Source organism: Tinamus guttatus, unplaced genomic scaffold (assembly GCF_059628265.1).
Source record: "Tinamus guttatus ecotype Peru unplaced genomic scaffold, ASM5962826v1 Tinamus_guttatus_pri_ptg000716l, whole genome shotgun sequence".
NCBI classification, from domain to species: Eukaryota; Metazoa; Chordata; class Aves; order Tinamiformes; family Tinamidae; genus Tinamus; species Tinamus guttatus.
In genome coordinates this window covers 3304618-3376706 of record NW_028289250.1, presented here as the reverse complement: position 1 = coordinate 3376706, position 72089 = coordinate 3304618, and the positions used below count along the sequence as shown (strand labels likewise).

Genomic DNA, 72089 nt, shown 5'->3' with positions numbered 1-72089 from the left:
TCTGGACCAAGAGAAGTAAATGAACAGGTTCAGATAATTCAGAAGTGTTCAGAGTTGAAAATGAACTTGAAGGATTCATCCGGGAGCATAAGTTAACACAGCAGTCAAACAGAAACTCCTGGAATTGCAAATTGCCTTTGAGGCAGTTGACACTGCTGCGGTGCCAGGGCTGCCGCTGCGGTGGGCTGGCAGTGATGAGGGATCCCGACGTCCTTCTCCGACTTTGCTGTGGGCAGAGGAATGGCAAGAGGCACCGTCCGCTCGCGTGGCAAACGCTGAGAGCTGGAATGCTCCAGCAATCAGGAAACAACCTGTCTGCCAAGGAGACCTATTAAAATCCAAGCAGCAGGCTTTATTTCTCCCTTCTCTTACATTTTATTCCTAGCCTATTACACTTCTTAATCCTCTTTTTCCTGGCCTTTCAATTGGACATTTTCCCCAATTGGAACCAACAAAGTGAGACACTAGTGATCCCTGACCAGGGCAAGTGTCCAGTAAGAAACTTTGCTGCATCTGGAGGGAGAAGTTGTGGCAGGCTAACAATTTACCTTTTGAAAAACATCACTGAAATCATAATAAAAAGAAGAGATGAACTTCTCCAAAGGAAGTTCGTTTTGAAATTTGTCTGTTGAGCACACACCAGGATTTAGAAAGGACACTGACCGCAGAGGAGGGAAGAGCTGATCAGGGCTGCTGCAACAGAAAGCCAAACCAGCCATGTCTGCACCAATCTCAGCAGGAGTCTGTGCGCATTTTTGAATTTGATCTTGCATGGAGACATGAGGACTGGAATTTATTTTGTCTTTTTTCTCTTCTTTTCTTTCCTTATTTTTTGTTGTAAAGAGCATCATCTGATCTTTTCTTACTTCTTTCTGGGCTAAGTCACCTTCTCCCTGTGTGTTTCCATCCCCTCCAGCCTTACATACTTACCTATGATAAATTGTAATATACTATTACACTATGTGGCCTCAGTTCAATAAAATATTTAAGTTTTTAATTCCTTTCCTATGCAGTAAAAGCCTCAAGGGTATGCTAATAGCCATGCACTTATGCTGGGACTTCTTTCAGTGAAGAGTGTTTAAGCCAAACCAACCAATCCAGAAAAGTAATTTCTGCACATTTAACTGTGTCATTCAAATATGGCTAAAAAATAATAAAGATTCATAATCTAATTACATTTGCAATAGTATTTTACTACACTGCTACAATTTGTTAAAAACAGTTTGTATCATGAAATACATATTCGTGTAACAAGGAAGAGGCTGTATGCTGCAGTTTATTTTAGAAATAACATATTCTCTCAGCCAGAGATTGCACGAGAAGATTGTGCAAGTAGAAAATATTTTTACTGTAAGTTCTCTTCCTGTAAATAAATATCTGTGCCAAATACAGCACAGACAAGTAGTCCAGATTTCAACTGGTCTACTCACATAAACTGAAACTGCTTTCTTGTATAGCACCTAAACCTTTGAATCTTCAGGTATCAGGCAAGGAGAACTACAGAGGAAACTTGCATCACCCATATCCATGGTGTACCCATGTACAAATACACATAGATAACAGGAAAATTCATAAGCCAGTTTCATACATGGATGGATATCTTGCCTACTGGAGACGAAATTATCAAAATACATGGAACCTATACCCTGTAGTGGGCTTCAAAGCATCACACTTCAAAGCAGCACATCTTAATGGCTGTCCCTGAACTCTGTTTTCCAAGAAGTCTTTTGACAGGACTGTGCTGGTATTCCTGTCACACCAGGTATTGCAGGAATTGCAGGAAACCTTTGAAAAGCACCTACCAGGCACCACTGGGACATCTTCTAATTCCGTATATTTAGCCAAGAAGAGTGTGTTTAATTCTGTTTAAAGATGAGGTGAAGATGATGACGATGATGATGATCACTTTCCTGATAGTCAAAAACTTCATAGGAAAGCCATCAGAATCATCAGATAATTGTGTAGTTGAGTAGCTAAAGTAATTTCAGGCATACATATCATCTACTCAATTGCATTTAAAAAGTCTAATCTACTTTGGCCTCTTCTACCAGTCAGTGTTTTAGAAACTGATTACTTTTCTTCTGAAAAATACATCTCATCTCCATCATAACATTTTTTAATATTCCGCTCAAGTTACTGTAAAATACCCAGAGGTGGCCAAGATCAGCAAGTGTTTTTTGAATGCTACCATGCAACTTATTTTCTTGTTATAAAATTTCAGGTTCTAAACTTTCAGAAACTTTCAGGTTCTAAACTTCAATTAAAACTCTATCTTTTTTCCTGCATTCAAGTGCACAGAGGAAATGCATCCCTGAGCTATTTTGCTTGGTGCAGAGATATAAGCTTTGTATTTCTTTAATGTTCTCATCAATTACCTGGAGCCAGTTAAAGATGGTGATCAGACAAATACTGCTCTCCATTTTATGCGGGAGAGATTCGGTATATGGAAATGAGAATTTGGCAGACACTCAGAATAAAAAGAAGAAAGCCAGACACAGACCCATATTTAAAACCCTATGATTTACGTGTAAATAAAAATTCCCATGGGTAAATTGTTTCACAAATTCAAGGTTTTATTCTATGACACTGAGCAGATTCTCTAGTTGCTCTGTGTCTCCAATACTTTTTTCTCCTTTAAGCTGTCTAAGCTGTCCCTTCTGTAAGGGTGAGAGTATCTCTTGATGCATGCGTGGACCAACAAGATCCCCAATATTGTTTGGCAACTTCTTTCACCACAAAAACAAACAAAAAAAGCTTATAATGAATTGTAAGCCAAGTTTTGGGGTAAGTCTCTTCTGATTGAAGCAACCATTGAAGACAGATTTTTGAATTTTCTTTAACACAGGATTTTCTCTGAAGGGAGCAGAAGTGTTTGTCTTCATTTCTGTGCAGAGTGGCTGAATCCAGTCGCAATCCCTTCACTCGCAGCAAAAAGACCAGTTCTTTGCATTGTTCTGCATCTTGTTTCAGAGGCTTATTTGCTTCTGCCAATTTGCAATCGCACAGAAAGGCAGGTGGCTGCGCGTGTGAAAGGAGGTTTTCCGTCAATATGTCTAATAGCGGTTCTGCTCCAGCAGGGATTATTCCATTATTCCTGATGTCTGCTGCAAGAAGACTTGCAGCACCTCAGTGTTATTTCTTATGTCTTTCACAGAATCATTTGTTTCCTGTTCCAGAAAAACATCAACATCCTAATGTAATTTATTCCTCTGATTAATGCGAAGTAAATTCACTCATTTTTCTATCTTGCACTCCTCTTATTCAATAAGCTACAGTGGTAGGTATCCAAGACTATGTGAATTGCTAGTACCCCTTGAAATGCTAATTGCCCTGTGGAGAAAAGGAAGCTTTTTAGCTACTTATTCTCACTTTTTCCTACCATCTGCAAAAGGAATCTGAGGTAGTGAGGTAAAGAAATTAAGGACACAGCCACAGTGGGTTTCAGTGGGGAGATGTATAGCTATACTCTATACATGTTTGATTCAAACAATCAATGCTGCTGAAAAGTAGGAAGTTGCATCTTAGCTTTGTTCCTGACATGCTAAATATTTGAATTACAGTCTGCAGCTGCAAGCAGCCCTCACCCCCCTCGCTTGGTTTTAGCAGACAGTTTTGCACTTAAAAGGAAGTTAATTTCTCTGAGCCTTGAAGATAAAGCTTTCCGCTGGAATTTTAGCAAGAAGAACTTAACTGTCTCTCACTGAATAAGTAATGACTCAATACATCTTAATCAGAGCATATGTCCTTTAGAGACTGAAGGTCTCGAGAAATTTCACCTGCAGCTGGTTTGTACCGTCTGTTTGACAAAGTTCAGCATTTGCTTGGTACAGTCAAAAACACAGACACGTTTTGTCATCTTCTCCATTATGTTCTCACTAAAGGACACAAAGTTACCAGCCCAAATCTCTTTACTGGTTGAGATGCATGCCTAATTGTTTATGGCAATTTTACTCATTATTTACCACCTCCTTTCTTGTATGGTCTAATATATTGTCCAGCCACCAATGACCAATGGGAAGCTTTTTATACTGTCTTCCTATAGAATTTGCCTTAAGTTTAATTCCTTTGGCCCCAGATTTCCATGAAAATTGAAATATCTGTTCAAGTGCAAAGTTTAGGGAAAAGTGTCTCAGAAGACAGTTATTGGAAGATAACTCAATTTTCAGCATTTGCCATGTTTAGCTTGTTCCATTTGAATTTGATTTTTCTTCTCTAAAGAGTTAATCTGTTAATTAGCTCACCTGTGCACTCTTTTTAAATGAGAAATAACTAATCCTACAGAAGCATTTTTTTATTTTATTTTATTTTTTCCCATAACATTCAGGGATTTTGTCAGGTCCTCTCCTTTATTATGGAGTGTTTCAGTGTGAATCTGGTGACTGGAAAAAAGCATCAACAGGCCATGGATATGGTCACCAAAGACTCCCAAATCCAAAGCTCTGCAACAAAATCTGAGCACTTGGTAGTTTCAAACCTTCTGTGAAAAATAGTCATTTCTGTCCAGCAAGTCCAAATCTACAGGACCCTAACAGATCTGCCTCTGGATAAACACCATCCTGCTGTAAAATCTTCTTCAGGACTGATTCCAAGTGAACGAAGAAGAGATTCACAAATGTAAGTTTTCCTATGCAAGGAAATAATCTATCACTCGCCTTCCCTCTGTTTTAATGCTGCTTGTGGGCCTTGTATGGATTTTGCTGGCATGAGATGACTGGTTGAGTACTATTTTTTTTTTAAAGGCTGTATAAATTCATGCGATCATTAATGACCTCTTGCTGCTTGACATGCTGAAAAAATAAGGGTAATTGAATATCACGCTTCTGGGTGTAGGTAATTGCCAGCAGGGCTGCGGAGGGCTGAGCCTTCCCTGTGCACCAGGAAGCGTAATTGGGCAGGCCGCGGGCGTAATGGGAGCCCTCCGCCCTCCTCAGGAACAGTGCTGCAGAGGCAAAGGGTCAGGTTAGAGGAACAAATGATTTAATCCAGCTTGGGAAGCCCTCTGTGCCTATTACGCCATGGTAGGCCATGAGTTGGGTTGCAGGATATGCACCTGCCAGTGCGTAATGAGGTCCTGGGTAACCCGGCTCATTATTTTTAAACCTGAAACACCAGCAAAAGCCTCAAACATCTCAAAATGCTGATCTCTATGGCAACCTCCATACCAAGTGTTGTTTGGTTGTGAGTTAGTATGTATTTACGCTTAAATGAGAAACAGGAGTGACTATTCCTGGTTTTACAAGCACACCTTCCTCTGAATCCTTTTAATCTTTTCTGTCTGCTGCTGAATATCAGGTGATGGAGAGGCACAGTACGAGTTCAATTAGTTTAATATCTTATCAGTTTAATTGGGCAGGATGAGCTATATTAGCCTGCCAAATATGACTCAACACTTTGAAGTTATTTACTCAATTTTATATTCTTCAAAATTAAATTAATTGCATAACCATTAGCAACTAATATCAATTAATTAATGGGGTTCCAGCATAATTGCTTGTGATAGACATCACCAAATGAGTCCATCAAAATGACTTGAAGGTAGGAAAGAAGATTGCTACCATGAATACCAAATCTTGTCAGCAGATTGAGTCACTTGCAAAGCACATGTTTGGGAATGATTAGAAAAACAAAACAAAACAAAAAAAAACACACACACAAAAAAAGAAAGGCAAGGACTAAAGATGACCCAAAACTACACCATCCCACCAGCAACATGCCCTCAGCATGGAAATGCTGTGTGTTACTGAGTAAAAGCAACCTTGGTGAAACAGAACTTTCTAATGCCCATCTATATGAATGACTCCACTGCTTTTCTTCTGTGTTAAACAAGCAGCATTTCTCTGACTGCAACAAATTTCAGTTCTTCAGACTTTTCTCTACTAGCTAAAGATCATTCCCTGTCATTTAAGCTAACTGGAGCTGAAACCTTTCAGTTTGGAAAGTCATTGCTTGGAGGTTATTTGCAAAAGATCCATACTTGCCAGCATTCCTCTGCTCCATTTCCTCCCATTCCCCTTAGAATTGCCCTTGATTTAGAAAATCAGGAGACAGGTGAAGTTGCCATATCAAAGGCACATGCAGGGCACCTGCACTTGCTGACCTGCTTTTTCTTGCAGAGAACAAGGCAGAAAGGAGTTGCACAAAATGTTGTTATTGATGCTGCAATTCCTGAGTCAAAGTCCCAGAGTGCTGCTGTACCGTTAGAAATGACACAGTTTATAGTGGATGCTGAATGTCTAGGGCTATTTCAGGTCCTGAACCACCTTATTAACTAGAAAAGGCTAAAATGATTGTGACCAGTTTGTGAAAATGTGTTTTCCATGCATTATCAAGGTACTGTTATTGCAATGACAAGTTTCAGGCACAAGCATTCATTTCGCATACATTCCCAAATTAGGCTATCAGCAGGTCTGGGTTTCAGCAGGATGAATAAGTGAGTTGGGCACCAACAGGGTCCAATGCTTTTATCCAAGGAAGTAAGTACCTCTAGGATTTAGCACAATTCCTAACTAGGCAAGCTCAGAAGTATGTAAAAATTATTGGGTATTGGTCAAAATACTAGTAAATGGGGTGTGATGGATTGATCAGACATTCTCTATCTGATATCTGAAATGTAAATAAATTAAATCCCGATAAGAGATGAGGTGAATTGAGATTTATTATTTTCAAAAAGTGACATTAAAAGAATATTCACTTTTACCTACATTCTTTGTCTAAATGTCCCTCGCCACTTTTACTGGATTTTGCTTTGCTCCTGTCCTTCACTGTGAGACAGCTTTGTTATACACAATTAAACACATTTCCAATTTGTGCTCCTGAGACTGTGGCAGGTGTACATCAACAGAGGAGAAAGACAGACCAGATGGATAGAAGGTGAGGTGCTGTCAGTCCTTTGGGATGGAAGATGCCGCAGAAATGTACATGGATCTTATCGTTTATAAAGCAAAAAAATGGCCTGACATGCTGATGAAAGACTAATTCAGAAACCCTTGGTCCTTCCAAAATTAAAATCTAGGATGATTAATACAGGTGCACAGTCTAGCACTTCATCTTTTTAATCCTTCTTTAGCTTTTTTTTCTTTTTTTTTTCTTCTTTTCTTTTTGTAAGAAACCTTACCAGTGTAATCTGAATAAGGAAAGTCTCCTTCCTTGTTGCTTATTGTCATTTTGCTCAAGAAATAGAAAAAAAGAAATCCCATTTTTAAAAACATGAAAAGAGGAACAGTCTCTTTGAGAAGTAAAATATCTTCAACAGCCTCACAAAAAATTAGTCTTTAAAACTGTCACATATCTGCTTAAAAATGAAGCCCTGCAAATCAGACTGCACAAAACCATATGCAGGTGCTGCGTAGTTTTGAGTCAAAGACCAGCAGAACCTGCAATGACTCCAAAATCCAACAAATGCCTAGCAAGGGAGTACTTGAGAAGAGAAGGAGAGAGGGGAAGACAGAGATGAAGTCAAGCTAATTTGGAAGATGTGTTAAGAGAAGCATATTGAAAGATTATGATACTGTTTATGATCATACTTTTGGGACTCCCAGTTCTGCATATTAGTAATAGAAGGAGGTAGTGATGTGTAGATCAACATTTATGTCTTTAACATTTTCAGCAAAGTGCTGCTACTGTCTTTAACTTCTTGTTTTTTATGCTGTAGCTCTTTCACATATGTGCATTCTATTTTCTTATAGGCCAAATGCTGAAAAAGCCACAGCAGTGCTAAGCCCTTAGAGATCAGTGCAGCTTCCAACCTGAATTACAGAGCAAGAAATGCCTCTTTATCAATGTGTTCAGCTTCACGATCATATTCTCCTGAGCAAAGCAACCACCTCTCTGAATGCCCCAGTCTCAGGGCTGAGCAGCTACTCACCTCCTCAGTGCTAGCCAGGTGAAAGCAAAGGAGGTGTGTGGAGAGCTGCTCACCTGCCAGCGTTACAGTCCTGCCCTTTGGATATGTGTTACTTAAAGATTTCCAGTCAGCCAGCTTGATGTTCTTTACCAACCGACTATGAACAGAAGCAGATAAAGGGCAATATATCCAGGAACGACTGCTTGATGCATAACAAATATTGACAGAAAGATTGTGTTTTGGAATATTTGGAGTTTGCTTGGAGTTTTCCATGATCACTGAGACACACTGAGTGTTTGCCTTGCTGAGATGCCCGTTTTCTTTACAGACATGACATCCAACTGCCACAGCACAAGATGCTGCTCACACGGGCAGCTCTATGGACAAACGGAAAAAAAAGGCCCCTGCCCTAAACCATTCTGGACTGCCACAGGTACACATTTTAAATTCAGTTTCGAGATACAAAGGGAGCAAAAGAAATAAATCTTGCATTGCTGAGGTCATTGTCCTGAAGTCTCTGAGGACAGAGAATGAGAAAGGACAGAGAAAAAAAAAAAAAAAAAAAAAAAAACCAACGTTCTCAAACCACTCCATGCCCTGGGGGCCACGTGGCCCTGGCACAGCTCGGCTCAGCCAGGCAAACCTACGTAAAAGGCCTTTTTACTTGGTCTCTCAGGAACTTGCCCTTTCCACAGCAAAGTGTTTTTCCTGCAAAATGTTATCTGAGCTCCCCTGGGCGCTCTTGTCAAGATCGACCCTTACGAGAGTTAATCACAGAAGCTATGTGAGAGCTGCAGGCAAGGCTCATCCTTCCTCTCTTTTGTATTAGCTTACAGATGTTGTTATGTGAAATTTTGTAATAGGAGAGTGCATTATTTCTCCAGGAATATCTCAGGTAGAAAAATAGAAGACCATATTGCTGAATTTAAGAAAAGTTGACAATTGCAAAATGGCCACTTGGAGGCTAAATGGCTCCCCTCTGCCAAATGCAAGACCGTACTACAAAAGAACAAACTCATGGAAAGGGCAAATTGTAATTATCACAAAAAGTAATACCAAAAATAGACTGTTATTCTGTACATTTCTATATTCTCCCTCTGTTGTGCATATTTTCCAGTAAGCAAGACCAAATAGAAAAATAAGAAACAACACTTTGTGTTTGCTGTGTTTGCGTATGTAGGCAGCAGACTTAGACATGTATGTGGGCCACAGACTTTTTAATTAAGATGCCACAAACACAAGGATCAGTACAGCTAGAGTCTGTTTTCTTCACCCTCTTCTTGTGATGCTGGGAACCTTTTGGCAGATTGGCCAACCCGTCAACTCCACTCCACTACACACACACACAAGTATTTGTGTATTTTCTTCTCCTTGTGCACTCTGCCTCACTTTCCATGCCTCTCATTTCCTTTCCAAGCTTTTTCTCCAGCCATCTCACTCTTAGAAAGTCAAATAGCAAGTTTTCTTTGGGGTTTCTCTTGGCCTATCCATCCAGATACCTAACAGGTTGTCTTGGTGGATAGGAAAAAGGTTGAGGTTTTGCATCACCCTCCAAAACACACGGGGCGGAGGTTGGCCAGGACTTCTTTGCCGTATCCCAAACACATTTTGCTACAGCTCTAAGACTTACTCATGTAAAGAGACTCGTGCATTTTTTAAGCCTTAATCTGTCTCCCTTTCTGTGCCAGGCTGTAGCAGCTGACATTTCTATAAACTCTCCTTAATGCTAATCCCTGCAGACTGATCCAGCAGCATGTCACAAAGAATAATGGATTCTGTACACTGACTTTGCTCGATTTTTCTCCCCTTCGCTCTCTCCATGGGGCAGACACACCGCGCGAGGAATCTTGGCTGCCAGTGCCTAAAATGCCAGCGCTGCAGGCACTCGCCAGCTTGGGCCCCGGATATTTAAAGATCATTTATAGCTCTGGGGTGAGGCGTTGGTCTCTGCTGGGAGGCTGCTGTCAAATCTGTTCCTCTGGCACAAAGTGTTTTCCACCATAAGGGCATGTCTTGCTTGTGCAAGACCGAGGTTTCCCAGAAGCCAGATTGCAAATGTGGAACAAACTCCCACCACCACCAAAAAATCATCCCTCACCTTGACATCCATTTTTAGGTCATGATTTCGTATGTCCTGTTTCTCATGAATACATCTCCTGAGGGTCTGTAGCCTTGTTCAGTATTTTCCCAACTGTGGCACAGGCTGTTTGAGGGAAGTAGATGAACAGCACCTGAATGGCTGTTAGGCAGGTGTCTTTCTCTTTTTGCTTTCTTTCCCACCTTGCTATAATTTTCAGAATTTTCAGAATTTTCAGAATCTCACCACTATCCTAGAGTTTTCTGTGACTGCTCTATGGCTAACAGTACTTTCTTCTTTTTAAATGACACAGTCATTTGTGGGAAATAAAGAAAAAAAAAGCAATAGAAGAATCAAACTTTTTTCATTACAAACATATAATCTTTCTCCATTATGAACTACATCTTTTGCTAACAGTTTTTGAACGTCTTAAATGAAAGACTGAGAGCAGAAGAAAAGCAACTAATTCCTACTTGTTGAAAGAGTATCCAGGCTCTCCCTTTCCTCCTTGGAGGAAGGAAATATCTCCCTTTCTCCCTTCTTTAAGATATACCTTTTCTTCGGTCCACCGTTCTTTTCTTAGCAAATGTTTCCAAGACTGCCCATGCACATTTCTTTTGTGAGAGGGGCATGTACATTTCTTTTTTTTCTCAGAGGGGCTAGGTTGAGATCCTATGCACGTAGGTTCTCAGGAGCCAGCACAGAATCACAGAATCACAGGATAGTTGAGGTTGGAAGGGTCCTCTAGAGGTCATCTAGTCCAACCCCCCCTGCTCCAGCAGGGACACCCAGAGCACGTGGCACAGGGTGGCATCCAGGCAGGTTTGGAAGATCTCCAGACAAGGAGACTCCACAACCTCTCTGGGCAGCCTGTTCCAGGGCTCTGTTGTCCTCACAGTATAGGAGCACTTCCATACCTTCAGTGACCAGGAATAGGATTTACAGCACTGCCTCACAGACTCTTTATAAAGCACAAATGACACTTACTTTTGTAGCACAAATGTCACTTACTAACTGGAAGAATCTTAGAGGATAATACAGTTACATTACCACCACTTCTCTCGCTTCAGATGAAGTAGTAGGGATGATAGCAGTATCTTTTGCATAATAGGCCTACTCATAAGAACCTTTGCTTTGGAAATGAACTTCAAATCTGCAAGTCCCTTTACCAGTAAGCTATAGAATACCCTGCAGTATGGTGAGACAAATTTCTTTTCGCCCTAAACTTCATGCCAGAACTGTATGCATTCATGCAAAAATGATTCCAAGTTTCATTCAGCCAAAGAGAGAGAAAGCCTGATGGAGATGCTGACAGGGTAATCTGGAGACCAGGACATTTGTGGTAGAGAAGTAGATGGATATTGTGTCTCCTGCTTTCTAGGATGCTTCTGAACTGTGAGGGTTCTTCAAAATGAGGTGTCTTCATGCACTCTGCAGCTCAGTGGGCAGGGCCACAACCTGGGAGATCTGGTCTTGAGCCATTTTGGCACAAGCAGTCAACTGAGCCTAGGTTCCCCTTTTCTAGGCAAATGGTTTAACTCCTGGACAATCATAGTGGAAACGAACACTTCAGCCATCAGCACCTTCCTGCCATCCACATGGCAAGTGTGAGCTAGCCACTTTGCCACAAAGTCAAGGGGTCTCCCTGGGGACAACGCTACAGGCCATATCCCAGGCAGGGAGAGGTGCTCATCTGAAGCACTCCAAGCTACAGCGGGAAATTGAATTTGCCCTCAACCTTGTGTTTTTCTATTAAGTATCTCTAGGTGACTCCTTGTTCAGCATGCATATAGGAGCTGGGGTACCTAGCAGAAGCTTCTATAGCCTTGTCTGGTTCTTAAAACTTGCATGGATTGAGTGAGTTTTTCTGTGGTAATGAAAAGAACCTTATAAGAACCTTATTGCTATATGCTTTGTAGTTCTGGTATTAGAAGTGCTACAGGTCACATACCCAGAAATAAAGCTGGGGAGAAGAAGGGTCTGGGGCAAGGAATTTGGGAGGCTTTAATCAGAAACACACTAGGACATATACAGGAGGACATACACTCCATTACCTAAAAAGCATTTTAAATATACATTTACTTATCAGCATTGATATATAGAGAGATAGATAGATAACAGCCCACCAAAATTACATCATAAGAGCTGCACAACACTAATGCCGTGACTGCTTTCACTTGTCTCTTTAATCACTCACAAGCACCATTCACTATCAGCAGGAGTTTTTCAACTTCAAACCTCTGTGAACTGTCAGCTGAGCAGAGATGTTAACTTCCATCTCTGTGCTGGTGGCCTTTGACCAGGTGCTCTGAATGAGTGGAAATCAGAGCTAAGCAAGACTTAGAAGAATGAATTGTTTGTGGGAACCGTATACACATTATATTGATACTGTAATATGCCAGAGGGTGTTTTGAGGGAGACATAAATAAACAAGGATGAAGGGGGAAAGTTTCTCTTAAAGAAAGCGGAGTTTTAGAAGTAATCTTTTAAATATCTGGACCCAAATAAAGGCTCATAACAATGATTTCCACTTTAAAACAGAAAAAAAAAAAAAAGGAAATGTGGCACTGCTGCTAGAAACCTCATATTCAGCAAAGCACTTGTAGAGGAGTTTATATTTAGACATGCGCTAATGTTTTTTTTATTCCCATTGGCTTTATCAAGCACTTAACATTATGCAAGCACATACCTAAGCATATGCTTCTCTGATGGAGAAGGTCCAGAAGGGAGTAGCTGCGTTCTGTCTCTCTGGTACACAAACCTAGGAGGGATTAAACAAAACACAAAACAAACAAAAACATGTGGTTCTTCATCTGGTGTGTAGCAGTTTTGCGGAGTGTCTTGCCAGAGGCCACCATGGCTGCGTGAAGCTTGCACCCAGAGGAGACAGGGCACTTGAAGAGAGGCGCATCACAGGTTACTAAACAGAGAAACCACAACACGCTCTGGAAATCCTCTGAACTGATCAATGGTCAGAAGCTGGAAGAAGAGTAACATAGATCAACACTTGCCCTCTTCCAACCCTTGCCTTAGCATCTCCTTGCAGCCACTCTTGGAGAGAGGAGTTTGGGCTGGATGAACCCTTTCTATGACCTGGTGCTGCTGCTCTTGAACTGAACTGTTCTGTGCAGGTGGGAACTAGGGGGAAAACAACATTATTCACCTCACATTAGAAACACAAGAGAAAAGCAAAGGAGTTGTTAGTGGTCAGTTCTCATTTACTTTTCTCACTCAGCGCTTGGCCATCCAAGCCTCACTTCCCTGCCAGAGCTAGAGCACTGAGAACAGGTTCTTTTGCTCCTTTCCCTTCCCCTCCAATGCTGGAAATCAGAGCGCAGAGGAAAAACCTAGTGCAATCTTTTACTTTGCAGCGTTTAGAAATACCTCTCAGCAGTGACAACACATTTCTAATAAAAAGATTGTCTCAGGAAGCATGTGTGTTGGTTAACTGTTAATAATCTGCATTTTATGAAATCAAACATTAGGGCAGCTGGGAGCTCTATTCTCTCAGGGTCAGATATGTATTTACACCTTCCACCCACTTGTAAGCATTAGAATGAAATTGTTCTTGACGCACAGATCAGGCACTGTGCTGGCCTAGTCTTTGGCAACTGTCACGAACACTGGATGAAGGAGTTGTATTATAGACCCTTATCAGAATGAAAAAATAACCAAAGTTAACCGGTGGACAGCTTCAATATATCTGTGTCCCAAAATAGGCAATGCAGGAGCTACATATCAAATAAAAGTCAAAACGACCACAGATCCATTCATAGGAAATTCTGCAGCTTTGATATCTCGTATGTAGGTGCAAGGGGCTGTGTGGCACACCTCAAAATTTGGTACTGCTTCTTGTGTGCTGAAGAGACCAAAAGACCATTCGCAGCTGTTGCAAGTAGCTGAGTCTTCTCCTGGCCTTGTTCTCTTCACTGAAGGAGGAGGAAACCCATTAGGAAACTGCCTGACCAGTAATGAGAAGGGAGGAAACATCATTAGTTCAAATTATGTCCAGGAAGACTGATAGAAAAATCATGCCAAAACAACTTTCAGACTCTTTGAGACATAGACAACCCAAACTGTCTATGAAGCTTTCTGCACATTTGCCAGACGTGATCCAGAGCCATGCAGAATCATTGCAGTTTTGTGCTTCTCCCCGTGGCATTTTGGGACTCAAAAGAAGAGTCAAAAAACATGAGCTGTGGTAGTGAAGTAGCTCTGGTATTTTGTAAGTCTGGAACAGGCTGTTACTGAGATAGGGTAAGGAAGCTCATAGGGATAAAAAGGTCACAACGCAGAGAATTTTGCTCAGACTTTCTGTAGTATTTGAGTTTGTTTCAAACAGCAGGAGAAATAGGGGCAGAAAGCAAGGAGAAAAGTAAAACAGAGGAAATCTGTACAGGTTACAGAAAATCACATTCATGTATAACATAACAGAGATTGCTAAAATCTGCAGGCTCTCTGCAAGACGCTGCATTCCTGCCACTATGTATTAGATACATCCAGATTCATTCTTCCAATCTGCTGTCCTGAAAATGCTGGGGCTTTTTAGGCTTTTTTCTTTTTTCTTTCTTCCTTTTTTTTTTTTTTTCTTTTTCAGACAGGTGTAGGAACTTAGACAACTCCGCTGGTATTCACAAAATAGCTCTCAGCTACCATACTGTAAAGGAAGCAGGAGAACCAAGTTCCAATACCTGTCATCACCCATTCCCTCAACAAATTAAGTGACCCTAGTGTTTTACACAGCTTGTTTAAATCACAGACACGTGTAACAAACAAGCGTCCTTACCCTTTTCTTAGGCTTACAACTCATGGCGTGGGGCATGGTGGCTGCAGGAATGCACCAATTTAGAACTTACCTCATCAAACGTCAACTTGGAGAATGCAGCCAAGTGCTTAGACATTAAGTGTAAAATCTTGAACTTGAAACCCCTGTGACTATTCTTGTAGCTAAATTTCCACAAGTGCTCAGGGCTTTGTTTAGATCAGCTTCTATCTAAAGTGTGTCCCTCAAGAGGAGCCTTTCTGAATGCGGAAGAAGCAGCAGCAGATCATCTGCCTGGAACCACTGCTAAAAACGGGAATAAAGTTTGTCCATGTGTCTTCTGTTTGTATTTATTAACTTCCTTCAAAGCATTTTTTTTCCTCCTGCTTTATCATATGAAAAGCAGATTAATAGCACATAAACATTCTCATAACTACTGCATCTCTTACTCATGTTCATGTAAAAGAATTTTTAACACAAAATAACTTAGCACCATGAACTATGTGTGGTAGCACAAAGACATGGCAATTACAGAAACAACTTCAAATCTAGCTATTTTCCTTACTTTTCAAGCATACCTTTTCATCTAGAATAAAAGACAGTATTTAAGTAATGAGAAGATAACTATTCTAAAAGTTCAATAATACCCCGATAAACATGTATGATGGTCATTAAAAGCACAGAAATTACCACAGACATAGTTGTGTCATTGATGACAATTTCTGATATGCATCTTTGTGCCCTGTACCATTGAAAGTCATAACATTATTGCTATTCAGTAAAACAAAATAAGAATCATGTTCACAGCTAAAATAACTGTATTGATTTCAGTTCCATTGGCAGAAATACATGAAAAGCACAGCTCAGCATTTTCCAAAGTGTACTCAAGTCATGTTCCCAGCAATCAAGAGAGACCTAATCATTCTTTTTGCCCTCTCAAAAATAATGATCTTGGCTAATTTTGTTAAGCAGCTTGCCAAGCTTGCTGTTCCTGTGGATTTTGTTGTGCTTTTGATGATCTTTTTTTTTTTTAATGGGATTTTTTTGTGCCTCACTGCAGCATTTCCTTATCTTTCAAGTCCCCATATTGTGTCTACCAACTGCTGAATGTGGCTTTTTTTCAAAGTGAGCAAAAATAACAGCAACAACCTGGCTGCAGAGGTCACATTGCGCTGACCTAGGCAGCAGGCCCAGTTCATGCATCACCTCCAAGCCTTTTCCCAGCTTCATGGCTATTTCACAGCCCTTCTTGGACCACACAGCTCTGCCGGGGCCACCTCACCTCCCTGTACTCAGGCTACTTTTCAAAGACTTGCTTTCTGCTCTCTTTCTTGCCATACGACCAACACCACTGGAAGGCCAGCTGACTGCTTGCTCTGCGCTACCTCACTGCATTGCTCCTTTCTTCAAGTCATGTTTTCTCCCACTCCTGCTTCTAAATCTTTCTATAGTGTTCTAGCAGTTATCTCGTTCTCACATTTCAGGATGTTTTGTAGTCCTTTCCACATGGAACACTACAGAAAAACACATTTATTATGCTGTACACAAAATATAGCACCTATTAAAAGTTTTAATAGTTTTGTTTTGATTAAAGTCTTCATTAGATAAGGTCTTTTTTTTCTAACATTTAGGAAAGGTGACAACATTTAGGAAGATGGCAACAACTCAGAGCAATATTCTCCATTTTTGCTGCTCATAGCTGAACATCTAATTAAATAAATAAACCAAAGTAAAAGCACATCAATTTTATGTTCATTGACACTGAGGATACCCAATTATGATTGCTTTCTTTAATCTTTGAACAACCCACTGAGATCCTTGAGGACAAATCGCCATACACAGCAACAAAAAAAAAAAAAAAAAAAGAAAAAAAGAAAGGAAGAAAGCAAAAGTCAAGGAAAACTCTGCCTGAAGATGATGGCATCTGGTCACAAACCCTTATCCTTATATCCAAGTGAATAAGATATTCCAGTTTGGAAGAATGCCATATCAGAGTCACAGTTCTTAGAACTAGACTATATATTGTCTGTGCCTGGCATCATATTGCAAAACACACCAAGAAAGTGAGGAGCATGGACAAGTAACTCCTTGTGAAATTTCAGCTAATCATTTTGACCATATTAACCCAGAGTTGCAAAGTCCTTGAGATAGTAACTGCACAGTCATCATGGTGAGGAGACACCAAAAATAACAGTTGTCCCATCCAGTCAACAGCTGACTGTCAACTGATTTAAGTATCACAAGAATCATTTGAAGAGACAGAATAACTCAGGTAGAGAGAGAGAAAATGGTTTAATCAATTTCACCTGCAGAGTCAGTGACAGAACTGGGTGCAGGTCCTGCCTAGCATCTTTCAGGTCGGATCCCACTCCTCTTCCTGGCTGGATCCCTCTGGGCCCTCTAAAGCTTTTGCAAGATGGAGTTTAACTCTCTTACTGGAGCCCCATGGACAGCATCACTCCTCTGAATCAGGCCAGCTCTGCCAAACTTGGCGCTGTTCTGAGCGACGGCATTTGCCAATTAACTAACTGGTGTCAGAGTCACACTTACTCACAACTAACATTTGTCTGTTCTGGGGCTCTGCCTCTAGGCACAGGTGTTGCTTAGAAAAACGAAAAAGTGCCAAGAAGCTATTGCAGCTTTTGCAGCAATATGTATCTTACATTTCTGCCTGATGGCAAAGACTCCACTGAGACATATGTTTGTCTAGACTTCCATTTGGGACTAACACTTAAGCACATTTTAAGAGCTGTCCATTCCATTGCTTCTTCTAAAGCAAAGCCTCATTGATCCTATTTCAAAGCACATCCTACATGCAAGGGACTTATGTGACTACTAAACCACAGTGTATCAATGGCCATTTTTGTGCTTATAAAGCACCTCCTGCTAAGTTTTACACCAATAGTTCATTGCTCAAAAGAGGCTATAAAACTGCTCCATCTTTCTAAGAACTTACCCAGCTATATTTCTTTTTTTATACCATTAAACTGCATTTTAAACCTAAAGAGTTTGGTGGCACCCCTTTAACCAGTTAGTGAACTTTAAATAGCAGCCATATTTTAATCTAACATATTGATTATCTTTTCAAGTGAGTTGTGGTGTTTGTTATCTCATTCCAGAATACCCTTCCCTTTGGCATTAGCTGTGATTATATTGCTTATTTATGTATTTCTTCCTTTTTTTTTTCAAATACAATCCTTATACTCATCCCTTAATCTCTATGTTTTTATATTTTATTGAATTTTCAGACTGGATTCATTCTCGGCCTTTGATTTGTTGCAGTGACTTTGGGCTGGCTGCCCAATTCAAATATGGCTGCTTCTCTTGGAGGGCAGCCTGACTGTTAATTATTTCCCTGCTGAACCTGCATTACCAGAAAAGAAATTTTGTTACAATGGCATTAAGTAAAGACTACAGAAACCTGCCCGGCATTGGAAAAATTTCCTTGGCAGCTTTTTTAATGCTTTTTCCTCACATCTTCTAAATCATGTAATATTTTACCAGCTTATGAATAAATAGGCTTGCCATTTTCCTTGATGTAAATCTAACAACATCAGCACTGAAGTAATTATCAAATCACAGGCATTACTCTACAGTCTCTGTAAATTCAAATCTCTTAGTTAAGAAAATATATCTAAGCACAAAAAGGTTGAGTAATACAGTACTCTGGTTTATAATGTCACCCCTCTCATTTTACTGGATATCACATCTCTCATATCTTTATCCTGTGACAAGTTTTGATATGTAAAAAGGGTTAATAAAATACTTACTAGATTATCTTTCCAAATATGACAGCTTTTACCAACGAACACTTCCGAAACTAAATCAAGACTGGAATGAAGCATCCTGGGGTTAAAGGTCTGAGAAAGAGGGAAAAAATCTAATTAAGAACGAACAATTAGCAACAATTATGCAACTAGCATAACTAAAGGTCCAACATGTATTTTAGGTGCTTATGTCAGAACTAAGCAATTATGCTAGTATGTAGAAATATCATTGCCCTTGGAAAATAAAGGCTTCTCTTTGCTAATTTAGGAACCTATGAAGTAGTATGATCTGATCTTCTACTGGTGATGTCAATGTTGTGTCACTAGCCTTGAGAAAAAGGATTAATTCCTTTATACCTCTACTGTTCGAAAGAGAATGGCCCTTTCTGCTTTAAGTTTTATACGTGTAGGAAAAAAACACTATTTTTTATATTGGGATATTTTTAAAGAAAGAACTACAGAGACATTCATTTAACTCTGAATATGTAAACATTTATTGTTACAGTCATCTAAATCCTTCCATCTATTACATTAATCCAATTCCATATTAGCTAATGGCAGCCTCATGTCCATTACCCTGTAAGAGGTTTGGACTTGCTTGCCAAATAGAGGCTTTCTTGGTACTTATTACGCTACTAAAGATTACTTCATAATTTCCCATTGCACAGTCCCAGTGTATTTTTTAAATGAATCACATTAAGTTTGCTATCTTTTTTTTTAAGTATACCATTGATGTGAAACCTCTTACTGCAATTTAATAAGGAACAATAAAGAAAAGAGGCAAGATCATGAATTTATGGCATATTTCTTTGACTACTGCAAATCAACATTTCCTTATCATTTGCAACCCAGTAAAGTCAGCATGCAGTGTATAAAATACAACTGAAAAAGTCCATTGCAGTACATAATGGGATAAGCCTGACTTTTTGCCAGAAAGACTCTTGTTTTAAACAGGAGTTTCATTACCTGTTCCTGCATAACCTATAGCTTAGCTTTCGCTTTGTCTTTGCTTATGGTCCTCAAAATTATTCACCAATCCTGGCAGCCAACCTAGTCTCCTTTCTACTAAACTGTACATCCTACCTAAATACCTCACTCAGGTGATTCTTATTAGCTGCTTCCTGATATCAAAAGGAAAAATATGCGTGAAAACACACTGCTCAAATCCCAACTCATCCCATACAGGGCTGTTTGCTACAAAACATGGATACAAAACATTATGGATAAGAGCTAAGAGCGCTTCGCTCCTTCTCATGTGTAGCCCTGGGGAAGAATGTAGCTTATTGTTTGGCCTAATAATCATTTTGAGATAGTCTAAGTGTCTGGAATTATAGATTGTCTCATTCTACTTAGCAAATTCTACTGTCTTCTTCAGTTTAACAAAGATAAAAACCTGCTGTAATAGTTAGGGACTACCACTATGCTCTTACTAAAACAACTTCCCTCAGTGGATACTTTTCAATGATAAGTTATCAAAATATTTGCATTTCATTCCCCTTAGTGAGTGTATTAATTTGGCTTCTTGGGTACACTTTAAAATAACTGCTACTGTTCATCTGTTTCTAATTCTTTCTATAGGCCTTATTGTGCTCTAAATATCCTAGCATTTTTATGACTAGACTAGCAAGCAAATATACAAGGATATAAAACCACAGAAATGTCCTCATCCTTTCCCCAAAATTGTGTAAACAGTGTGTGGATATAGTTAATGACCCAAGCAGCCTAAGATAATATTACAAATTAGAATTCTAATAGATAAGCTTTAGATGCAGACTTATCATGTAATTATGTAATCATGTAATTATTATATAGTTGGAAAAATGGAACATTTTTATATGGCTGTGCTTTCTATTGCCTAGACTCTTGCAGTAATTTCTTTATCATTTAAATTCCTGGTGCTTTCTAGTTGTACTCAACAGAGAGGGCTCTGAATGAATGTTACCGACAAGGTGGCTCCAATGAGGAAGGGAGAAAGACAGCAACAAGAAAAACACACCTACAACAAATACGTATAAAGAGATCATGAGCCATGGGAAGTCTTTGCATTCTTTGCTAATGTGTTGCTGGCAAGCTTTTTTTTTCATGCATTTCACCAGCTAATAAAGCTCCCAGCAGCCTAACAGACAGGAAACTGCAATAAACAGCAGGGTAACAAACCCTATGTGCCCGTTTCACCACCAGTGAAATCGGAATTAGGGAACAGCTGTTAGGGCACAGCTGTGCTTACTTAGTCGCACACTTCCTTAGCCATGCCATGTTACATGCTTCGTCCCCAAAGCCCTGGAAAGGAAATACAGTTAGTGGGGGAACAACTACAATAAAAGAAGCAACAACCTGTCCCAGTATTATTGCTATTGCATTACTAGTTGCATTAGTGCTGCACTACCAGCAACTGACAGAAAGCACAATCAGGGATGCTTTCACAAATATTTTAAACTCAGGGCTTCAAACAAATATCAACAGAACTGTATGTGAGTTCTCCTTTCTTCTTAGGCTATCCTCCTCGTCTCAGTGTTGGGTTCTGTTGAGGCACACTGCAGCACAAGTTCATCATTTTTCCTTTAAATTCAAACAAAATGAACTCGTGGGCTTTCCTGGGAGATCAGCTCCCAAGAGCCCAGCAGGCAGAGAGCAGCGCTGAGGCCTTCCCTCTGGTTTGCATGTACACCTAGCAGAAACAACCCCTTCTTCTGGTCTTCGGAGAGATCAGAGGTGCCCGGTCCACATATCTCGGCTGTGCCCTGTTTTCCACAACTGCCTCTCAGGCAACAACCTGTCAAAACTGACACAGCACAGAAGACAAGAAATAAGACAGCTACTGCAGTAAGTGCCTTGTCCTGCCTTGATTGATACAAGTATCAATCACGGCACTTCTTACTATCTGTGAAATTGGGAATAAGACAATGTGGACTACTGTAACTGTCATAACATTTTTATTTAATTGTGATCTTTCTTCATCCACTTTTTAAACAGGCAGCATTATTTCAAAGCAGAAAACAGAAACAAACCTGTGATCAAACCCACGCATTTAAAATAAATTAAATTAATACTTTTCCTTTGGAAGATAATTGAAATGCAAGATAAATAAAACATTATATTTTATACTGCTGGATATTCTCCATAAGCAGTTCATATCAAACAGTTTCTCCATTAAGTGTTTAGATAATCAATATATATCAGCTGAACTACTCTGGCACTGACTGAATCTTTAGAGGGACAAGTTGTCTGACCAAAAAAAATTCACTTAAGAATAAACCTATAGAAACCATTTGCTTAATGTTTATGCATTCTTAATCCCCAGTCCCCTTTGGGGGGGATTTTGGGGGAACACTTTCTCTCCCCCCTCTCTCAGCCCTGAGCTACAGTAAATTGGTTTTATCCGAGCAGGGCTGGAAGTCATTGGTGCCATTGCTTAGTTTAGCTAACAGTACTGAACAGCACTGTAAAATGCTAGAGATCATCTACAAAACCAACATCAGCCAACTGAGGCTAAGCTCCTGCGAATGCCCTCTGTAGAGATGCACTTTTGCTCCTACAGAGCATGTTTATTCAGCTCACCATGGAGCTTCACTAAGGTAAATCTAACGTCTATGAATGTCAACACGCTGTTTGCACAAGAATGAGAGACTCTTGCTGTAGTGAAGAAATTCATCTAGATCAACAAAACAGAGGTTTTGGTTCAGAATTTCAGCTTGGTTCTTGGTATTGTAACAAGAGGTGTATCTAAAAGGTCATCAACCGATTCTTCTTCTATATTCAGTTTGTTTGTAAGCTAGGGGTTACCATATAGATTGACATAGCACCTAGAGATCCCATTGTACAACACTGCATGGATCAGAAGAGCAAAATGTAGCTTCAACTTAGAGACCTCACAATCTTGGATAATGCAATAAACAGGTCTGCCTTGCAATAAGTCTGCATAAACAGAACTGTTTCCTCTCTTCATACCATATTCCAGCATAACTTCAAGTTGTTAAAGAACATAGTTATAATATTTAACATGACCTCTACAGTAAACAAGAGAGAAAATGCTGCATAGGCATTAGTTTTATGTTTAAAAAATAGAGTTCAAAAATCCATTTCCTTCTGATCTTTCCCATTAATACAATTTATTTATAAAATCAGTACCAAACACTTGAAGAATGCACACTCTACCTGCAATACATGAGCAGCTTTGACTATCATCTCTCTCCTAACCTTAACGTTGAACCGGTCAACCTTTGCAACTGTGTATTGGAGAACGTCTTCACTTTCTTGTCACTGCAATATTGCCAACTTCCATTATTTTATATCAAATCTTTTCTTATTTAGTGTCTACCATAAAACTTTAGTGTCTACAGGTGAACAATTAAATGAGAATGTTTCCCCTTTATACAGTCTTCACCTCTCATACTTGCAGCAAAAAGCTTGAAAGCATGAATTATACTAGCTTAAAAAGGGCAAATAAAAAAACACTCAGAGGCATTTTTTAGTTAAATTCTCAGGACATTTAAGACAAGCCTGTAATCTGAGGAGAAGAGACAGGAGTCAGAATCGTGAATTCTAAATCCTTGAGGCTGACATATAAGAATCCCTCTTCACTTTCGTTCTCCTCATCCACTTTTCTAGGTTTGAAGTTTGCACGAGGAATGAAGAGGTCCAAATTTCTGGTAGAAATCATCTTCAGCACGAACCAGAGCTTCCTCATCTATGTAGACAGCTGCCCTCCTGGACGCCACAAAGTACTGCACTTTGCGCAGGCTCCATCCCATCACGTACTTCAGCCAGCCACAGACAGCAGCTGTGGACCTGCCAACGCCAGCGTTGCAATGCACGTAGACAGTGTGACCGTTCTCAAGAAGCCCATGCAAGAGACACACAGCTTGGGGCAACATCTGTATTCTTCCTAAGATTAAAATAAGACACATTCACTTACATTTATGTTCATGGTTGAGATTATGTCTGTAGAGCCTTATGCACTGCTATTCACAAAGGCAGGCCAGAAAAAAAAATCATTAAAGCCAGTTTCCTTTCTAACACCCTAAATAGGGAAACAGGAGCTATGTAGTTCGAGGTAGGCTATCTGGCAAATAGCTTCCTAAATAAGTTACAAACAAAGTTTTCAAAGGAGACTGTGGTTCTGAACGTGTGTATTACCATACTTTTAAAGGGTTCGGTTTTAAAACAGCTTAAGCATTGAATAGCCAGAATCTCTAATATCTTTTAAAAGCCTGCTGGATTTTACCTTTTCTTTTTTAATGACCTTCCACCCTAATATTTGTTTCTTCTTGCATCATAAGTCCAAATGACACAACATCCATATAAATGGTCAAATCTTCTCTGAAAATACATTATGATTAACAATAATTGTGTGAGGTAATAATAATTTTCATAGGACAGAGATAAGCTGGCAGATTATATCAAACAGCACATCTTATACAGTACTGAAGTTAGAAAGTCTAAACACAAATGCTTGAAGCACTAGAGGACTGTGAAGCTACCTTGGTACTGCCACTTCCAAAACCTTATAATGGAGGTCAACACTTCAGTAATAATGAGGGAGGCAGAGTGAGTCCTTTGGAAATGAACACTGTTGCTACTCAATTATCTATCGAGAATATGGTTAAACAACACAGAATGGGCTTTCACTTCTAAAGTGATAAATATACCATGTTCCCAGATCTCTTTCTCCCTATAGTCCTGGGAATTCAAAATGCAAACCTCAAAGCCTGACTTTTCCCCATGTGCAGATGAACCCTTTCAAGTCCCTGTTTTAAGGCTTCCTGTCTTCCCTGACGTCCTATCACTGCTATTTGTGGTAGCAGCATTTCACTCTATTGAAAGTATTCTAGCCTGTTGATAGACTAGTCACACAAAAATATGCTTCTTGTCTGACCTCTGTGTTGAAAACAAGATTTTGTAAGGTTTTTAGCTGAGCCAATGGAGAAATTAAAAAACTGTAATTTATGTTATAAAATAATGTGCCATGTGTATCCTAAATTAACTGCAAGCCATTACATAAATGACCATATAGCGATTCAACCATCTGGGAAATCACAGAGAAGGAAAAATGTTTTTAGAGGGAAGGGAATGACAGAGAAAGCTATACGGTCCTGTCTCTCCATTTTAAGACAGCAAGGACACCAAGCTGTTGTGTTGTGCAAGCTTGCAGTCTTCCACCTACACAGCATATTTTCATTATACAGGCTGAATTCAAGTTGAAATCAAAAACAGTCAAGCAGCTATCAATGTCAGATGGCTTTAAACTCAAATACACATCTACTGCCAGCTAGGGAATACTAGGATGACCTCTCCACCTACAACAAGGAATACATAATTTGTTACAGACAGCACTCAAAAATCACACCTTGTGCTCTTGCTACATTTTTACACAAGATTCACACACAAAAAAAGCAGCCAAGAAAAAGAGAAATTAGTAACTCAAAGGTTTTGCTACTGTTAATTTAGCTGCAAGACTGGTCTCAGCATTACCTTCAGTGCTCATGTCTGGGGTTGGCATCCAGACATAGGCAAGACCTTCCTCTTTATATAGTTTCATGAGGATTTCAGGGCTCATGGGTTCTGGGTAGCGGTTGCAACCCCAGGAATTCTGCACAATATCCCATTCGGTCTGGAAGTTCATTATAGCTGTAATACCCAGCTCGTGTTTTAGCTTGACAGTCACATGCTCCACCTGCCGAGGGCAACTTCCCAGCCAGATGTTTGGCAGAATTCTAGCATTGAGAAAACATTGTAGTTTTGATTAAAATATTTTTAACAGAGAAACTGATGAATTAAGTGGCATTCCAGGTTATCATCACTCCTGCTTATCATCATCACATGAACAGCGTTAAGCACACTCTTCTCACGTCATACAATAAACAGCTTCTTATTTCATTACAGTTTGTTTGGTGATGTTTGATGCTGAGAACCAAATTCCTAACCTACCATAAAGCGCCAGATAGTCTGAGAAAAAGTTCAGAGCATAATTAGTAGCACACATCTCCAAGGCACCCATCATTAATTTTGCACTGGAAACTTACTGACATCACAGATTAGAATAAGAAATCTTTGAAGATTTATGCAATTTGCACAAAAACAGACCTAACTGATACATGTAATCCAAAACTAAATTACTTCAGTAATAAGTCAAACGCACTGAGTTCTTCTAAACTTGTAGTTCACATTATAATGGGAAAAGCAGGCAGAAGGAAAAAAAAAAAAACAGCTTAAGCTTAAGACAATCTTCTCTGAGAAAGTACAAAAATGGCGGAGTCTAGTGGAAACCAAACATAGAAATACAATATATGTCTACTTCCTCAAGGCTTGAAGAATGAGAATTTTTTCATAACTGTAAAATGGAATGGCATTCATACTTCTTGTACCTATCCAAATCAAACCTCCACGACTTCAGTGTTTTGCCCGCAATTAAGAAACAATCAAATATCTCAGCAGACTTTGGCATCAAAATTAACTGAAATATTAAGAGCATTTTTTCAAATGGGTATACTTAATCTGCACATGAAACTAAGCTGCTGTTATCTAAAATGGTTAATTTCTATGCACAAATTATTAGTGGACTACCTAATTTGTATTTTGTATGCATAAACTTCTATTTTGAACATGCAGTCTACAAACTAAACAAAACATGCACACACAAGTCTACACACAACCACAACATTATTCATTGCAAAAAAAGTGAGCCCAAACTACAGTGAAAGCAAGATCTTCAGAAATGAAATAAGTCTACCGTGTATCTCCTGTGTTTTTTCCAATTTTAATCACAGGGACAAATGGGGGAACTTTTATTTTTATTGAGTAGCAGTTACTCACATAAGCAGCCCTTAATTCCGCTTGATAGGACTATCACAGTAATAAGTGCTTACTAGCAGTTAATTAAGCTCTGCAATTTACAATGATTAAATCCTGTTCCATTACTACTGAAAGGCTGCCATAAAGAAAAATTCACTCCAGGAGTTACCAATTACCAATATTTACTGTATTTCAGCTATGCCCATAATGAATGATGTACCAGCTACACAAACATTGTCTTTGGCCTTTAAAGCACCTGTTTTAGTGAGGCAAAGAGCTCGATGACAGTGTAGTGTAACCAGATCCCAAACTGTCTATCATAAAGTGAATAAAATTGTGATAATCTGAGTGAATAGATTACATAGTGATTAGATAGATTTTAAAATGATCATTTCAACCATGTAGTTATGAATGTGAGGTCATTAGAAGAGATTTGATTCAGTTTAAGTATTCTGCATCCATGTCCTGGTCTATATTAGCACAAGTGTACTTCTCACTGTAATATTCTTAAAGCATTAAGCATGCCTCAACTTGGATCTCAGAAATTAAGATTTACACCTTAAAGTCATTTCCTTTGTTACTACGCTTATAATCCTGAACATTGCCTTTCTAAAGGGGAGATGCCATAGACTGAAAAGAGCTCTTATATATAGGCTATATTTTTACTCTTGATTCTGATAATCCTACTGTGGGTTTTATTGTGCTAAGCGCCAGGAATAACATATACTTAATAAAGCTAGAAAATGGTAACTTTGGTTTTACAGCTCTTTCTTAATTTAAAAGTGTGATTTTTAGTTTTCTTTTTCCAGTGTGGTCTTGCTTCTTTAAGTTGAGACTGTATTTCACCAGGTATCTATATTTTGGCAAGGACAGAATTTGGCAGGCAAGAGAGTCACATAACACTGTTTTGAGTTGTCCAACAACTGCTGTTTTCCAGCTCTTCTCGGGTTTGTTTTGTTTTGTTTTTCCAGCAGTAAATTAAGTGATCCTTAAAGAACATTCAAAAATTATGTGATTGGTAAGCCTATAATCTTTTCAGCACTTAATTCAACAAAATTCTACCCAGAAATCTGTTTTAGCATTAAAAAAATTGCACTTCCTCATTGTATATGTCAACCTCCTCTGTTAGCAAGGGCAGTAAACTATGCTTGGTCTTAGATGGCTGGTGGTCAATTCAGTTACAGCAGCAATGAAAAAAAATCACCTAGAATAACACCATAAATATTCAGCTAACTTGCAACACTGAATCTTGTATCCTTTCTAAAAGTCCTTTCTTTAAAGCTAACTTCCACAAAGTTACTTACAGCCCTGTGCTTCAGTTACCCATCAGTAGCCTGGACATAACATTTACCTACCTCAAGGGGCCATCTGGGGATGAAATGAGCAAATGATGCTCAGATTCATGATAGCAAGGACTAAATATTTACCTACATGGGTATATACTCTAATCACTTGACATTCAGATCCCAGACTGAAGGCTGAAATGTTAAGAACCTGCCTTTTGGCTTGTAAATTGAGAAAACCAACAATGATTTATCACTAGCTACAAACAAATATGCAACACTGAAATCACTTGTATGGTTATTTTCCGGCTGTCATCACAACCTAAATTATTTTTAATAATACAGATATATATCACACTTGGCTACTTCCCCCAGGACCCTGCACAACCTAGATTAAATTAGAGCAACTCACTATGAATGTATCTGAAATAACAAATTCATCCCATTTAATCAATGCATATGCAAATAGTCTTCCCATCCATATGAAGAAAATGAGTCTCTTTATGGGGCAGATTCTCTTTCTTTTTTTTTTTTTTTTTTTTTGCTAGAAGAAATATATTCTCAAATAATGATGCATTCTACATTTCAATCTTAGACCTCCATATACTATACCAAAACTGTAGCCCAAGGGATCTGATTCACTGCAAGGGTGACCCACCTCAGAGGCATGTGGCTATCTACCAGACCACTGGGACACAGATGTCTGCTCTGCCTCGTAAGCAGCTCCTCTGTAACTTCTGCTCATAATGGTTTAAGGCAAACTGGCACCAATTTCATTTTTCCTTAAAATGCTGAGTTGTAAACAGGGATGACTCAGGTACCGCTTCAAGACCAGTTCGATCTCAGTGTAGTGGGAGCAGTTATCTTAAAAACTCTCCTAAAACCAGTCAACCCTTCTAAGGAGTAATAGTTTTTACAGAAATGGGTTGCATTCACGCCTTTGGGCAACACATTTCATTAGAACATCTATCGGACACAACATTTCAGAAGTCTATTTATTTCTTAAGTTGTCAACTTTAATCAAGAAAGAATACTTACTTTGCCAAACTAACATATTTTTTCACTGGTTATTGGCAACAGTGATCCATCAACCACTCTGTTTGTTTATATTGATAATATTTTTGACCAAGGTCCATCATATTATTTTAAATGAAAAGCGATGGATTCATCAAGGTTAACATGTAACTTCATGTTAAAGCTTGCCATTCACTTCAAGTGGGTGCACAACAGGCTTCCACAGATCCCACTAAGTCTCTGATAACAGAAAGATGAGTACTAATATATATACATGTAACAAAACAGAGAAATCTAGCTGAAACAAGAAACACAATAACTAAAAACGCTGTGTCCTCCCTTTGGACTTTTATTTCCTAAAGGTGGAGCATGCAACTACAGCTACATGTAACATGCAGCAAAACCTATTTTGCATTCTCAGAAGAGCAACCTGTGTAATTCAGGCTGATTTAGTCCTGGTGTTTTGTGTTGCCTGCACACATAGGCAGTGTTCCTTGAACTGAAGAAGCACTATTACCCCGATGGGAGTACATGCAAGCAGCCAGAAGGGACTGCAGGCCTGAGTGCAATTCAGCACTGCATCTAGTGAAGATTCCTTCAAACTGCAGTGCATTCCTGTTTCTTCAACTGATGACCCTGGAATAGGAAATGGTTCAGAATTTTCTGATAAGATGGGTTTGGATGGAAAAAGTTGATCTGTCTGAATCAAACTCTTGCAGTGAAAGATTGTTTTAGTTTTAATTAAAGTTAAACCAGAAAAGAATCTTAGCACATAGACTGAATGTCTGATAAGAAATAGAGACAGCTCATGTCAGCAAAGAATTCCTACCTCTCTTTCCCTATCTTTCATTTGACACAAAAGAGACATCCAAAAATATTGATTTGGGCATATTTAGAAGGAAAGTATAGGAAACGCCATCAGCTCCTTCAGCCTTGTCTTCTTTGTGCCAGGTGTACCAAATCACTTCAGTCCTTCTTTGCTCATCATATACTCATAACATTTGATCCTTCTTGTTTGCCTTTCTCTAAGATGTTATGCCCAACACAGTTGAGAAATGAAGGCATACCACTGCTGAGCAGAAGCCAAGATTACTTATTTCTTGAGCCCTATTGGCTATATGCCTATTTATAGCCCTTGGCTTTTGCTTTTACAGTACAGTACTGCTGACCTATATTCAACACAGAAGTCTGTCTTGAAGACAAAAAGAAACTTAAGGAGAGAGCAAAAGTTACCTGAAACTCAGACCTATCTAAGATTCTATTGGCCACTACTCCTAACAGTATAAAAAGTAACTAGAAGAATATGCAACATGATAGAAATGAGATTCACAGTTGACATGCATATCTTGGAATAAATAATCCAAATCTCCCACACACATGACTGGGTTTTAAGTTAACTGCAGTCAGAAAGGGAAATGGTGCATAACTGCAATGATGCTCGATGAAAGTATTGCTTTACAGAGAGGTCAAAGTAAGCAGTAATATTAGTCTATACAAAGAAATGGACTGAAAATAATAGAAAACTTATAACAGCCTTCCAAAAAAACAATGATCTTCTTCCATGCACTCAAACTTTGAATTTTCTATTAACTATTCTATTAACTATCAAAAAAGATACAGTAAAAATGAAAACATTCAAAATATATTAGCTATGAAAATACTTCCAGAAAAGGACAGACTAAGAATGAAGCACATTTAGGAGGGATTTGGATGACTGTTTAAGAATAAAGAATAAGGGAGAGGTAAATGAAGTGACCCCATCTATCCTCTCAAACTATTGAGCAAAGGGCTATCCAATGAAACTGGAGAACAAATATGAGACTAGTAAGAAAACTTTTTAATACACTACATAACCAATAGAAGTCTAAAAATATCAACAAGGCCAAAACCTTAACTACGTTTCCCAATGGACTCAAAGATTACATGTACAATGGGAGTGCTCCATACCATTACAAAAAATGGCAAAGAATTCAAACTTTAATATAGCTTCTGCTATACGACACTGCTCAAGGGTTGAGAAAAAAAGGCAGAAACTCTCTTCTCTCTATTTTTGATTCTTGCAGCTTCCTCCAAAATACGGACAACAGAGGCAGGTGTCAAAATGAATGAATCTCTGGTTGGATCTTGTACTGCAATTCTGGTTGCATTACATTCTCTTTAAATAAAGCTTGCAAGAACTGAGGGGTTATGACATTAGTATTGCATTGCACACCACAGGGGATGTGGATAAATGACTGTGGTCTTAATCCCCTTTTCTGCTGATTTACTGATAAAGTCTCCTTGCAGAAGGCTGAGGCTTTGTGATGAGAGGCTTGACTTCAGTAGGATTGACTGCATCTAGTCTGTGGCACTCAATTGCCCACTACGTGGACAAGCACCGTCGGCCTGATTAGAAGAGCAAGGTTTGATGGTACTATGGTCTAACCCACAGAACACCAGGATCTAACAGCCAGGCTTAATAACATCACTCGTATCACTAAAGACAGATTAAATGGTCATAACCTTAGCAGAAGTCACCAGAGAAAAGCACTGATTAATGATAAAAGTATACCCTGCTGAAATGACACAGCTGCAAACCCTGTAAAAACTACTTATGTTTTGAAAAAAAATTACTTTAGTTAAATGCCAAATGTAGAAGGAGTATAAGTCATTGCTTATAAATTTGTTCTATTTTACCACTGAAAGAGTACAGTTTATTTTTAAGTTAAGAATTCTACCTCAGGGTTTTAAAAGAGGAGAATTAAATAGACTACAATGTAGTTCCATTTTTTTCCCTTCTCACTTGGCACCATGATGAAAAGTAATTAAGTTCTGGCAAATTTTATTCTTAGATGTAATTTGGACTACTTATCTAGCCTCTCACATGGGAGCAGACTTGGCAACTAAGAAGAAGCACCTGCTTTTATCATTCTAGAACAACACTTTTGTAAGCTTGCCAATACAAAAAGTTTCTGAAGCTCTTGAATTCTGAGTGCTATGCTTACTAATATCTTATACATTCAGTGTTCACAAATTTACTTATCAAAATACCTCATTTGCTGATATATGAAGGGAGAACAAGCTATTAAGATTTGACCTTAAGTTGACAATGCATTAAAATAAAACAAGAAGTAAGAATAACACCTTACATATGAGTAATCTCAGTGTAAGGTTATACAGATATCCAAACATAAAGCAATTTCATTTGCATAGTGCCTTCAGGCTCTACTGATTTAGGATATTTCTGTAGCATTAGGTTGGTGGCACAAAAGGGCTGCTCTTTGTCCTACTTCACCCACCAGGTGAGACAAGGGAGCAACCAGACTAAAACAAAAGCACAGCCATGAACATGACCAACAAGAACCAAGTGTTGTTTTAAATCCATCACTATGGAACAGCAACTCAGTCTCATCCAAAGTCTTAAGCACTCACAGTGATGGCCACAAGTAGAGAAAGCAAGAATATCAGCTACTTTGGGAGAGAAAAAGGAAATATATAAAAAAGGAAATACAAAAGCATCAACCACACAAAGACAGAATGGAAGACAACTCCTTAGATATCAGACCTAACAAAAAGGTAGGCTTACAGTTAATTTTAAATCAAAAGCATCATCCTACTGTAAAAATGACAATGTTAGTAGAGTAATTAAGCAGTAACACTATTCTCAAGATACATAAAATGATGTTTCTATTTTATCCAGCACTGGTAAACTGTCAGTTGGAGGAATAAGTCCAATGGGTATTTCAGAAAGGAAAAGGAAAGTTATAGGGTGCAAAAGCAAGTAGCAAAACAATCAGAGAACCAGAGGGCATGTTTTCAGAGCAAAGACTGAAAGAACAGAGAGTTAATATCAAAAAGAAAATACTGAGAAGAAAAACGATAGCAGTTTGCAAACATAAGGAGATGGCAAAAAAGGAGCAGGATACTATTTCATCCTCTATATCTGCCATGAAGAGGACAAGAAATGAACTCGCATTGCAGCTAGACTTACGTTAACATTAGTAAAGTTTTTCAATTGTAAGAATAGTGAGATAATAGAATGAAAGAGTAACAGGCTTACATAACTGAGATGAGATCATATTTAAAATCATGCTGGATAAATTTGGAATGATTTAGACATAACTCCGATTAATTCAGAGCAAGAAAATGGATTGGATGCCTTTTTTGATGTCTCTTCTAGCCTATGATCTATGATGCTATAATCATAAACTTTAATTTCCATCTCTGGAATCACTACCCATATTAATTTATCAAGCTCCACCTTGCAATAATTAACGGTTCCTTGTCCTCACCGCCCTATTTTAAAGGTCATGCCAGAATCCAGACATCATTCCTTTGATGTCAGAAACCTTGTTCTAATTTACATTGTAAATTCATTCATAACCAATTAATATCCATTTGATCTTACAGAAGGTTCAATTTAAATAAATCTTCTTCCTCCCTTGTACTAATTCCTGAAATATATTTTATAAATAGCAATATATTCTCTTTCTTAAGTCTTTATTTAACTATGCTGTATATCCCAGATATCAGAATAAGTCAAGTTCTAGTAGCACAGAATTCCTTGCAAGCCAATTTTCTTACTCTGGGGTCCTGATAGCTACACAATCCCTGAAGGAAGCCTTCATTCAAAGTTAGCTTCCCACAGCAGTTTTTGATGAAGGCATATTTTATGTTAAGGATTACTTACACAGAATATAACAAACAAAAAGGATATTCTACCATTTACTATTTTAAATGGATTTGCAAAGCCAAATTTGCCATTCTTCCTGTTCCTATGATGCAAAGAGATTGTAAAGCCCTCCTAACAAGAAAACGTGCGGATTCTTTTTTTGTGGGATATCTCCTAATACATCCCAATTAACAGGGATTACGCGATTACCTCAAAGGTCAGATATTAATGGTATGAAACAAACCAGACTGATAAAGCTAAGCTCCTTCATGCCAGAATAGGAACATGCCCCAGACTTGCCCACCATGGGAAATGGAAGTGCAAAAGGGATTCTAAACCATCTCTGCTCTTCTGCCAAAAATAATAGCTTAAATGACATCTAAATTTTTCTCCAGGATAAATGGACATGCTCCACTGAAATCAATGTAATTGGTCTCATTATACTTGCAGTACACTTCACTCTATATGTGTTAAAAAAAAAAAAAAAAAAGAAAAGAAAGAAAAAAGAAAAAATCCCGCAGCTTTTCCATCCTCTTCTTTAACTCTCTCTACAAAGCTTGACGTCAATGAATTTATATCTTATAAAATCCTATAATTTATTTTTTCTCTATTTTAGAAATGACCTACCATAATTAACTTGGTTATACAAGACAGTACGTACACGACCAAATCTAATTTGTAGAAGTTAAAATACATTTTTTACATATTTGAAGTGAAATATTCTATTTCATATTGCACTTTATATTTTTACAGTGAAGGTAGGAAAATAAACACTTATATACAAACTGATACCTTGTAAGGCTAGATCTGTCTTTCCAGGTCTAACCTTATAAAATTGAGACATATTTCACATTCAAACATATGTGTAAAGTTTCTCCTGATTCCTAAGAAGCATGTGTATGTCACAGAAAGCAGAATTTGCCTTCAGGGGCCTTGACTCTTCTTGTACTTTCATTTGTATAAACATTATCTGAATCAAATGATGTATCATTAGTGAAAATAAAGCCTGAGAAGAGAATAAAGTTCCAAGAGTTGTACTGAACAATCTCAGAATCTGGTTCTGGAAATGACTTTTCAGTTGGCTTGTGGAGATTAATATTTAAGCAGCCTAATTAAAGAGCCTTGTCTCATGCACTGGTTGCCAATGGTTACTTCCTACATATGTCTCTGTTAAGTTGCCAATATTCCAATTTCTTTTGAATTAGAACAAATACTCAGAAACACAAGAACAACAGGCTGCTAGGCTAAGCCAGGTAGTAATGGGCCACGAATCTCTTGGCATTAGGAATGAGAATTTCTAACATTAACGCTTAGCAATGGGAATGATGCCACTGCTGGCAACTTTAAATTAAAGCATCTTAACAAAATTGTCTTAAACCACTCAGGATGAACTTTAATTAGTATTTGAGATATTTCAGGAATTGTTGGTGAAAATGTCTTCATTCAGAGTTTACTTATGAGTGGCTGCTTAGAAATCTCATCAGAAACTAACTGTGAAATCTAGACTGAAAGTAATAAGCTGTGAACTTACTTCTCAAAATGCTACTTTTCAAATCCGCTGGAAATGCTTTGCAACACTTCAGAAATAAGCACATCTTCATGAAAATGTGAAACACCTTCATGAAAATGAAATCAGTTTGTTGAAAGGAGGGCTTGTAAGCTAAATGGCAGCATATACACGTGTAGAGAATACTGTGATTGTGATTTCTTCAGAACTGGAAGACAGTCAGCAGAAGAAACACGTTCGTGACTTATGGTATCATTCAAAACCAATCCTTCTGACAGATTCTCTATCTGTAGTCACTCCTACAAAAATACTCGTCCAGAATTTATTAAAACATTACAGTTCATTTATATTAATCATAAAGAGAAACAGACAAATTCTAGAGCACCATGTACTGCTTGTGTTATGTGCACCTATGTGGCTATGCTAACCACGCCATAAGGAAGATCTCCAGCACTCAAAGATCAAATGAACAGCAGAGCATGAGATTAATTCCAACCCCCAGGTCTGCAGATTCTGGGTAATACAGATGGAGAGGCAGCAGTGAGCAGCTGGTCATCTTTTCACAGCATGCTGAGTGCTATGAGGATAGTAGTTAGTTCAGTACTGCTGCATAGTACTCTCCTAAAATGACTATCCCATTTTCAGTACTTCAACCAGTTCACAAAGACCTGGTAGATCATCACCATAATCCATGAAAATTAGCTCTATTTTCTCCCCCACTTTGGTTCCTGAACAAGAGGAGGAGGAGGAGGAGGAAGGGCAGAGTGACAGACACTGTAAGATGCCCCAGCCCTGGCTGCTGGAAGCAGGCTGTTCCTCCTGCTCCTTGGAGCACATCATCCTATTCTAAAGTCAGAAATGACTGAGACAGTAACAGAGTTGCTGAGAGGCCCCAGAGGAACTTTTAAAGTCTTCCTAATATAAAATTGAAGCATATTCTGAATTTCTGAAGAAGCCCTGAATGTCATAAGGCAAAAAAATCATTTGACTAAAAATTATAGGACCTAGCAGTGTTCCAGCTTTTATGAGAGAAGTGATTAACAATAATTACCATAGGTTGTCTACTCTATTAGGCTAACTTTTTTTTCAGATTTCTTATTTTTCCTAAGAGTATCATTCCACCTGTTTAGAAACAGGAATCATATGCACTTTTATTAACGATATTAAAAGTTATCCACTGTTACTGAAGTTTTCAGAAATGTGTTTATATTCTCTGCTGAAACATGACTTTTTAACTGTGTAAAACACAGTACTGGATAGGCTTCTTACCTAGACTGTAAGTAAATACAAGAAGCGTTTTCCTCCTTTCCAGTCACCAGAAGGAAGTCAGTATGACAGGAAGATCAGCAATTCAATCTTCTGCAGTGACGTGCAAAAACACAGAGTTGATGCTCTGTTTAGGAATGGCTCGCATCAAGCCAGCCCTTCAAGCTGTGAGCTGGCCTACAGAAATAAGGAACACTAAAGAAATTATTTTATTAATGAAAATGCATATCCTACTGAGTGAACTTGTACCTTGGGAGAATGGAGGCCTGGGATATCTGTTCTGAAGGGTTTTGAAAAGCAGAACCAGCGAAGCTAGACAAAGTAAAAAAAAAAAAAGTCTCCAGAACTTCCAGAACCGACAGATCTTTCCACAAGCTCCTGGTCCAGTCCCTATACTGAAAGGCAGCAGTCATAGAGACTTGTTGCTGCTCTGCACCTTGTGACTGGACTTTGTGTTACTGCTATCATCCGCCTTACTGCTGTTCCTCTTCACTCAATTACGCAATACATAAAAATATATATTGTATATTATGCAATATATATACGGATGGCTATACATGAAATTATGTTTTGTATTGAATCTATATTTATATTCCTTCTGTATTTCTCCTTTTTCTTGCTTTGCATACTTAAAATTATCTTTGATATTATCTGCTTTTTCCATATCAAAGAAAAAGGACATCCCTTTTATCCTGCAAACCATTGCATCTTTTGAGCCAATAAAGATGAAATCCACATTTCTTGTAACTTGGCAACCTCTCTGACTTTTGACTCAATTTTTATCACAGGTCACAAGAGGACATACATTAAACTTCTGAACAACAGCAGGGATTAAGTATCTGGCTCCCTGAAATTAAATTTTCCAAAGTAAAGGCATTAAAAGAGGAAAAAAACAGTTCGTCATTATTGCCTCTTACCATGTTCCCCAAAAGACAGACACAGTTCTTTTTCTCTCCTGTAGAAATAAAATTATTCACAGGAAAACACAGAAACCATTTGGTGATGTTTATTTACTCTTGGAAAATAAAATACTAACATTTCACAGCATCACAGAATCACAGAGTGGTTGAGATTGGAAGGGACCTCTAGAGATCACCTAGTCCAACCCCCCTGCTCCAGCAGGGACACCTAGAGCACGTGGCACAGGGTGGCATCCAGGCGGGTTTTGAAGATCTCCAGAGGAGGAGACTCGACAGCCTCTCTGGGCAGCCTGTTCCAGGGCTCTGTCACCCTCACAGGAAAGAAGTTCTTCCTCATATGGAGATGGAACTTGCTGTGTTTCAACTTGCACCCACTACCCCTTGTCCTGTTACGGACCACCACGGAGAAGAGCTTGGCCTCCCTACGTTCACCCCTAAGGTACTTGTACATGTTGATCAGGTCTCTTCTCAATCCTCTCTTCTCTAGGCTAAAGAGGCCCAGCTGGCTTAGTCTTTCCTCATACAATAGATGCTGATTTCTGAGAGAAAATTCAGGAAAATAGAGGTACATTCAAGTTGTCTCTCTAGTGATATGGAGGAAGTTCCTTAAAATCATCTTGCAAATGTCTAGAGCATTCAAGCATTAAAACTTGCATTTATATCAGCAGTTATAAAAATTAAACAGAGGGTATCTATGAATTATCTTTTTAACATTTTTTTCCATTTCATCTAAATTGAAACAACCATACAGAATTTATTTTGTATTTTGTAATGTAGAAGTTATTCATTTCAGAACACAGCCTACACTAAGTAAGTAAATCATAAGCCAGTGGTAACAGCAAACTGCTGATGGTGTCAGCTCTCTTATCTGAAGATTGAGAGCTCTTTCATTCTAGAATATTTCTGGAAGCAGGTTTTAAGAGTTGTCTGACTGCTTTGTAGGCAAATCTGACCTAGGAATCGTACCTGCTAAAAACACAGAAAGGCCATTTCGTGTTTCACTACACTGCCAAGGCAAGTCCTTCACTAATTTTGCTGCCGGTTGTCTTGGAGTGTTCTTAGCGGAGGTTTTTCGATAGTAACTAACATCTGAATTTTCCCTCTCCTGGTAAGATGATTAGCAATAAGAAAAAAATTGAGTTCACAACCTGTGTTTCTAAAAAGCGGCTTCTGCTATCTTTAGATAAACTATATTAACAAATCCTGGCTGTTACAGGCCACCTAATAAATGCATGTAAAAGAACACAAGAAATAAATATCTGCCAGATAATTGGAGCATCATATTTAGTGGAAGAACAGTGCAACGTCCTCCCACCATGGTCCCAACTGTGAGGGAAATTGCCCAGACTCTCACCAACGCAATCAATTCCTTTCACAGCTGGCAATGCCTGCAAATTGCTCTCCAAAGGAGAAGGAGGTTTACTCTGCCGAATGTTTAAGAGGCAGGAAAAAGGGATGAGGTCTTTCAGAATAGCAGTGAGACCCCACACAAAATTCATGCTTAATAGACTATTAGTATTTGTGTTTTATATCTGACAGAGAAACAGACCAAGTAAGTATGCTTACTCCTTCTTTTTTTTTTCTCTCTCTTTTTTAAATAGAGTGTGCCTAGTTTTTCTCCCCCATTTCTTCCAGGATGATCTGGAATTGTACGTTTTCCTTAAGAAATAAGGAAACTTTTTTTGCATAACAGCACAGACATGAAAAGATCTCTTTTAGAGAGCCACAGATGTTTTAACCAAATATTACCCACTACCACCCAGCTGACGAAAAGCTTTCATCTTGCCATTAACAGTCTTGGTTTGCTGCTTTTAAACTTCATTATGGAAATCATTCATTTCTGAACAATCACCTCTTTAAATAATTAAATTTCTATCAAATAGCAGTTCCAAAGACCACTTAAAAATGGTAGAATAGAAAAAGAAAAAACAGATTAAAAAACAGCTGAAAATTGCAAGATTATCACATATCACGGTAAATTCTCCTTTAGCTTGCGGTGCTGTTGCCTACCCCCTGTTTTGAAATTACTTGGTTGGATGACTAGTTCTTTTTTGTTAGGTCCTTATTCCAGGTTTCCTCCTAAAGCACCTGACAAACCACAAGCTGCTGGCACCTAACAAACAGCCAATTGCCTCCATCAAAGGTGACACGTCTTTGCAACTTTCCCTGTGGCAGGCCCAGTCCTGCTCAGCTATGGATTTATTACCAGGTATTTCTGCACACTGAATTTAATAGGATTGGCGTTACTCTAGATTTAAAGCTGTAGTGGTAAGCCACTGTTATTTGTGGAGAAAGTCTCTTTTCCTGGTTCACACTGCGAAGCACAGCTTATTCCTGTCTTTCTCCTGACAGTGATTTATCAGAAGACACTGAAAAATATCCATCTCGTGAATGGCAGTTGGCAGAAAAGATATATTGTGCTCTTGTTTTGGTTTTGATGTGTTTTTTTCCCAATCTGAACAACAAATAATTTGTATTCTGGATCCCAGAAGGGTCCAAACCAAAAAGAAAGAAAACAGACCGCCACTGTTACTTCTGTTTAGATTCACATAGGAGGATGAAAAAAATGACTGAAGAAAACAAACACTACCCTACATAATAACCATATTCAGATTGATAATAAATATATATAAAAAACAAAAGTAAAATTCACTCAGCTGATCAGAAGCATATGGAGGCACATTCAATTTATATATAAATTACTTAGTTTCCAGAGGAAGGTCATATCCTAAAAATGCTGCCATTTAGAGCCTTGTACAACATTACAAGCATCAGGATTCTTGCTGTGGTCTCATTTTGCCATGGCTGCCACACATATGCTGGCAATTCAGCAGTGGCACCACACAGAACTCAAAAAGCTCATCCCATCCTTGTGACATGAAATTCTATTAACTTCCAAGATGAAAGTATATTAAGAGCTTTGCTCTCTTTTGCCTAGGGGATCTCAGTCTTTAGGGTTTCTAGCAACAATATCTGGAAGTTGATGCATATTCATAGCACCTCCCTAGCCATCAAAGTTTGGAAGCTGACTGGTTCTCAGCTGATATGCTTTGACATTAATTCTGAATATGATTCAGAACATATTTAGGAATAACCCATTTTTTCAGATGTTGTACATCTGAAACATTTATTTATTTTTCCATGCAGGGGTGAGAAACAGAAAGAACTTCACAGACTTGCTTACCCTTATGAAGAGGAGGAGAGCAAGGAAAGCTAGCAAACAAGAAATAATTAAATTGCTTTTCAGCGTAGATGAGCGCTAGACACTATTTTGCCAAATTCAGTAATTTCTAAACTGTGAAAATGTTCTATCACTAATCAGAAATAGTCTGGTTCCCATCAGAAGTGAAATCCACATATCTGTGTATGTGTGTGTGTATTCTGATTGGGCTAGAGTTATTCTAGCTGCTCTATAATTTCAACCAATGTAAAAATTGCATATTAAAACATTTCTAAAATGTTATGCTATTTAGACTATAAAATAGCAGATCAAAATTAACTTATCAATAATGATGACCACATACATTGTAACTCTATAGAAAGAGGAAAAAAATTCTTGGAAAAGCTGGTGAACATTAATGTTGTCTGCTATTTGAAATTTAGCTGAAAGTATTGATAGCACACACAAGTTCGCTACAGTTTTTAGTGCCAATGACTGCCAAACTCATTCCCCCTCAATTTTATCACATTTACAGAGATAATCTACCGTGAGTCAGCCATTACTTCAACAGTGTCATCCTCATGTCTAGACACTATTTGGTGTCCCTCAGACACTGCAGTGTACCGGACAGCCTGCTGGAGAGAGGCCATTCATCAGACCTAAGACGGGAGTTTCTGCAGGTAGAAGTACTAATGGGAGTTCAAAAACTGATGACAATCATGCAAAAATCTGATCACTTACTTGCAAAATGCAAACAGATGCAAAATTTATGGCATCTGTTCTGATGCTAGATTTGCTTTGTTATTATGGCACTTATGAAAAATCTGATTAAGAAATAGCTAAGAATTCCCATCTCAAGCTCCTTTCTCATGCCCAGATGGTAGGGCATAGTGAGGTACTCTAGAGCTACTTTGACGACTAATATTTGTCTATACTCAGAAAACAAAATGATCAAAAAGAGACTTCGCCCGATTCAGTTTATTCACTGTATTACAGAGTGACAATGGCTTCTGTGATGTTCAGGATGTAGGTTCGTATCAGTTACACATAAAGCATCATCTATACTATTACTTTGAAAGAGTTAAAATAGACCAATTTTTTTGTAATACAGAACAATAGGGCTTTATTACTATTATTATTCTAAGCTTCCAACAGATTCCTACTTAGCAAAACCAACTGCAAGTATATTTGTTGGCGATGCATGCACATCACTGAGCTACATTGAAGAGGCATCAGCAAGGGCTAGACATTCATTTATTGGCACTGCTCTATGAGGTCTAGCACAAGCGAACAAGCAGGGGCATAGGGCAGAATTGAAGAGGTGAGGAAATTACAAATTCCAGTTAGGCATTTCCCATTCTTGCGAGGACAGGGAGAGGACAGCAATCTTCTCTGCCTGGTAAAGCGCATATCCTTACCCCAGGCCTGTGAAAGTGCCCTGCTACACCGAGGGACTCGACCAGCTCAACGCACTCCAAAACTGGCCCTTCAGCAATCTCCTCTGGCAAATCCTTCCAACAGCAATGACAACTGGGACAACATTTTGCATGTGCCAGTGAAGCGGTGGTCACAGTTGGCTTCTCCCACTCCTTCCAAATTATCGGGTGGTGACTGCCAGTCTGCATGCAGGAGTCTCTCCTCGCTAAATGCAAAAGTTATCTACTCCATCAAATACAGGCAAACAATCTTCAAATGCCAGGGCTGCTGTGGTAACTTGGCATGTTTTGTTTAAATAGGGCTATTTTACAATCAGAATACCTCTACACTTTACTACAGTCACATCTGTGATCAACTGCTGACACACACAAATTATGTATTTCTGTGCAAAATTCATTAAATTGATTTTTTTAACCTAAGCAGGGTATCATAGATTTAGGTATCCCATGTAGGTGCCATATTTTTCATGTCAAAAAAAAAATCACCAAATGTGGAATAGCAGCACCAGTTTTCAAGTTTAAAGAGGAGAGACAGAGGAAAGCATATTGTTGGCAGCAGAACTTATCTTTTCCTTTCCTTCGTCTGAATGGATTTACCTTCAGCTTAGCACTGCAGGATGGTCATTCGTTGAGAGGGCACAATGTGGAGAGTTCATGAAAGGGAAATATTTAGTTTGGATCAGCAACAAATGTAGAAGAAAAACGCATCTGCTACCCAATACAGGCAAACACTCAAAATAAATAAATGTAAAAAAAACAGGGACTTTGGAAAGAAATAAACTTCTGAGTTTATAACATAAAGGTTGTCTACCCACTCTTGCTCCTAGTCCATCACACAAGCAGACCTGCACATTCCTAATTTTGAAGACGTTAAATTGAAAAAAAAATAACAAAACAACAACAACAAAAAACTTCTTATACTGATTTGAAGTGTCTTTCCTCCCTAGCAGAGGATAAAACATTTTGCAGTTTCAGGTGAGGGTGATAACTCAAGGCGTTATCTGCTCACCAGAAGGGGCGAGACCAAAATGAAAGATATACAGCGATAGAAAAATGCAGTTTTACAAAAACACTGCAAGAGGTTATTCCGTTGGTAAATAAATATGAGATCAAATTTAGATTAATTTAAGACTGCCGCTCAGTATAATGAAACAAAATTCAAGCAAGTGGTCAAATGACCCGTTTCATGTGATAAACATCATACAATATGGTTTAGAATATTTTGACTATTTAATGTATAAAACTGCTTTTACAGTTAAGATTCCCAAGTACTGACATCCACTGAAATCAGGGGACAAACTCCTACTGATGTTTTATATTTTTAATGAGGATTATTTTACTGGAATACAATGGAAGACACTTTTTCTGGAGCTCGTTATTTCTTATTCTTTTCTCTGATATTCTTGCCACAAGTCCTCTTTAAGCACAGGGAAAGCTGGCTCTCAACTTTTCATATTATTTGTGGTAATCCCACTAGACATCATCACCTCTTTTCTTAAATTATAATGTAGGCATAAAGTATCAGTTCAGCTTTCTAGTAGAGTAGCACAGTTCACTGCATAGTAGGGTTTTGTGTGTGTCTGTGTGAGTTTCCCCTCTAAAGCTCTTTTTGTAATTCAGTAATAAGAAAATTATGCCTGAATGACACTTCATACCAAAGGACATTTTATTTTATTTTTGAATTAAAACCAGTAAGTCAGAAGACAAAGTCAATGCGAGCTAAAGGACTGAAAATAAAACCTCTCAATTTTTTTTTTCAAGTGCATAATTCAAAGATAATTCTGACTTCTTTTTGAACTGAGATGGAAATTTTCCATCAATATAGACTAAGAATAGGATACAAAATCAAGAAGACACCCAGCTTTGAGTAGCTACAAAGGGGTGTCTTCAGGCCCAGCAATGCTCTATGCACTGCTTGAGTGCAACTTTCCACTGATGCCTGAGATGTCCTATAACATCTGTATGTGGTTCACAGATGTGAGCTAAGAGCTGTAAGAGACCAATTCTTGTAATGCAGCAGCTGAAGATTAGACAAGAGTTTCTGGAACATTCAAATGACACTAAACATCAACATTCAAGCAACTAGAGCACTGGATTTTTAAACTATCACTATAAATCAATAAGAGGTCTCATTAAAGTAAGTCAGTGGAGTTTGGAAACCAATTCTGTTCACTCTAAAGTAGACACCTAGTTGCCAGTTACTTGAATTGCTAAATACAGACATCCACATTTAGTGGTCTTAATCTCAGACTAAGTTCTACCATAGATGTCTTAAAAAAAAAAAAAAAAAAATCACCCAATCCCAACATTGTTTCAACATTCCAGCAGCCACCGCTGTTTTTCAATTAAGTTGGCAGAAATCACACTCCTCCCCAGTGATTCCCAGGTAAAATATATCCAACCATACTCTTGTTTTTTACCCCAATTAAAAATGCATGTCAATCAAGTAAACATTCGTTTTCTTCACAGGAAAATTAATACAGACAAGAGGTAACTCAGTGTTCATCAAAAGAATTCTCCATCAAGCTTTAGTGCCTCAAAGGGTAAGCAACAAGCAGCTGGATAATGCCCTGGATTACTCCTCACTCCCTTATGTTGTTTCTACACTAGCATTTTAGTACATATCAGAAGTGCAAATTTGATGTGAATCTCCTAATCATTTCCACTATGACACTTCACCTCACGTTTCAGAGCAGTTTAAGAATGAACAAAACACATTACTTTCAGATAAAGCTCAACTAAGACACATTCTGGAAACTCCCCTGTGCCACCTTGGCCACTAACAAACTTTCAGACCCTGTGAACAGCCTAGAGCTAGTAAAACACACTGAAATGCAAATAGTACATTTCACAGCAAGTCCTTAGATGTTCTGCTGTGCAGACTTACTCGGGTTGAGCTGCAGGACTTCCTAACACAGGCACAGCCTCAGAGCTCCCCCTTGACCACACAGCCCAACCCATGGCTTGAACAACGTGGGAAACACAGATTGTCACGAACAAAACCAGTACCAAGACAGGGCATGAGGACGAGGATGCTGAGCTGCCAGTGCCTGCATGATGCAATGAGAGTAGAGAAATTGCCAGTGAGAGTAGGAAAATTGCTTCAAAGCACTCAAAAAGACTACATCATAAATTGAGTTTGATTTCCAACAATCAAGAAGAAAACAAATTACCTAGTACTGCCAAGCACAAGGGTTTCTTTTCTCTCATCTTTTGTTTTATCCTATGGGAAAACTCAGGGACCTAAAAACTGGTGATAGGAACACATTAGCCAAGTAGCCCATTTCTTGGATTACATCTGGTAACTGGAACATCCCAAACATTCTATAATCTTGAAATTTTTAACCAGTAAATTGCACTACAAAAAATATATATTCAAAAACTGTTAACATCAATGAGTTACTCTCACGTAGCAACTTCGCTATTGTATTTTTTAAAAAAAAAGCATATTCGGTTTTCAATGTAAAAGAAAAAAAAAAGGTTCACCAGCATTAAAAATACTTCAACTACAGATTGGCTGGCTCTTATCAGTCAGTCTGAGGAAATTTACAGCCTGCCAGTCTGAGGAAATTTCTTACAGAATCCAGTTTATTTTCCCACAGCTGTGTTGCTTTGCAAAGCATTACAAGTATTTTTTTTATCAGAATTTGGAGATAGATTCACAAAAAGTATGTACAATGAATGAAATGATAGTTACGAAAGCTGTAAATTTGAAACATGGATTATTAAAGTTCAGACACGATAAAGGACATTTAAATATATATCCTAAAATTAAAAGGTGATGGTCATACATCATTCTCAAATGAGTCGGCAAAAGCTGTGGGAACTGAGTCTCAGATCTGAGCAGGGTGGTAAATATGGATTTAAATCTGAAAATGGTAACCTCTAACTAAATGTCCTTTCTTCTCAGTGATATCCCTTCCTGCAGTACCTAATTCTGTCATAAAGGGTCAATGTCTCAAACATATTATGTAAAGATTTTGTAATTTCAGTTATCATCCCCTCTCTGTCCTTACGTAATGCTCTTTTTCTGAGAATTGCTGAAGTTTTTATGTTAATATTACGGCTTATAACACCCTGGAATTACTAAATTCCACCTTTCACAGATGGAGCTGAAGCAGAACTGAAGCGACCCAAATATACAGATTTTCTGAAGTCTTCCTGCCCCAGGAAAGAAGGCAGTAACTCTTATTTTCTTTGGAAAATGATTGTGTCCTAAATGAATACTCCTGCAATTTGAAGGCACCTTATTGCTATAATTTGTAACAGGAAAACTGTTACTTTTTTCCTGAATGAGATTTCAGCGATATGTGTCATGTCCAAAACAAGTGAATTACTAATAAGCAATACTATGGAGATAACAGCCATGACTGTAGCTGAGAGTGACTTACATTTCATACTTAAAAAAATGAATTCAAATATATTTCTTTAAAATATACAGCATAAAAGATGAACATAAAGGAGCTGTTTAGATACAAATTTAAATAAAAATTGACTGGTAAGTTAAATAAATTTAAAATCTGATCTCTCGAAGCATTTCTGTCAACTTGACCATTATTCAGAATGATCTGGGGCACCAAGAGGAAGTAGATTCTTCTCATACTGCTAAAACCCATATAAAATTTACAAAAATACTTAATGAAGAAATATGGTAGTAGTGAAACTAGGAACAAGTGTTTCTAGTTGTTGTGACAGATTAGATTATACAGTTAACTCTAAACACACAAGGACTGGTTGTTTTTTGATCTTTTTTTTTTTGTAGGAATGGCATTCTCCACTGTAGAATCAATACAAAATAAAGGCATTTTCGTCAGCTGTTTTGCCAAAAAAAAAAAAAAAAAAAAAAAACCAAACAAACAAACAAACACCTAGCCAGTAGGCTTTGGCTGCTTTATTATAACCAGTGAAGTGATGAATCTGCACAAGTGTTAATAATCAAAAAGTCATTTAAGCCTGCATAACTTCGAAGTACTAAAAATAATTATGCAACAGCACTGTTATAGGCCTGTTCACTTAATATAGCTTAAAGAAATAAGAACTACCCAGTGAAGATGCACATACAACTTTAAGGCTGCCTTGTAGTAAGTTATATATATGTAAGAAGGGAAAAGAGGAGGAGGCCCTTATTCAGGAATAAAAAAAAAAAAAACACTTAGTATATTATTACATAATTCAGAAAAAAAATCCCTCAAATATTAAGTGGAATGTGCAGTTCTTTACCTGATCTTGGAAACATATACCCATGCCGATAAGACAGTATTAAATGGATCACTGCTGCCTCAAAAATGAAGACAGGTTATCCTTTTGTGCTTAAATAGTCTCTGACAGTTGGCCTTTTATTTTTTTTCCTCCTTTCTCAGCTGAAGATTATTTGGGACTGATGATTCTGCTTTGGAGTAAACAAGATCTTCTCTCTGATAGAGTACTTGAAATGGATACTTAAGACACAGCTAACAGTAGAGTCTGTCAGGCATATTAAATAGCTAGTATATAAATGCCAGGGACAAGGTATAAAGGCATAGGGCCTAACAGTGTTTATGAATCTGCTATATTTGGAAAGATACCAAGAGAAGAAAATCTTTCCCTCATATAGCAAAAATGATGAGAAGAAGAAAACTCTGCTTCTACATCGTTTGGCTGTTCAGAGAGAAGAACAGAAAGAGAAATCAAGTCTGTGAGCATGGAGTAGCTGAAACACCATTCCAGAGGAAATCACCCAAAGGAAAGCTATAATCCACTGGAAGGAAGAGAGAATTTGCCTTTTTCAAGAAAGGGGTATTCCGCTGGGATCATTAACCAGTATGAGCTACACATGGCATATCAGCATTGCCAGCTGTGATGCAGCCATGTCCACAACTGGGGACAAGCAAAAGTTACAAATGGTCCCCAAGTGCCACACTGCTAATGACCAGCACTGAGACCACTGCCTGTAAGCACAATCTGTGCTTTATGTGCAGCACCAAATGAGGCTTATCACCTTCCCTTTAAGCATCCCTGGCTCTAATTCAGACCAGGATACTTCACTGGGGAGGTAGCACACAGGTACTTCGCACTTCCTTTCAGCACAAGCAGTAGAAGTCGACATCTGCTCTTAGAGAACCAAGTGCACTCCTTTCCCTCAAAGAACACGAGTGGGTCTAGCAGCACTTCTTGAGCCCAGTACGTCAAAGGCGAGCAATAATCACACACACACACACACACAAAAGAAAAAAAAAGAAAAAAAAAAGTTCTTGGGAGCCTTTTAGGCACAACAGGACAACAGGCAGCTGTTGTCTGGGAATCAAACTGGATTCCACTGAACCGCAAGGAGGTATAAACTTTTTAGGACTAAAGTTTAGCATTTTTAAAGGGCTTGCATACACTGTATTTTATGCAACAAATCACCTTTAACAGCTGTTACTCATAGCAGTTGCTGCTACCACACACAAGCAATAACATCACATCTTAGCTTTCCGGGATACATCCTTTTTGTTTCCCCAAAATATATTCCTCAACAAAATAATCCCAAATACATGGGAATATGTGTATTATACTTATGCATATTAATGTGTGTATGTGGACAAGCATTTGAAAATAACAGTGTCTCATAAAATTTACCCATAAATTACTGATAGGCATTTTTGGAGGTGATGCCATTTAACACAGCTTTTCACAAGCTGACCGTATCATTGAACTAAGAATGTCTCCTTTTTACTGCCAAAAATGATGTTTAACTACAAAGAGGCATTCAATTTTTGTTCTGAAAGGGCTGTTTTGTACATGCTCCCACTCTCAATTCAGAGCCCAAACCTGTGGATATCATGTCAATACAGAATTTCTGTCTGAACGCTTGGACTTCTTTCTTTTACCTGGAGTAATGGATAGCTTGATGTCCTGCAATATTAAAATAGAAGTCGGTTGTATGCTTCATCTCATCAGTATGTCCAGAGACTTCAATCCAGTGTGATATTGGGAGGCAGTAAACTCCATCTACTACATTGCTCTGGTCATAAACACTGCTTCGATCATGATGGGGCCCATTTCCTAGAACAGAAGAAAAGACGAGTGCAGGCTGTGACTCCAGAAAAGCTTTGAAAGATTTGTAGGAGATGTAAACTTAGTATTTAATGCCCTTGCCTTAAATGGTGGCCGCTATCTGTTTAGACTGCATTTCTCAGAACACATCAACAGCTGAAATAGTTGGAAGAGAACCCCCCTGCCACAAAATAAACATTCAGCACTAAAACCAACTACTGGAAATTATTTTGAAGGCATATTAAAGCCATACAAGATTCACAAACCATGAATAGCAGCACTTATAATTTCAAGAATAATTAATTTCATTTAAGTTCCTGGTTCACCCTCTGATGATATTCGATCTTATGGTTACACATTTCTGCTTCCTGCCTTCCAGCTGTCATCCTTCTGAGATCCAATCCTAGCTCTGATCCAGCACAGCTGCACAACCTTGCCTCAGACTCCCAAGGAAACCGCTAAGCTCTGAGAAAGACCTCGGGAAAACACACAGAATACAACCCTGCAACATAAGAAAGGTAGAACTGCAAACAGAGGTAGTGGTGATGAGACTTGAATTGTTACCAGATGAAGGATTCAAGAGGAAAAACACTACCACAGAAAGGTATAAAATCCTAATGGAGAAAAATAGGCAGACGGAAGATAGTAACGGAGCAGGAACTAAGGTCTGTTTCAGATCTTCACCTGACTAACAAGTGTGTCGCAGCCAAGACTCTCTGAGTGTCTTACTGGGGACAGCAATCGCATTAATGACTAGAATAGCAGCTCGCCAAATCCTACCTGTCCCTTGTATGCTCATGAGATGCATGTGTCCTGCTTACAGAGTCTCTTCACACACAGAAAAAGTCACCCAAAGATAGACAGGAGGAGACTGTTACAGCTGCAATCCTACGGGACCACTACTACCTACAATGGCTTTCGCTAAAATACATTTTTGTTCCCCACAGTCTTCTGGTATTTAATATCTACTACCTTTACATCTTCTTTATAGCAATAGTGTGAGCATTTAGTGCAAACAAGGCAGCCAAATTTAAACACCCTGCCATAATAAGCAATCTGAACTGAATTGGGTCATGTCAGTAATCAAAATGTTTTCTGGCTTCAAAAAATGTTATTTTCATGCATATTCATTCGCTCCCCACCAAACACATTTTTAAATAGGGTAATACTTACTGCCATGTAGGAATTATTGTACAGATTAGAAGTGACCTAGTCTACGGCTTGATTTAATGTAAACCTGTTACATTTATACATTATTAATGATGCTAGAACATTTCTGAGTAAAATTATGCCTGAAGGAATAGCTTCCATTTCACCCTGCATGTAAATCTAGGCCTGGCTTCCAAGCATGACATTTAGGGATATTTACTGTCTAAAGAGCCTTTTAGGAGCTGTTAGAGAATAAGACTATCACATAAGAGCTCAAGCCATCTTCCTGTTTCCAGGTGACATGGAGCACTTTTTATACTAATTGTGAAGGATTACATTTGTTTTAATAAGTATTATTAACAATTAATTGATGATATTATTAAATATGAACTATTAACTATTACATATAAATATTTGAATAAAATGTGGCATAAATATTAAATATTATTTAAAATATTTATTAAAAATTAATATGTATGCTATGCCTCTGAACCATGTGTAGCTGAACCATTATGTACCTTATGCAAAGGTATTTTGGATAAATAAAATGAATAAAATCAGTAATATATCCTGAAGCTTCAAATTATATTGTTATATTTTTATTTCATGTTTGAAATTGGTTATATTTTTCTTACCTCTTTTAAACCATAATATTTGAAGACAGCAGTGTACATTCACAAATAGAGTAAAAAAAAGGAGAAAAAATGATTATGACATTATGTACAAGAGTGCATCTTAAAACACAATGATTAGCATTGCTGATTTTATACATCCTTTTACCTTCTTTTTAAGTTATTACTTATTACTTAACCTCGCTCCTTTTTATTTCAAGAAATAAAGAATAAAGTTAAAGTCACTATTACTTCTTTAATAAAGACTTAGTCTTTTATTTAATAAAGTTTTAGTAGTATCAGTAAGGCTGGAGGATCTAATTTAAACTTGGCACTGATTTACTCATTTTTTATTTGTGATGTCATTTTTCCACTGTTATTTCTTCAGTATTTCCATTAAGAATTATTCCAGATTTAAAAAATAAGAAATTTAGAGCTTGATTTCAGTTAAAATATTCTCACCAGTCAGAACAGAGCTGTTTAAAAAAGGCTTTTAAGTTACATGAAAATGCTTTGCATAGTTCTCTATGTCTGAATTTAAATAGAGAGAAATTGTTTGGTAGTACATCTGCCACATTGTCTACCACCTGCATTTACCTGCATGACAGCTCGACTTCCTAAATTCAGCAAAATCCTTCGAGCCCCAAATTTTACATCTTGCCTTCCGCATTTCACACTCTGACAACCGTCTGCAGTAACGCTCAGGAGCTAACGGACTCTATCGTCTTTGACATGACTCATTTTTCTCACGTATAAAACACGTTCCATAGCCATCACGGAAATGAGTATCACTCGCCACCCAAAATACCACGAGCTCTTTTAGAATGCAGTTATTAGCTGACTTCTTCAGCAGCTCTGGCAACCCTCCTGGGTGCTTCTCTGTCCCTTTCCCCTCATGGAGACTCTCGTATCATCTCCACCTCTGCCCTCCTGAGCTCCTGCTCGCTGGTGTCTTGCCTCCCGGTTCCTCTTGTGGTGAGCACAAGCAGCTGCCCCTGCTCTTGCTCCTGCTCCTGCTCCTTTCACCAACACTGCCCCTCTTCTCTCTTCGCTTACTGCTGGTAACAGCCCTGGGGAACTGCCACCACTATAGTGCCCTGACTTTCCCATCCGCAAATTATTCCTGAGGTACATGTGCTTCTATCGTTCACCAATTTTATTGCCCACCCTCCTTTTCTTTCTACTTTTTTGGCCTTAATTCTTATGCCTTTTCTCCCCCTTTCTTTTCTTTCACCTTTTCAAACGCTATCAACCTCCTTGCTTGAGAATCTTTTCACTTTCACCATCGTTCATTTCCTACAGCAATGGATCCACAACCACCCATGAATCTGAGGTCAAGACTAAAACGCCACTAGGCATTTGCTTCATTCATTCCCTCTCAAACTTCATGCTTAAAAACATCTTTCTCCATTCGCTATTTATCACTGCTCACTTTTCTGCACCACTCAGCTTCACATTCCTGCTATAGCTCGGTCATAAAAAAAAATCAGAAAGTATGCTCCCATTTTGCTTTTAATACTCAGGTGAATGGTAGAAACCTGCATTTACAGCATTTTTTCATGATAGTAACACAACCCTTTACTCCTGTTTACATTACATACAGATTTATGAATTAACACATCTGTTATTGACATCTCTGCAACACAGCATATGCAAATAAAAAAATAAATACAGCATTATGATTTCACAAGAAGAGAAGAGGGCTACCATACCTAAGAAAAACTAATTCAGAAAACTCACAGGAAAAAAAAAAAAGATATTGAACTGTTTAGGGCACTGAATTCTCTATCCCCTCTTCAAGAGTTATAAAGAAAGGGAATCACCAAAAATTATTGGGTTCCCAGCACTACCAGGATAGTATCCAAAATATAGTGGTTCCTTCACAGGTAATTCTTACCACAAGCTTGCTTCATAAGATGCATTTAACAAAGAGGTGAAGAAAAAAAAAAAAAAGTGCTAGCTTTTGCTAACACATTTTGTCACAGGTAAACTGTAATTTTTTGAATTCTATAAAATGATAGTGCAAGAAACAGTTTCAGATATACGGAATCACATGGCAAGTGTGGAGGAGCGACGTAGAATTCCTCTATACTTTACAGCTACTCTAAAACGTTCAACTCCCATAACTTGTGTCTTCCAGAATGGGTTAATCAAAAATAAAAATCAGCCAACAAAATCAGCTTTCATTCAAGTTAACTGATCATGAACTATGCTTTGAGCAGAAACCAACTGGCACCACTAATACTACTTTGCTATACATTCGATTACATCCCTGCATTGTGCAGAATGCACACTGTTAAGATGGCCACAGTTTGGGTGATGAGCAGAAACTCTTCATGGAATAACCCTTCACTTTCTACTCCCTGACTCTATAAAGTCCTGATTTTCCTTTGTCCAGGGCAAGCTGTGCCAGCCTCACTGTCTTGGTCACCCATCTTGGTGTCACCGCAGCTGCATCATCTCTGTTGGCTCCTTGGGGCTTTCATCACTCTCAGATTCAGAAGAGGTGGCACAGGACTTCTCAGAAGTGCAGCAGGAGTTTGTGCCAACAACAAAATAAACACCAGAACTGCAAAGTAAGCACCTCTCCAACAGGATGGCACCCACAACAACCTGGTACCCCTCTGTACACTGAATGCAATGTTGATTTCATGCTCACCCTGCAGTTGCAGATGAGGTAGATTCCGAATCTGCATGACTCGATTAGCAAGACAGTGAGCTGGGCAGGGTACTAGCTACGGGTAGTGATCAAAGAATAACCAAATTAAAGGTTATTCATTTCCTGACTGCCCCTTCAGTCCCATTTTTGCATCTGAAGCTCCAAAAGGCCTCATCAGCCAGGTGGGAACACCAGCCTGACTGTGCTGGGCAACTGTGTCCATCAATCAGGGTACATCTACATCCCTGAGGGACATAGCACAGGGAGCGACTGCCCCATTATGGTCCCAGGACTACATGTACACACCACGTCTTTACCAGCACCAAAGTCTGCACCACTTGCCAGTCCTACACACATACCATACATACAGACGTGACTATGAGAAGACCTTGTCTCCAGCATTGGGTGCTCTAGACGTGGATTTGCTAGAAGGCAAACAGCTTTAAGCATGCCCTTGCTGAATTTTATTTTTCTATACTCAAGAAAATATTGTGTAGCCTTAGAGATTTGGGGGAGTTTTAGCAGTATTTCAACAGTTCAGCTTTTCCCCTCCTACAGCCAGTAGTAAAGCAAAGAAAATTAAATCTATTTTCCACTCACTCACTCATCTTTGGGGAAAAGAAAGCAAGCACAGATGCACTTTGAGAAAGGGCAATACACAGCTTGAAGGACATGTTTTACAGCACAGACCACTTTTAAATTAATATTTTTCTTGATCTTGTTTTTACTGATTTTTTCCAAGTGGAAAAATGTTGGTTTAATTATTTATTTTAAGGAAACAAACACAAAACTCATTTGAAAATATGTAAAACTCAGCCATAAAAATAGTAAATATCAGTAAATATCTGAACAACCCTGGATCATCTTTATATCTTACTAATCAGGCATGTGACATCCGTGCTTAAAGAACAAAAGGAACCTGGAAGAGTTTACAAGAGTTACAGGGCCTACTCTAAATGACAGCATAGCACTCCTTTCCACTCAATGAGCTCCAGAACTATTTTGTTTAAAATCCATTTTTGTAACTCTTCACAGCAAAAATGCTTATCTCTGAAAGGGAAATTTAGGTTTCTATAGGTTAAATTATAAAGTCCCTTTGCTTTTGTAATCTCCTTTCCGCCCTTCCTGCTTCTGATAGCTGGTCAGCAGAGCCTACAGATCTAAGGAATTGTTCAAGAATAAAGTAATCAGCAGCCCTACTTACAGTTCAAACTTCACACACAGTGCTCTCCCAAAATCTGCGTGATTGCACACATGGTCTCCAGTTTGATGCGAACAAAGAATGATCAAAGTACCGGACTAAGTAAGGGGGCTGAGCAAACAAACAAGTTTACAACCAAACACCTCCATGCAACTGAAAATGGTACTGGCAAAAGATTGACACAAGAACAAAACAAACAGATGCAGATACAAGCGAGAAAAAGATTATCCAGTGATCAAGGACTGGAAGAAGATAAGCACGAACAAGATGACCATCTGAAATTTGAACTAACCACATGCAGGAACAGAATGCAAAGAAAGGCCTTCAGTAACTATTTTATTACAGCTGTACTGCAGAGATAAAAGAAAACAGTAAAGTTTAAGCCGACACCTTGCCAACTATAAACTCATTGTCACACGGTGCATGCAGAGGGGCTGCAGAGATGCCCTACACGGCATTCCTGCCTTAGCCAGAGTCCAAGCCACAGGCCTGCCTCTTCCAAACCTGCAAAGCCCAACAGGGGCATGGTGCATGTTTTAAACCACCGTTAGTTCTGGAAAACCACAGGGCTACTTAAATCACTGAATATGCACAGTAGCTACAGTAGCAATCTAAAAATTCAAACAGAGCAGTCAGACAAAAGCAGCTTCTTGCTTTCAAATCATGCTCATTCTTATAATCCTTGTCATCAATTTCCCATGGACCCAGTAGGTCTTATCCATGTTGAATCAGGCTTTAAGTATGTAGAACTATTATAAATACTTGCATTTGAAATATTGAACTAGGTCCTTTAACAGAAAAATGAACATCTGACCCCTGGAAAAGCTTAATAATCCCCTAAGAAATATAAACACTTTGAGGGTGAGGGGGAGGTAAAGAACTAGATAAGGTTTGCTTGTTTGCTTGTAATAGCATAAGAAAAGCAAAAACCAAAACAAAAAATTCCCTAAAGGATGGTTTTGAAAGATGAGGCTATTTGCTACCTTTGTTCTCTTTACTAGTTATACTAAATGAAAAAGCCCCAAGGTCTATTTTGATTATTTACTGTGTTACTGCATGACGTTATTATCAGATGTTGTAATCAGACTTCCACCACCACACCTACAATATTGAAATTTACATCAAATTCTGCCATGAAAGTCTCCCTGCTGCCTGTTAAGAGCGAAATTCAATCTCTGATGCCTTGAAATAGGCTTTGCCCCAGTCAAGGAATTGCTATTGATTGATCAGAAATAAGAGATATGGGAGGTTGAACTTCTCTCACTTGAATTTAGCTAGGACAGATATTTTGGCAGGCTGAGTCTGTCACAGAATTCCAGAGTAGAGTCCTACCTTTCTGAAGCCTGAGCCAACTAAGTCCTTGAGGAGTTGAACTTTGCTTCCACACCTCTGACAAATACCATCAAATGACACATTTGAATCCTGTATGTCATGAACTAATCCTTACACATATGCCTAATAAAAATATGATTACTTTTTAATGCTACTTCTCTGTTGCCTCTAAACTGTCTTTCACACACAATCGGAAAGCAGTAGCTGGCTTTCTTAGGTAGATTGACAAATATTTTAGTTCTTCACTTAGTTCACTAATTTCTTACGTGTGGTTGGTTTGGTTTTCTAAAACGTTTCCTTGCATTTGCCAGACCAAAACAGACATCTAAGAAAAAAAGAGACTCTTTGAAAAACACACTTGCAGATGTGCTTTTTGTCAGTCTTCAAGGTGACTGTTTCGAGTTCTCATTTTGTCAAGCTGATATATTATCAAGGAAGTAACTTTTAAGTCTATTAAAATCCAGTGTGCATTCAAAATTTTTAGCTTCTCGTCTATTAGTGTACTCCTAGCAGTATTCTTTTTCTAGATATTTTTAAATTATCCCAGACTTACTGGAAAGTCTCCATTCAACATTTGATGCAGTAACTCAAAAAAGATTTTGTTTTGTTTTGTTTCCTTTTTTAACCATCAGAGTTGAGAATATAAGATCTTCAAAAGCAGCCAGCTTTCAAAAACACCTGTTTTATTTCTTTCTCTAGGTCTGCTGCAGCATAGGTGTTTCTCGAGGAAGCTGCCTCTCTTCTGAGAGCTTTTAGCCAAATGTCCAGTCTAATGACATAGGTTAGGCCAGAGAAAAGCAACTCAAAGGAAATTAAGCTGATGAAAACAGAGACACTTCTCAGACAAATGGTGAAGAATAAAGGAGATGCAGATGATAGATGAACAGATGATAAAAAAAAAATACTGTCTCTCTGTGGCATTGTATTGTATATTACTGATTGTTACTTCCCACCATGCCAGCGGAGGCTACTAAACTACAGGCAGGAAAAAAACTACAGCAAAACACCAACCACGGAAAAATAACCAGTCATCCCAGCTACTTTATTTATTAGTGCTCAGTGCCTCCCACCACTGAGAATAAATTCTTGGTCCACACTGCATGCTGCTATTGCTTGAAATGGTGAAGTAACTGCAAGGAATGAAGTGGGGGACGGGAAAAACACATGTAATGCTATCATTAGAAGCACAAATGTCTTAATCATGCTCTCACAGCAGTTAGATACAGCCCCCGATTATTCCTGCTGGAGGGGACGACACATACGATCAAAATCAAAGGCTTATTTTTATTCTTCTAATTTTGCAGTTTCACAGGCACCTCTTCAGTTTTACAGATCTCCAGCAGTCTTCTCGTTAAGTTGGTTAATGCTGACATATGGGTAGGAAGTAGTGAAAAACTTGTTCCCAATAATCCATGTTAAGTATATATCTTGAGGGGTTTGAAGAGCAGCACAGCAGGAGCTATTATACTTGTAAATACAGATTCTCCACATTCACTAAGGACTTACCGGGCGGTAGATCCCTTCGATTTATAATCAAAAGTTTCATTGCGTCTGAAAGATATTAAGGCATCCAGCATTTTCCAGGAAGCAATAGGCCTGCACTACCAAAATGCGTATTATACACAATTATTCAAATATCAACATGCAATTACACTTCATGCTTCCACCTAAACGTTACGTACTTAAAAAGAAGATTGGCACTGGAAAAGCAAGCAACATCTATCTTCAGAAGTGAAACAAATTACACTAAATATTGATGAAATTTTTAAGTGGTTGCAAAAGCTTCAGAAACAGCAACTTTCCACAAGTAAAATGGTGACACCTAGCGGGGAATATCACTAAGGATTGCAGTTAAAAGGACTAAACAGAGGCACAGATCCTCTCCTTTTTTTTTCTTTTTTTTCTAAACAGCACTGCTATCTAATTTGGGGACCAGTACATTAGCTTTGGGAAAGGCATAAAAGGCGCATCATAATGACAGAAATATCGTGATGCATCCAGCTGAACTTCTTTACAATTATCCCCAAAGATACACATTGCTTTTCCTGTTATAGCTCAGCCCACAATATTTTCTGTTCAGTTTTATTTTTTCCTATTCAAATGGCACCAAGGTATTAACTTCCCACATTGCTTTTAAAACATCTTCACCCTTAAAGGAAAAAATTGTGCCAGTCTTGCTCTACAGAGGTGAGGCCAAGAAGTGTGACCATTTAGGCCTCAGAAGGCAGATACATCACAGTTATCACTGCAGACATGATGCCATATTCAAACTAAATAAATCCTTACTTGCTAAAAAGAGAATGTCCTTCCTCTGCCCAAGAACAGCTGCTGTGAAAGAGTTCTGCTGCTTCCAGGAACATCCCACCAGACCCACCTGCTGCGACACTGTGACACGAGTTGTACTGTGACGCTGTGGGCCCTGCCCCAGACCCACTAACTGGACCCACCCAGCACCGAACCCTGAGGGGACAGATCCAGGAACAAGGTCCTCCAGGAAACAAGTAGCAGAAAGAATGGCAAAGAATAAAAAGCAGGGAGGAACTATGGGCACCCTCTTGCCCAAAGAGGACAAGGATATCCAATTGACCATCAAAAGATGGTCTCTAGGTGGATATATATCGAAGCACATTTCCTGATACTCTTCATCTTTTCTGATTACTCTTCATCTGTTTAATTGCTCACAATAAAGGAAGTCACCTGTAAAATGATTTCTGGAAGCACTTCATACAGAAAGTGAACGGCCAAAGACAAAGTTTAGACAGACTACAGAGTCACCTGGACACAAAAACCTGTAGGCTGGCTGGCTGAGGGACATATTTGTACAATTCAAACAGTGGAGCTTGCACCAATAAATGTGTGGGGGAGGCAACTCACATGAAAACTGTCCAGCTAGAAATGAACACCAAAATCAGCGACACAAATCTGCAGGCTTTCCAAAGAAGCTGCAGCACCCCTGTCCCATTCAAGAGCTCCTGCAGAGTGGCTGTGTAAGCACAAAAAGCAGAGACTCTCACTACTTATCTGTAGAAGGACAGCAGTTAAAGGTCCTAGTTCTTTCCTTCCCTGTTTGCATGGAAAAAAAAGGAAAGAGGCAAAACACTCTTCTCGACTAAAACAAAGTAGTCCACAGTCACACGGCTGCTTTTTTCTTTTCCCCTCATAGTGGGAAGAGAAGCAGAAAGTTGCCAGTCCTGGGCAACTGCATTAAAACTACAGAGGAAAGCTAGAACCGTACAGCAAGATGTGTTGTGTCTGCATCAATTATTACTAGAGCTGAAAGTTCTGAAAGTTTTCATGTGCTTTGGTATCACCCATGTTTTCATCTAATTAGTGCTCAAGATGCTTGAAAGTCACAAACAAATTTAACTTCTGCTAATATTCCCACTAATTATATCACAGCATTATGAACCGTAGTATCACATAAATTTACCAGCCTTTTTGAACTATCTTCAGAGGCACACATTACCCAGCAGAAGGCCTCAATTATAACTGGTGAGTTCACATGAGCAGGAACAGCAACGATGCAAGGATGTACTAAAACAAACTAATCCACAGGCTGTGTAACATGGCCATTTTTAAACTGAACTGTTGTTTGTTTTGGGTCCCTGAAGAACTACGGCAAATAAGTGACATATGAACATAGACAAAATACAATTTCTTTTCTCTCCTCTCCACCAAATTCATCATTATTTTCTTAAGGAACAAAGCTATGCTCACATGTGCAAATTACTAGCAGGCAGGTTGACCGTGCTTCTCAGCTTCAGCTGGCCCTGCTGCATCATCTGCCAAGCACCAACTCCACCAAACCAAGTTAAGTGACAGGAACATGAGCTTATATAAAAGTAGGGAAGCATTTTAAAATAACACCTTAGATTTGCTTTGCAGTGCATTTTTCGCTTCTCAGAAATTTTCAGGTGCAACTTTCTTGTAACTTGTCACTTGTACTGTATTGTATCATTTCAAAATGCAGTTTAAGGCATACCTATAGTATCCCCTGTTCCTTCATGCAATGTCTTGTACAGTATCTATGGCGCATTACATACTTACACACTACATCATGTGTATAAAGGAAAAAAGGCCTAGATTAAAGTCCAAGCAAAAATTAAGAAAAGTGAGTTCAAACATAAGTTCCCCCTTGTATTTACTTAGTTTTGACAGTAGCCACACAAGACTACAAAGACATAAAGCATACAGTTGCTTTGGAGAAGGAAAAAAAAAAACACAACAAAAAACAGATACATTTCTTTATATTTTATAATAGGTGGAACATTCCCAAATTTTGAAGCTTAACATTATGACCATTTTCCAGGGGCTCAAAATCCACCTGATAACAGACTTCTGAGCTGAGCTCACACTGGATATGTGAAAAAACATTCCTGAAGAGAGAAATAAAGAGCACTACTTGGGCTCTTCTGCCTCAGTAATGTTGTTCCTATAAATGTGGCCCAAGAGCTTTAAGTGGCAGCCACTAGATGCAGATCATGATCATAACTGTGGAACAGAGTCTGCAACAGCAGATGTAAAAACTCGCTCATTCAGAGGTACAAGATTTTCTCTCCCATCTTATCCTGTTGGAGAAGCAGACTAGTTCCTACAAAACTCAGGCAACAGGTCAGGAAATCTCCTGCAGGCCAGACCTTGGCGTGAAGTGTTCTTTTTACCAGACCAGCTGCTGGAACTCAAAAGCCAGGGAATCCTGGACCCTGAGTTTGACACTTTTATCCCAACGAGGCAACACCCAGTCTGATTTCCTATTCCCAATTTTGCCATTCCACTGGATTGCTTTGAGGATCAACTAAGTTTATATTTTTTAAATGTTAAATATAATATAAAAATAACATACATTATTGGTAAAAATCTCCCTTAAAGTATACTTACGAAAATTAGTAATTTTCTTAAATACAGCATGTCATCATGATCTATGTTATCTCACATCTTCACCCACAATTAGACAGGACTCCCTCCAGTTGAATATGCCTGTCTCAGCTCAAGTTTGGAGCAAGGAACATTTTGCACTTTCCACTATCCTTCACGACCACGTTCTTCAAAATTGCAGATGTTTTCCTAACTGTTAAACGTCTCCCAAGCACATTCTTAATCTATAGGGCAGTAAACATCCAATGCATAGCATTTATTTTCCACAAAAGTTTTGTTCTTTTCTTCTAAAGAAAAGCAGTTGTGTTTTCAAACACAAAAATTTCTTGATCTACATGAAAAAGAGCATTAAAATTATTGATATAAGCAGTATCATCTGCAGTTGGTGGATATTCCACTTTGTTTTCTAGCTTTCTAGTCAAGCACTGGGCTCAGACTGCTGAACATTCACCAAGACAAGAATAAAATTGCACACATATTAAAACTGTACCCAACAGTAATAAATTTAGTTTATTATTCAGTAAACTACATCATTAAAAGCATCCCCGAGAATGAGTAAACACCTTGATACCATTATTTCCAAACTTCATAGTAACCATAATATCACAGTTGCAGACTCTTTAAAGCTTGGAACTTTTAAATTACTATATTCTGTGTGCTGAAAGCCTCCTCATGTACTGTTATCATCAAAGTTTTATGTAGAACTTGGATCCTTCAAAAAAGACTCAATTCTGCTTCCTTAAAAAGATTCAAAGATTTTTATTTCATAGATTCACTTTTCATGCATTTCTGCAAAAGAAAAACATTGCTTTATTTAGCAGCTAAAACAAACAGCATACTCTATTTTAACAATTCCTAGTGTGTGCTTCATAGGGTAAATAATGTGCTCATGAAAGTTAATATACATATATCCTGTTGTCACTGTAGAAATAAAAATACAACAACTATAACAACGTCCATGTTTTAGTCTATGTTATGAAAAAAATACTGCATGCATCTTTATAACGGATGAAATGCAACTGCTCCCTGTATATGGATCGGAAAACTCTTTCAGATTTTTTTTTTTTAAGGGAATTCTCTGACCTGTCCTGCTTTCACCAAGTCTGACCCTTTCTCGGTGACAAGAGGTAAATTTCGAGCTTGGTTTGGTTCAGAACACAACTGGAAGCACGCTTTCCTTTATTTAAGATATGTAAGTATCCTAAAACAGTTCACGGAAACCGACTGAAGTTTCACGGCACAGAGCAGGATGAACAACTGGGGTCGCTCACAGATACCAAGAGCTCCAACAGCCTAGAGGTCTAACAGTTCTGTTCCAATACTCTGGCAAGTCTTATGGCAAAACTTACAGTTTACCAGCCCTAAAAGGCCACTCTGGCACTCTGTGGAAAAAAAGAGAAAAGGGAAAAAAAGGGAGTTTCCAAGAGCCGCTCCCAAGCCGCGAGCGCGGCCCCCTCCACGCTCGCCCAACGGCCACCGCCGCCGCGCCGCTCCGCGCCGCGCACGCGCAGTGACGGCGGCGCCGCTCCCCGCACGCCCCGGGACGGCGGCTCCCGCCCCGGGGCCCGGCGCTCTGCGAGGCGCGGCCGGACGAGGGAGGCGCCGGCGCCCCCGGCCGTCCGTTACCTTCCCAGACGACGTGTCCGCCCTGCCGCCGCAGGAACTTGTACCAGAAGGGGCCGGTGGCCTCCTCGTCGGGCAGCGCCACCTCGGCCAGCCAGAGCGCGGGCTCCTGCGCGGGCAGCGCCGCGGCGGGCCGCGCGGGCGCCATGGGCACGGCGCGCTGCGGGTCCCACTGGCCCAGCTCGGGCCGCGAGCCGGCCACGCAGAGCACGGCGCCCGCCGCCGCCGCCCGCGCGGGCAGCACCACGCCGAAGCGGAAGAGCATGAAGGCGGCCGCGGCGCGACCCGGCGCGACACAACACGACACGAGCGGCGGGGAGAGCGCCCGTGTGGCCGCGCCGCCGCCAGGGGGCCCCGGCGCCGCTTCCGGCGGCCGCGGGAAGGGGGAGCCGCCATGTCGGGGCGCGGGGGTGTTTCTAGAGCGAGCCCTGGGAGGGATGGAGGGGGGCCTGAAACACGCGCAGGGAGCTGGGGCTGCGGGATCGCGCGTTGCACGTGCACGGGCTGCCGCAAACGGCTGCTCCGTCGTTCACTGGAGGTGCTGCAGCCCCCCTGAGAGCCCGGGCTCCATTGAGTGCGGTGCGCGCGTCACTCAGCGCGAAGGGTGCGTGCAGCAGCTCGGAGAGTTCTCCGGGCTTGGCCTGGAGGAAGTGCCGTGATGTTTGTGCCTTCCGTGCAGGTGGGCACCTCGCTGCACGTGCTAAAACCAGAAATGTGGAGGAACAGAAGATAAGAGGTTCTTTTTTTTTTTTTTGATATATTCATCCACAAGCATTTTGTTTTGCCCTTTTGATTCTAATTTGGCAAGTCTTAGCCGTAGCAATACGCAGGACTTGCAAAGAATGACCGAGAGGGAGGATGCAGTCCAAGCCTTCATAGCACAGGCCTTGTCTGAGTATAACCACTTCAGAAGCAGCTAAGGACAGAAACAGAGGATTACTAACTTTATTTAGGTCAAGCTCTGGGAACAGGACGAAGGCCTTTCAATGAGTCAAAAGAAATTCTTCCTCAAAAGATGGCTTCTTATTTCCTGTGTGCAGCAGTGATGACACACTGAAGTCTATGTACTGCCAAACTTGGTTTTTTAAGACTGCTTTTTTTACTGGTCCTGATTGAACCTGTGTAAGTGATACGCCACAACTGTGCCAGACATAACCAGAGCTAGGGGAATCCTGGCTTGCCTCCCTGCCTGTCTGCTAGCACCAGCTCTCATTGAAGCACTGTTGATTTTTACAGAACAAAGCAGTGCATTTTAGTTCTTACCTTACTAAATAGGTCATGGATAACTGGACCTATCTCAAGACTGTCTTTTAAAAATCCACCCTTTTACTATAAACCCTTAATTTTAGTAGTCTTTGCATTACAGTAGACAGTAGAACAGTAAACTTAGTTTTGCCATCCCAAAGTTCAAGCTTGACAGTAGTCCTGAAAGTAATCAAGCAGCCAGCACCTACATAAAACCAATCTTGCTGATTCCTGGCATCACCCCAGGTCAGAAACTGCAAGATCCAGCAATAAATCTATTATTTTGGTAGCTGACTGTTATTTAAACCTCACTATGTAAGAGAACAGCAACAGATACCTATCTTAAGTGTTAGCTTCTTGGTGCCTGTGTATGCCAAATCATCCCTTAGACCTGTAAGTCATGTAGGAACAATAAAAGTAAGTCCTCTAGCTTCAGACATGCCCAATACTATCTTTAAAAATAATTAATACCATATTCTCTGCAGATTCAGTGTCAGTCTGTTTTGTGCCTGTCAGTTCGAAGGACAGGCCGGTAAGGCGAGGTGGAGGAGATGCCCTTTCTGGGAGAAGGGAGTAGGAGCAGCTCTGAGAGCTTGTGGTACGGATTCTTTAGCTAGCCTGGCCCTAGTTGTTTGCTGCAGGCCATCTGAGCGGGAAGAGGAGGTAGATGAGCCCTTCTACCGACAGCAGGAAGCAGCATCCCAATCACAGGGACTGCTGCTCATGGGCAGGCAGCCACCCTGATGGCCTCCTGCCGTCCAGAAATGAGCAATTTCTGGTTACTCATTAGAATCCATCTAGCCAGAGCAATTAGGCAGGAGCTGCAGACCTATACTGTTGATGCTGATAGCTGGTACGAAGCAGCTGGTACATACATAGCGTTGGTGATTCCGCATGTATGATCTCCATCAGCAGTTGACATTGTATTTTCCTACATGTAAAACTTGTGTGAGGTGTTTTGAAACCCGTATCTTCTTTTGCCATGTACGACAGTGTTGCAGAATCACAAAATTTCACAAGGCCCTGCTGAAATAACACTGCTGAGATTCTGTGCTCATAGAGCTCCTGTTGCTGCACATGGTTAACCAGTCAGGAAGGCTGGTCCTTTCTGTGAAGTCCTACCTGCTTTAACACTCTTGCAGTTTACTTACTTAGCTCCCTGCAGTTCCTCTTTGCATGGAATTCCATGGTATTTTCATGACGTTTGGGATCTGAAAATTACATTCAAGAAACTTGAACAGAGAAATTTGCTGACTGAAAATAAAGATACTAATCAAGAAGTTTGACAGTACTGCACACCAATCTAAAATAAAGTTTGTGGGTTTTTTTCCATAATTGTTCATTTCCTTTGCTTTTTTCCTTCTAGTTTGTAAAGTGGCTGCTAGGAAGAGAAATAGCACACAGCTCTCTGAACAATGTGAACACAAATAACAGATCAACTTAATACTTCTATGTGTTAAGGGTGATCTGTGTTCATACCACACATGATCTTTACTCACTGCAAGCTGTTACACCAGGGACCTGTTTGCTGCTTGGCACTGCTTTATCTGTTGTTGCTGTACAAGGATCTCAAGTGATATTTCCAAGTAGGGAAATCTGCAGTGAAGATAGAGGTTGAAAAATAGCCACGCACACAGTTACTGAAACGACTTGATCAGAAAAGGGATGATAATTAGGTCTTTCCTCATGCTGATCACAGGCTTTTGGTGATGTTTGGATTAACTGTGCTCCTTCCTGGATAACACTTTCTTCCCTTTTTGGTCATTTTCTTTCTTGTAAAGATATGGAAAAAGTGTTATCACGGTTTTCAAATGTTAGCTCTAATTATAGAAATGAGAAAGGCAGCACACTGTACAGCCCCTCGCATAGGGGAAAATACATTTCTCTTATGTGGTAAACTGATTTAGACACATTCATGAGCCAAATTCTATCTGATAGAAAATTTAGACAGTGTATGTTTCTTTAAAGAGAATGGGTTAAATATAAAAATAGTCTAATATAAAGAATTTTTAAACTAACATTTTAAGTGCAAGTTGCTGATGTTGTTGATTAATAATCTAAACTAGCTGGTTGTCCATGGATCCAAGCTTTCTAATTGAAATCAAAGCAATCTTCTCCTGATGGTGATGACCAAAGTCCCTTCTTGTCTTGGTAGTACAATAACTAAGAAAGGAAAAATTGAGATTTCCCCTTTCTAGTGGGATGTATAAACAGTCTTAAAAGTAGTTACCACATAATAAACACTGCTGTTCCCTTTTTATAATTGTAGGTGCTATTTCATAGCACAGATAACTCCAAAAAACTGTTTCAGCTTCTGAGCGTTAGTTTATGTAGATATATGTGTCTGTAAGCAACAGAAATTCTGGCCTGACTGAAAATTTAGTAATTGCATTAGAAAATTATATTGAAATAATAAGTAGGACACTACAGGAGATGATAACTTTCACCTCTGCATATCGTTTTGTATAGCATTTTTTTCCTAAACTTATAAAGATAGTTTCTTGTTTTTAAAAGTAACTAGACAGCATAAGCATGCAATAATATTACAGTAATACATGCAGGAATAACTATTCTAAGAAGTTTGTTTTTTTTCAAAACCAGTGCTTCTAGTAAGAATTCCTCTCCGCATCCTCCCCAGCCAAAGCGCTTTGGGACCTGGAGAAGGTCCCACCGTCTTTCTCCAGAGGGCCCTTTCAGTGCCCCATGAACCTCATCAGTGCCCAGGCACCAGCAACTGCTGCAGCTGAGCCCGAACACGGCCCCTTTCCTGCTTCGGGCAAAGTGACCCGTACAGTTCTCCCAAGAAAGCTCTGTGCCAGCCCGGCAGGTTTCTCATGGAACGTCCACACCAGGAAAATAGAGCAGAGCCAGACAAACTTGGAGCTTTCCTGACATTAACGTGCCACTTCTGCCTGGCACAACGAAAAGCCAAGGATTTATGCAGAGAGATTGTGTAAACTCTTGTAGGAGAGCAAATCTTTAATGATTGTAAAGCAACTTGATACACTTACCAGAAAAATAGTATGTAAATTGTTTCAATGCTAGCCTTCTACTCACCAATAGAACATCAAGATGCTTATTAAATACCCATCTGAGAAGAGGTACAAACCTTTTGAAATAAGGAAGGGTGTAAAACAAAACACTTGACCATAAAAAATACTGAAACATTATTCCATCAGTTAGAAGAGTGTAGCTGGACCCAAACGGTGTGCCATATGCCATGTGAACTTTGAAGTAGATGATGTACTTTCTTTACAGAGACTCTCGTGTAGTCCCTTTATGTTTAGTTTGTCGACTTCAGAGTATAAATGACTAACGTGCTGATTTTGAGTTCAAGAGCAACAGAAATCCCAAGCAGCAGTGGTTGTTTTACAACAGGTGGATGCTTCGAAAGTAACCATGGGAAAGAAAGTGAAACAAGGAGAGTTTGCTCTCAGTGTGCTCTTGAACAACAAATGTAGTAACTAACTGCAACACATCTCTAGCGCTAGCTCTCTAACAGGCAATACTAAAAGACATCAATTGCTTTTTCTGGTTGTATTAAAAATAATCACAACTTAAATCCCTTTGTACAGATTGGAGATGGATCAAGCAGTTGTCTTCAAAGTGGAGAGAGTGTGTCAAGAGAAAGAAAAACCCAGTTCCAAAAAGAAACTCTGCCTCTTAGCCAAGAGACCAACTACATGAAAAATAAGAGATCGTAGCATCTTCCCAAACAAGTATGGACGTAATTTATTGCTCAAATGCAAAAGAGCACATGGGGTTCTGAAAATCTACTACACTATCTTTACTTGTATTATGTTGCTATATCATTATATAAGTCCAATATATTGCTCTTTCTTAGCTTTTTCTTTTCATATATTTAGCAATTTTTTTTCAGCTGCATACTCTTCATCTTTCTATTAAACAAACAACAAGAGCTTTATCCCAGCTGATTTGGCACGTGCGTCAGCAAGCTCAACTGAATTCACTTCTCTGACAAACAAATAACTTGCTGAAGAACAAACTTCTATTTTCATCCAGCCATAAAGAAACTCTTGAAAATACGCTCTGCGGTCCAGGAGGAGTGAGTAACGGCCTGAATCACAGCAGCCCCGCCAGCCTCCTCAGGCCGTGGCAGCATCTTGCAGCCAGGAGTCAGAAGATGCTTGGGAGACTAGATCACAGGCAGGGCTCCTGTGACTTAATTTAGGACGTGTGTATTGCAGGGCACCATAGTGACCCATTTCCACTGCAGTTGGGTTCCCTGCAGATGCCTTTCCATTAGCACAGCTAGTCCCACAACACAGTCCCACCAGGGAGCCACAACTCACTGCTCAAGAACTGTAGGTGGCCCATAAGCCACCAGGTGGCCACCTTTTTTTTTTTCTGCTGCATGTATTTTGAAGGAATGGGATGTCTGGACATCTGCACCTGAAAGCGGATCAGCTGTGTTAATGAACAATATTATAGCCTCTCTAGTACAAGAATGTGCATTTTATTTTAAACATATAAACAGATTTTTTTTTTTTGCAAGACAGCAAATTCATTGTCTGGGAAACCTACAGAATAAATCCTGATCTTACGTTTCACTTTTCAAATTCCTACCCATTAAAAAAAAAAAAAAAAAGTGGGTTTCTGGAGAGTATATTTCTATGTAAAATGTTGATACCATCTCAAGCACTCATGTTCCTGCCAGCCCACCAGTCATTCTTCCCAGCAGATAGTAGTTCTTTACTGAGCTCTTGTGATAGAATATATTAATATAGCTCGTGCATTCCATGTTTAGCAGCTTAATCTTGTTAAAAAAAAAAAAAAAAACAACTGTAGAGAATATACATTTACAAATATTTTAAGTTACTAATTACAGCTATCCTACTGTTAAGCAAAATATTTTTAAAGAGGAAAAGGGAAGGGAAATAAAGCTCTTAGGCTGGCATGATGGGCTGTTTGGATTTATCGGGACAGCACAGTGAAGTACTCGCTGAGACGCAGTTATGGGGTAATATTTACAGGCCCGTAGACATTTTCTCCTAGTGGCTGTCTACAGGTGTTTATTTACCATTTGGCTGTGAGATGGAACTAAGCAGGTTAGCACAGTCCATGCTACCAGATGCTCAAAGCCGCTGCAGATGGGGCAGCAGTCACACACTTGCGTGCATCCATACACAACTGCTGTCTGAAGGAAAAGAGCTTCAGTGTCCTTTCATTCCAGGAAAAGCTCTATTTGAACAAAGCCTTACACCTTTTTAGACTTAATACTGCAAAATCTGGGTCCCCTGGGATGCTGTCTCTTCTCTTGGAACACAAAAACAGACTTAATGTATAATATAATGTCCTTCCCTTTTAAGTAGAGTGCATAAATCAGTATTGATCCCATTCTGGTCTCCATCTCTTCATGTGGCATGGAAAGTTAAACCAATCTGTCTTAACAAATGGCATTCTCGGACATTTTTAGAACAGTAAACCTTAGTAGAAGATGTTGGGTTATTTCCTTACATTTAAAAAGGGAAAATGCAAATTACTTCACATATAGTAGAAAGATTCAGTGTGACTTTGGCTGAATCATTCTGATCTGGAAGCTGAAAGTTAAGACTTCAAATTATTAGAAGTAATAGATATAACAGGGGCCTTCATTGATTTTATTAGGATGTTAAAGGACTAAGACCCTCTGGAAATCTACTTTTCCTTTTCAGCTGCTTAAGCTACATCTTTGGGTATTTAACATCAGTACAGATTTCAGTTTAAGACTTCTAAAACCAAAATTAACTGATATTTATAAAGCTATTAAATAGTGGTCTTCAATATATGTAATTCAGGCTAGTATATCTGGAAACTAGGAGGCTCACTGGGGAACATCCAGTGAGATATTATTCTTAGAACAATGAAAGTAAAAGAACAGAAAAGAAGTGAATAGGACAAAGGAATTGTTCACTGTCTGGACTATGTAGACCTCAAAGGAGGCAAATCACTTTTTCCATTGCTGCTGCAATATTGTGCTTTGTGCCAAGGTCTATAGATTTCATTAAAATTCACATATAATCAAGCTGGACCTTAAAGGGGCTAATTACATTTCAGCTGCTGATGTGGATACTATATTTTTTTTCTGAACATTGCAATTCCTCTGGTTTTCAGAAATACTTGCAAATATTTTAACTTTGTCTTTAGGGACATCGCCAACCAGAGAAAAATAAAAGGGAAAACTACTGAACTGTTACTTGGCAGCTGACTAGAGTTAGGATTAACTGTACATTATCACCTATGAGAGCTTATTTCAGACTTCTAGAACAAAGTAGTCTCTAATTGAGACATATTCTAAGCATTAGCCAGCATGACCTGGATTATAAGATTACATGAAGTCAATTGATTCCACTCATTTCTGCACAAACAGCTCTTTTCCCTGTAAACCTAGTTATCATTACCATGTGCTCAAGCATGAAAGTGTATAATACATATAATCCCCACAGCTAAACAGCAAAAAGACTTTTCTATTGTGACCAAAAATATGCAAAAATAGTATTTAAAAAAAAAACAGTAAAATCAGCCAGCATCACCTTTGCTCAATACTTCAAGACAAGTTGCAGATAACATTTCCCAAGTAAACAATTTTGTTAATATTTTTGTCCATAGTGCTGGAGAATGAACGTTTTCATCACAGACTTACTGTTGTGCATTTAGTAGTATTTGCTTTGCTATTGCATTTGTTTAAACATTACTGCGAGCATAAATTTGAGAAAATAAAAACTGAAATATGTTTGATACATTGATCAAACCAAGCATAAAATGAACTCTCCATGAATTTCAAAGAATTAATTTTAGTCACATTCACAGTTTTAGCATCTTACTTCATTCATTTTAATATGATTACATCCATAGGGAGCAATAAAGTGATTACTTTCCCTCCAACCTAAGTTGCATTATGGATGAGTTTGTCAGAACACCTCCATCACAGCAACTTTAAAGGTCTTTAATATTGACTTAAAATGGAATTTTGAAAAATCACTACTTCTACGGTTAATCCCATTTACACTGATGTAAAAACCAACAGAGTAGTGTCTAATGCCACAGATGGAAAGAGAAATGACGGAGCAGGTCTGCCGAGACACCGCGTTTGACAGTGATGGGTTTACTGCCAGTACGGGCTACCTCTCTGCTCCTGGTATACCCCATGGCAATTCCCCTATCAAATTATTGTGGAGTAATGATTCATTAGCAGAATTGTGAATGACCACATCAGTTCTCTCAGTCTGTTCCAGCTGTGAACACACGAGCTAAGACTGCCTCCACATCTCGGCTGATTAATGGGCAACTCAGCACATGGCATTAACTTGTGATGAACAACCATGTGGCCACACAGCGCTAGGAGCAGGTGACTCCCTCACTGCTGATGAGTACCTTACCGTGGACAGTCTGCAGCTGGTAATGTCCTTCATCTTTCTTCCATACCTCCTCAGGGTATTTTGAGCTTAATCACAACTCTGAAAAGCACCTAATTAACACATTTTATCTCCATGGACGCAAGGAGTCACTCTAAACTGATGTGCCAAAGCAAACGCTGGAGAAAAACACATCCAAATGTTCTCTTCTCTCTCCACGTAACTCTGGGTACTTACCCATGACCCGACGTAGCACACAGCCCCTGGGCTGGCCTTTTGGCCCACTTTTTCCTGGTCTCTGTTAGATCATCCCAATTCACTGACTGCATTCAACCAGCTTCGTGTCCTTCTTGGGGACTGCCAGAATTAACACACTCATCCAACTTCTGTCACCTAAAAAGGTCTGAAGCAGCATATTCACAAGGCAGGCTGTACTCTACTCTAAGGCTGTACTTCTCAAATTTGTTTGTGCTGGTGTGACCATGGTTGTGGCCAGAGCAAAACTAGAGTCTGCAGTTACCATTTATTTTGATTAACTCTCAAAGAATAATAGAATAATTTTCTCCGTGTATTCCATTTATTTTGAGGATCCTTCACTGATGCCTTATTTCACGTATGTGTGTTTTGTCCAGCTTTAACACAGCTTTGTATAGGTGAGAATTTCCAATAGATTTCTCATTATAGTGTCATTCTGTGACTGTTTAATGTAGTGGAGTAATTTAATATCACTTCTATGAAGACAGAGAGAAAGAGAATATTTAGGATTATCTCTCTCAGCGACTGCGATGTGAAAAACAACTGCTCATTTCATGTTCCTTCTATGATTGATTTGTAGAAAAGAAAAACTAAATCTTCCGCATATGAAATACCATAACCACTGGACTGTTACTTACTTGCTTTCTTCACGCAATATTAAAAAAAGTTTCATTCCACAGCAGAAGAAAAATAGTGCTTAAAACACAAATATTTTTTTTTCCAAGATGGAATTACAGCTTTCTACCTGGCCACCTAAATAATGCTGATTTATCTATAAATGCTGACTCACGTTAAACTACATAACTTTGTTGATACTTCATCACTAACACAACTCTGATAAATAAAATAAGGCTTCAGCCATTATTTTGGATCAATATCCTGAATCAAAACTGTTCGGTCACCTCAGCAAGAGAAAACAAGAAAGCTATTAGAAAGCAGGATCTTCTGAGTGGTGATATTTTTACACATCCCTACCACACTTACGTGTGTCTCCAGCAATCTGAAAGCAAACACTTCTGAGCCATGTGCTGGGACCTTCCCTCTGGTGCCCACCCATCTTGCTGCGCCGCAGGACCCGGCAGCCTCCCATCTGGTACGGATGGACACAGCAGAACTCCCCGTGGAGAGAGACAAAGTGTTTTCTACATGTGCACGACCCCTCCTTTTGAATGGAGAGGGTCACACGAACAAATTCCCACGGAGACAGAAGACAAACTGCTTCCTAATGGTTTTTTGCTGTGTTTATCTCAAGATAAAGCTGTCCTCGTGGAGGCACTTGCTCGATCCCGTGTA

The 72089-nt window shown here is 39.1% G+C and overlaps 1 protein-coding gene across 1 annotated transcript; it reads right to left on the bottom strand.

Annotated features, from left to right (window-relative positions):
* Nucleotides 1-22065: 22065 nt before the first annotated feature.
* Nucleotides 22066-62229, bottom strand: EPM2A (EPM2A glucan phosphatase, laforin). Its single transcript, XM_088537052.1, has 4 exons — nt 61945-62229; nt 48326-48500; nt 24921-25162; nt 22066-23334 (listed from the first exon to the last, which is right to left on the bottom strand). The coding sequence occupies exons 1-4, from the start codon at nt 62204-62206 to the stop codon at nt 23054-23056; spliced, it is 960 nt and encodes a 319-aa protein (XP_088393178.1). The 5' UTR covers nt 62207-62229; the 3' UTR covers nt 22066-23053.
* Between the last annotated feature and the right edge of the window lie 9860 nt (nt 62230-72089).

What these genes read in the sequence shown, in the direction of transcription:
- EPM2A (XM_088537052.1), bottom strand. Translation starts at nt 62,206, where the DNA reads ATGCTCTTCCGCTTCGGCGTGGTGCTGCCCGCGCGGGCGGCGGCGGCG. An exon ending in CGGACACGTCGTCTGGGAAG is followed by an intron (nt 48,501 to 61,944) that starts GTAACGGACGGC and finishes CTTCTGTTCTAG; the next exon opens with GAAATGGGCCCCATCATGAT. An exon ending in CAAGCTATCCATTACTCCAG is followed by an intron (nt 25,163 to 48,325) that starts GTAAAAGAAAGA and finishes TCTCAATGCTAG; the next exon opens with AATTCTGCCAAACATCTGGC.